Source organism: Artemia sp. Qi Xiang Cuo, chromosome 14 (assembly GCF_049724085.1).
Source record: "Artemia sp. Qi Xiang Cuo chromosome 14, ASM4972408v1, whole genome shotgun sequence".
In the NCBI taxonomy this organism is placed as follows: Eukaryota; Metazoa; Arthropoda; class Branchiopoda; order Anostraca; family Artemiidae; genus Artemia; species Artemia sp. Qi Xiang Cuo.
The window spans coordinates 50,024,265-50,096,353 of record NC_142807.1 but is presented as its reverse complement, the minus strand read 5'-3'; positions in this window follow the sequence as shown (position 1 = coordinate 50,096,353).

Sequence of the window (72,089 nt, the reverse complement as noted above, 5' to 3'; positions counted from 1 at the left end):
GGCGGTTCTAATGGTGTACTTTTTGTTTTGATCTGACTCCTTTTTTAGGAACTATGGGTTTTTATATTTCTTAACATTGGACGTGATCGTCTCTTACTAGGTTGCTAGCTACCGCTGCAACCCGGATAGCTAACTAAGTCCAATGTATGGAATGGTTTTTTATTTCAGTGATCATCTTTTAATGTAAAATAGATTTTTAACCCAATTAATTTTCTTTAAAATGAGCTATTGAACAACCCTCTACGATGTTCCAGTGCCAAGCTATCTGTGGAAAAGAAAAAAAAGAAAAGAGAAAAAAATATCCCGTTTGGGGAAAATAACGTGGTTAAAGTCAATTTTCTTGATTTTCAAGCCAATATATTTCCCTTGCTGTTCAAGCCAAGGGACAGAAAGTTTCCTATACAGAGGTTTCGGACAAGGCGGTTCTAATGGTGTACTTTTTGTTTTGATCTGACTCCTTTTTTAGGAGCTATGGGTTTTTATATTTCTTAACATTGGACGTGATCGTCTCTTACTAGGTTGCTAGCTACCACTGCAACCCGGACTAGCTACCGCTGCAACGCGGATTTTTTTCCAATGAACGTCTTTTAATGGAAAAATTTAATATATTGACCTTAAATATAACTGTACTAGACTATACTATACGTAAGTGGCCTATAAAAATTTAGCATAGGCAAGAGGTCGTTCTTTACTCTATGACTGAAGAAGAAAAAAAACACATTGTGCCCACATCGTTCTTTACTCAGGCAGTGCTAGAGCGCTGTCTATGATAATAAACTGATTACACACAGGAAAAAGCCTACGGCTTTTTCTTCTTTGAAATAGTAAGAGACGAGTCTCAAGCAATCAAGTAGCTAGCTAATTCCAATGTATGCAATTGTTTGTTATTCCAATGATCGTCTTTTATTGTAATTTTTAACCCCACTAATTTCCTTTAAAATGAGTCGTTGAACAACTCTCTACGATGTTACAGTGCCAAGCTATCTGTTGAATTACTAACCAATACTATAATTAAGTGGCGTATAAAATTTAGTATAGGCAAGAGGTCGTTCTTTATTATAAATTAGTGTTGTTCAGGAGTGAGCAGAAGTGGTCCTTCCACCGCTCGAGACAAGAACCCTCATCAGAGAGAAGTGTTCCATACCTGGATAGGACGGGTCCCAATGCTGGTGTTTTATTTTCTGTGAGATCGTGGAGGTGCTTGAACAGGCTACCCATGTCTTTCTTTTTTGCTGCTAGTTCGATTTCATCGTCTTTCCTTGCAACAAACTGAGTTCGGTCTCGGTGAATAAGTCTGTTCCGCACTCCATTGAGCCTTTGATAGGTGGCCATGTCCCCAAGAAGTCTTGCCCTCCGCCTTTGCTCTATGACCTGCAGTGTTTCGTCAGTTAGCCACGATTTCTTCGGGAAACTTCGCTTGCCAAGCACCAGCTGTGCTGCTTCGCTGGTCTGTGATTTAAAATACTTCCAGGCGTCTTCGCTGCTGTTGAGTGTGCCAAGGAGCTCAAAGCGATTTGATATCTCAACACTATACTTCTGGCGAGTATATGGCTCCTTTAGTTTCCCAATATCCACTGCTACTGGTTTTCTTTCCGATCGCTGTGCACGGAGGCGAAGCTGGACATCAGCACATACAAGCCTGTGATCTGCATTTCCGAGCTCTGCTGATCTGTAAGTTCTGCAGTTCTTCAGCGATGATCTCCAGCGTTTAGAAATAATGACGTAGTCAATCATCTTCTATGTGCAACCGTCGTTACTATACCACGTGTACTGATGGATAGTCTTACGTTGAAAGTAGGTGTTTGCGATCACAAGTTCATGGGATCGGCACAGTTCGAGTAGGCGAAGGCCGATATTGTTCAGTGGGGCGGGGGATACAGGTCCAATTGTGCTACGCCAAACACCCATATCATCTCGCACCGTAGCATTGAAGTCACCGAGAAGAACAGTGACATCGTGGGGTGAAACTGTTGACAGACATCTGGACAGAGCAGAGTAGAACTCTTCCTTGGTTACGTCGTCGGAATTGTTGGTCGGGGCATAGTATAAAAAAATTGTCATCTTGCCATGCTTGTGCCCAAAGCGGGCCTTCATTATTCTGTCCGATACAGCTTCGTGCAAGAGTAAGGCCTTTCTTGCAAGGCCGTTTAGTGCGAGGCCAACACCATTTCTTCTCATGCTCCCTCCAGACTAGACTAACGAGTGATTATCGCCTATTCGCTCTTCTCCACTTCCAGTAAGACAGGATTCTGTGAGACCTGCAATTGCCACTTTATTCTTACGAAGTTCTTGAGAAAGTAGGTTCTTTGATGCAGGTGCATTCATGGTCAAAACATTCCAGGTAGCTATTTGAAGCTCCCTTTGGTCTAGCAGGTTCAGTCTGTCCGTCTTTCTGACGTCGTCAGCATGTCCATTGACGCGCGTAGGTCGAGATCTTAAAAGGAGGTCCGGATCCGAGGCTATGTAGTCACTTTGCGTAGCACTTAATTTTCAGGTGGAGGGTCGCTAGCCCAACCGACCCTAGGCCTGGAATCTGATTAGAGCTAGGTTTAACATAGATACTGAGATTCCCGGGGTGGGCTCCACCCGCCACATGAGGTTGCAGCCACCCTGATCGGAGTGTTTAGTTAGGGGATGACCCCATATCCAGAGGCACGTGGTCAGCAGACAAGGTTCAGCAGACAAGGTCAGCAGGTAGGTGACTTCAGCCATCATTATTTCCTTGTCAGATCTAGATTCAGAGCATTTTTCAATAGTTGTCTCGTACTTTTCAGGACAGTTTGTTCTACTACACAGAGAATTCTTTGCCAAATATTCAGTAGAACTAAAAGAACTGTTTAAAACACAGTTAGAAATACTTTTTTCTTGAGTCGGTGTTCCAGGAATTTGTTCTAAATCATTAGTCTTACAAACACACATACTAATAACCCTAACAGGCTCGTTTTCGCCATAATTGAAAAACATTGTTTTTCCTTCGCTGTTGATAGGTATGCTTGTATATATATTTTTATTGCTGCTACATAAAGTGCAATTGCTCCTTCCAAAATTAATATACGAATTCTCTAAGAAGTACGCCTCCGTATATTCACTGTGTTGTCAAACATTTTCCATTGTATCTATAAACTGTTCCGCAGTTGCCAATCCATACCCTGGAAGATTTTCATTAAACTGACAACATTTCTTTTGGATATTACTATGAAGCTTTGCCAAAGCATTTCTAGCTGACTTTTCAACAGCATCCGCTCTTTCAAAGAGAATTTTAATCTGTAATTTTGAATACTTTTCGTGATCCTGGTAAAACATGCGTAAAATGTTTCTCAATTTACGAAGATCAGCCTGCATTTTTGCCATCTTCTTGTATTTCTGAATGTAATTTTTCCCTTTGTCCTTATGCGTTCTTCGGTACAACCTCGCAGAGAATTTAATTTTTTCATTGTACCTTTTGTCACCCCAGTATCTACCCATTATTCTGGTAGCAACTTTTTTCTTATATATTTTTCGGTAATCTTCATCATTGTGATAATGCTCCTTGATCTTTTGTCTAGCCTGCTCAATTCTTGCTTCTCTGTAATCTTCATTATTGTGATAACGCTCCTTGCTCTTTTGTCTAGCCTGCTCAATTGCTGCTTCTCTGTAATCTTCATCATTACCATACCGTTCCTTGATCTTTTGTTTGGCTGTCTCAATTTTTGCATGTCTATAATCTTTATCATTGTGATAACACATCTTGCTGTTTTGTTTTGCTCTCTCAATTATTACTTCTCGATACGCCTGGTCGGTTGAAAACCTTTGCTTTTTCTTTTCGAGATACTATCTCTGTTGTTTGTGTAGTACTGTTTTTTTAACTTGCGTATACCTTGCTTTGATCTAACCATTATCTAATTATGAATGAGAACATTTACAGTTCTGACGCTTCTTATATAGTAATTATGACGTCACGGCGTAATGATATTATTTCATGACGTCATGGTGCAATGGTATTATTTCATGACGTCTTCAGAAACAACAATATAATTTCGTGTATTTCTATTAACGTCATAGCTCTAATTTATCTAGTAGGGTTTCAGACAAGGTAGTTCTAATGATGTACTTTTGTTTTGATCTGACTGTATTTTTAGGAGTTTTGGGTTTTTATATTTCTTAGCATTGGACTGATCGTCTCTTGCTAGGTTGCTAGCTACTGCTGCAACCCAAATTATGAGAGGCAGCCTGGCCGAGTGGTCTAAGCCACTGGTGTTAGCCACCAGTCTCTTCGGAGGCGTGGGTTCAAATCTTACCGCTGGTATACGATTATGTTTGAAAGACTGCAGTGTGAAAAGACATCAAAAATGCAGTTTTTGGTGGAAAAATTTATTCTCTTTTAGAAATATTTTATTTTAGTTACTATAGATTTTTAACCCAATTAATTTCCTTTAAAATGAGCCATTGAACAACTCTCTACGATGTTCCAGTGCCAAAATATGCGTAGCACTTGATTTTCAGGTGGAGGGTCGCTAGCCCAACCGACCCTAGGCCTGGAATCTGATTAGAGCTAGGTTTAACCTAGATACTGATATTCCCGGGGTGGGCTCCACCCGCCACATGAGGTTGCAGCCACCCTGATCGGAGTGTTTAGTTAGGGGATGACCCCATATCCAGAGGCACGTGCTCAGCAGACAAGGTTCAGCAGACAAGGTCAGCAGATAGGTGACTTCAGCCATCATTATTTCCTTGTCAGATCTAGATTCAGAGCATTTTTCAATAGTTGTCTCGTACTTTTCAGGACAGTTTGTTCTACTACACAGAGAATTATTTGCCAAATATTCAGTAGAACTAAAAGAACTGTTTAAAACACAGTTAGAAATACTTTTTTCTTGAGTCGGTGTTCCAGGAATTTGTTCTAAATCATTAGCCTTACAAACACATATACTAATAACCCTAACAGGCTCGTTTTCACAATAATTGAAAAACATTGCTTTTCCTTCGCTGCTGATAGGTATGCTTGTATATATATTTTTATTGCTGCTACATAAACTGCAATTGCTCCTTCCAAAATTAATATACGAATTTTCTAAGAAGTACGCCTCTGTATATTCACTTTGTTGTCGAACATTTTCCATTGTAAATATAAACTGTTCTGCAGTTGCCAGTCCATACCTTGGAAGCTTTTCATTAAACTGACAACATTTCTTTTGGATATTACTATGAAGCTTTGCCAAAGCATTTCTAGCCGACTTTTCATCAGCATCCGCTCTTTCAAAGAGAATTTTAATCTGTAATTTTGAATATTTTTCGTGATCCCGATAAAACATGCGTAAAATGTTTCTCAATTTACAAAGATCAGCCTGCATTTTTGCCATCTTCTTGTATTTCTGAATGTAATTTTTCCCTTTGTCCTTATGCGTTCTTCGGTACAACCTCGCAGAGAATTTAATTTTTTCATTATAGCTTTTGTCACCCCAGTATCTACCCATTATTCTGATAGAAACTTTTTTCTTATGTTTGTTTCAGTAATCTATATCGTTATCATACCGTTCCTTACTCTTTTGTTTGGCTGTCTCAATTTTCGCATGTCTATAAACTACATCATTATAATAACGCTGTTTGTCAGTATCAATTATTACTTCTCGATACGCCTGGTCGGTAGAATACCTTTGCTTTTTTCTTTTCAAGATGCTATCTCTGTTTTTTTGGTAGTACTGTTTTTTTAACTTGCGTGTAGACTGCTTGATTGAAACCATTATGTAACCATTAGTTGAATGTTTTTATGTCACGTATCAAGTATCAAGAACCTAACAAAAAATTAAACTAATTTTTAAATTTTCATGTATTTTTCTAGTCTAAATTAAAAGATTAAAACTATTGTTCAGACACCATAAATATTTTTGCAGTTTACAACTTTAGCGATTCTGAAATAAAAACGAAAATAAAATAAAAATTAATTTTTTCAATTTTTACGTCACGTCGCTAATTAAGTCATATACGGTTATTAGTACACAATAGGTTTTAGATATTACGTCATGTCACTTATTACGTCATATATGGTTATTAGTAGATAATCGGTAAAATATTCGTTCTTTATTATAACAATTAATTAGCTTTCTATATATATCTCATATGGTTTAGTTGTTTAGGGTAGTTGGCTTTCAATTAATTGTCTTGGGTTCGAATCCCGGTGTGGGAATTATTTTTAAACAAAATTAGATGAAATTAATTAGCTAATTTGACATGAGATAGTAGGTAACTAAGGGCAAGAGTTCGTTCTTTACTATAACAACCAGGATGACGTCAGTTACAACTTGGAATTCGTTTTATGCTATATCATTACAAACAGGAAAAAGCCTACGGCTTTTTCTTCTTTGAAATAGTAAGAGACGTACCACAAGTAACTACCCCTGGAACCACCATATATCAGTTACTATGCATGAGCGATCGTTCTTTACTGTAAATTTCAGACAAGGTAGTTCAAATGATGTACTTTTGTACATCTGGCTTTTGTACTTTTATACTTTTGTTATTCCTATAAAGGGGTTTCGAACAAGACGGTTCTAATGGTGTACTTTTTGTTTTGATTTGACTCCTTTGTTAGGAACTATGGGTTTTTATATTTCTTAACATTGGACGTGATCGTCTCTTACTAGGTTGCTAGCTACCGCTGCAACCCAGTTGCCTATGCAAGTTAATATAGGCAAGAGTTCGTTCTTTATTGTAATCTCAATTATTACTTCTCGATACGCCTGGTCGGTTGAATACCTTTGTTTTGCTCTCTCAATTATTACTTCTCGATACGCCTGGTCGGTTGAATACCTTTGTTTTGCTCTCTCAATTGTTACTTCTCGATACGCCTGGTCGGTTGAATACCTTTGTTTTGCTCTCTCAATTTTTACTTCTCGATGCGCCTGGTCGGTTGAATATTTTTGCTTTTCTCTTTTCAAGACACTATCTCTGTTGTTTGTGTAGTACTGTTTTTTTCAAATTGCGTATAGCTTGTTTCGATCTAACCATTATTCTAATCAAGACTGAGAAAATTTACATCTTTGTTGTTCTTAAGTAGTAATTATGACGTCACAGCGTAATGATTTTATTGACGTCATAGCGCAATGATATTATTTCATGACGTCTTCAGAAACAACAATATAATTTCGTGTTTTTCTATTCACGTCATAGCTCTAATCTAATATAAAGCTATGACGACATTCATTATTTATCTAGTAGGGTTTCAGACAAGGTAGTTTCAATGATGTTCTTTCGTTTTGATCTTACTCTATTTTTAGGAGTTTTGTTATATTTCTTAGCATGGGACTGATTGTCTCTTACTAGGTTGCTAGCTACTGCTGCAACCCAAATTCACATATATATTTATTTATGAGAGGCAGCCTGGCCGAGTGGTCCAAGACACTGGTGTTAGCCACCAGTCTCTTCGGAGGCGTGGGTTCAAATCTTACCGCTGGTATACGATTATGTTTGAAAGACTGCAGTGTGAAAAGACATCAAAAATGCAGTTTTTGGTGGAAAAATTTATTCTCTTTTAGAAATAATTTATTTTAGTTACTATAGATTTTTAACCCAATTAATTTCCTTTAAAATGAGCTATTGAACAACCCTCTACGATGTTCCAGTGCCAAGCTATCTGTGGAAAAGAAAAAAAAAAAAAAAAGAAAAAAATATCCCGTTTGGGGAGAATAACGTGGTTAAAGTCAATTTTCTTGATTTTAAAGCCAATATATTTCCCTTGCTGTTAAAGCCAAGGGACAGAAAGTTTCCTATACAGGGGTTTCGGACAAGGCGGTTCCAATGGTGTACTTTTTGTTTTGATCTGACTCCTTTGTTAGGAACTATGGGTTTTTATATTTCTTAACATTGGACGTGATCGTCTCTTACTAGGTTGCTAGCTACCGCTGCAACCCAGATTATTTTAATTACTATAGATTTTTAACCCAATTAATTTCCTTTAAAATGAGCTATTGAACAACCCTCTACGATGTTCCAGTGCCAAGCTATCTGTGGAAAAGAAACAAAAAGAAAAGAGAAAAAAATATCCCGTTTGGGGAGATTAACGTGGTTAAAGTCAATTTTCTTGATTTTCAAGCCAATATATTTCCCTTGCTGTTAAAGCCAAGGGACAGAAAGTTTCCTATACAGGGGTTTCGGACAAGGCGGTTCTAATGGTGTACTTTTTGTTTTGATCTGATTCCTTTGTTAGGAACCATGGGTTTTTATATTTCTTAACATTGGACGTGATCGTCTCTTACTAGGTTGCTAGCTACCGCTGCAACCCGGATCCTATATGGTCTAGAGGGTTGGGATAGCTCTCACCCAGTAGGCTTGAGTTCAATTTCCGTATGGGAAATTTTTACTTATGATGATTTCTTAAGGAACATAATTAAAATTTCTTAGTGTAATTAAAATAATTTGTTTTAATTACAAAAGGTTTTTAACCCTATTAATTTCCTTTAAAATGAGCCATTGAACAACTCTCTACGATGTTTCAGTGCCATGCTATCTGTTAAATTACTAACCTATACTATAATTAGGTGGCGCATAAAATTTAGTATAGGCAAGAGGTCGTTCTTTATTATAATAAACTGACAACATTTCTTTTGGATATTACTATGAAGCTTTGCCAAAGAATTTCTAGCCGACTTTTCAACAGCATCCGCTCTTTCAAAGAGAAGTTTAATCTGTAATTTTGAATACTTTTCGTGATCCCGATAAAACATGCGTAAAATGTTTCTCAATTTACAAAGATCAGCCTGCATTTTTGCCATCTTCTTGTATTTCTGAATGTAATTTTTCCCTTTGTCCTTATGAGTTCTTCGGTACAACCTCGCAGAGAATTTAATTTTTTAATTATAGATTTTGTCACCCCAGTAACGCTCCTTGATCTTTTGTTTGGCTGTCTCAATTTTTACTTCTCGATACACCTGGACGGTTGAATACCTTTGCTTTTGGTTTTTCTTATATTTGATGTGGTAATCTTCATCATTGTGATAACTCTCCTTGAACTTTTGTTTGGCTGTCTAAATTTTTGCATGTCTATAATCTTCATCATTGTGATAACAAATCTTGCTGTTTTGTTTTGCTCTCTCAATTATTACTTCTCGATACGCCTGGTCGGTTGAATACCTTTGTTTTGCTCTCTCAATTATTACTTCTCGATACGCCTGGTCGGTTGAATACCTTTGTTTTGCTCTATCAATTATTACTTCTCGATACGCCTGGTTGGTTGAATACCTTTGCTTTTTACTTTTCAAGATACCATCTCTGTTGTTAGTGTAGTACTATTTTTTCAACTTGCATGCAGCTTGCTGGATTGAAACTATTATGTAATTATGAATGTGAACATTCACAGTTCTGACGCTTCTTATACAGTAATTATGACGTCACGGCGCAATGATTTTATTGATGTCATAGCACAATGATATTATTTCATGACGTCATCAGAAACAACAATATAATTTCATGTTTTTCTATTCACGTCATAGCTCTAATATAAAACTAAGATGACATTCATTATTTATCTAGTAGGGTTTAAGACAAGGTAATTCTAATGATGTACTTTTGTTTTGATCTAACTCTATTTTTAGGAGTTTTGTTATATTTCTTAGCATTGGACTGATCGTCTCTTACTAGGTTGCTAGCTACTGCTGCAACCCAAATTCATATATATATTTATTTATGAGAGGCAGCCTGGCCGAGTGGTCCAAGGCACTGGTGTTAGCCACCAGTCTCTTCGGAGGCGTGGGTTCAAATCTTACCGCTGGTATACGATTATGTTTGAAAGATGCAGTGTGAAAAGACATCAAAAATGCAGTTTTTGGTGGAAACATTTATTCTCTTTTAGAAATAATTTATTTTAGTTACAAAAGGTTATTAACCCGATTAATTTCCTTTAAAATGAGCTATTGAACAATCCTCTACGATGTTCCAGTGCCAAGCTATCTCTGAATACAAAAAAAAGAAAAGAGAAAAAAATATCCCGTTTGGGGAGAATAACGTGGTTAAAGTCAATTTTCTTGATTTTCAAGCCAATATATTTCCCTTGCTGTTCAAGCCAAGGGACAGAAAGTTTCCTATACAGGGGTTTCGGACAAGGCGGTTCTAATGGTGTACTTTTTGTTTTGATCTGACTCCTTTTTTAGGAACTATGGGTTTTTATATTTCTTAACATTGGACGTGATCGTCTCTTACTAGGTTGCTAGCTACCGCTGCAACCCGGATCAGTTAAAACTTGGGTTTCTTTTTATGCTATATCATTACAAACAGGAAAAAGCCTACGGCTTTTTTCTTCTTTGAAATAGTAAGAGACGAACCTCAAGTAACTACCCCTGGAACCACCATTTATCAGTTACTATGGATGAGCGATCGTTCTTTACTGTAAATCTTAAGGAGCATAATTAAAATTCCTAATGTAATAAAAATAATTTGTTTTAATTACAAGGAGTTTTTAACCCCATTAAGTTTCTTTAAAATGAGCCGTTGAACAACTCTCTACGATGTTCCAGTGCCAAGCTATCTGTTGAATTACTAACCTATACTATAATTAAGTGGCGTATAAAATTTAGTATAGGCAAGAGGTCGTTCTTTATTATAACAATTAATTTCCTTTAAAATGAGCCATTGAACAACTCTCTACGATGTTCCAACACCAAGCTATCTGTGGAAAAGAAAAAAAGAAAAAAAATATCCCGTTTAGGCAGAATGTTGTAGTAGCTGCCACTTTTCTTGATTTTCAAGCCAATATATTTTACTTGCTGTTCAAGCCAAGGGACTGAAAGTTTGCTATACAGGGGTTTCAGACAAGGCGGTTCTAATGGTGTACCTTTAAATTTATCTGACTCCTTTTTTAGGAACTATGGGTTTTTATATTTCTTAACATTGGACGTGATCGTCTCTTACTAGGTTGCTAGCTACCGCTGCAACCCGGATTAAGTGGCGCTTAAAATTTAGTATAGGCAAGGGTTCGTTTTTTATTATACTAATTTAAAAAAATTAATTTTTTTCTACAAAAATAAAACACAAAGTTATTGAGATAAGTACTTTAGGAGTTCAGCCAAAAAAGTTTGACTCCAGGTGGAAAGCATAACATTTTTACTAAAGAGCTGTATAAAAACACAGTTCTTCGTAAAAAAATATTTTATTTTTTAATTATTTTTGTTAATTATGAAAGGTCTTTAAATACATCAGTTTCCTTTAAAAAGAGCCATTTTACAGCCTTCTATGATTTTTCAGTGCCCACCTAGCTGAGAAGAAAAATGGAAAAAAAACCTGTTGTCGATGTGGAACAACGTGGTTTTAGCCATTTTTCTTGATTTTCAGCCAATATATTTTCCTTGTTTTTCAAGCCAATGGACGGTTCCTAGATAGGGGTACTGGACAAAGCGGTTCTAAAACTGAGCTTTGTTTTTTGATCTGATTCTAGTTTTAGGAGTTGTGGAATATTTTATTTTTTACTATTGGACATGATTGTCTCTTACTAGGTTGCTAGCTACCGCTGCAACAAAGATAAAAAAATGGATTGGTGAATTGAAACTAGTGTAATTGCTGAAAATTTTAATTAAAATAATTTTATAACATGGATCGCTAAAGTCATTATGTAAACTGCAAAAATATTTATGGTATCGGAGCAATAATTTCAATTTTTTAGTTAAAACTAGAAAAACACCTGAAAATTTTTATATTAGTTTTAATTTTTGATAGGGTCTTGATACTTGACACGTCGTTTTATGGGAATTAATAATTTTTAGAGAATGAAATTTATATTTGATGTAACTCCAGTGTTTTACACTGTTGCAACTTTGGGAGTATTATATTACTTAGAAAGGAAAAAGAATGTGCAAGTTTTGGATGATATTGGTATAATTGCTGAAAAGTGTATTGGCAGTATAAGAGGATTATTTTCCAAAGTAATTGAAGATAAGAACATGGAAAAGGTAGAATATGTCCCAGAAAATGATAAAAAAGAGGATTTCCTAGAAACAATTAAAACGAAAATAATTTCAACCAGTCTCACAAGTGATCCAATAAAAGAAAAAGTGACAGGTCTTGAAGTTGTAGCAGATTCGTTGCGTGGCAAAGAACAAACAAATGAAAGTGAAACCGACCAATGTAAAAGGGATCCCTGCGATGATGCTTTCAAAAAAGAACAAAAAATGACTCGAAAGAACTCTCTAATCAAGCCAATAAGAACCGACGAAGAAACAAAAATCTGGTTGGAAAAACTGGATAACTTAAACAGAAATAACCCGTAGTGTTCAGTTCCACACGTAAATGTAAGCTCAGTTTTATGAGTAAATATACCAGTGTATAGTTTTTTATGTATCAGTGTTAACTTGTTTAACAGTGTTAACATGTTAAAAAGTGTTAACCAGTTTAACAGTGTTAACATGTGTAAATGTATCAGTAATCAGTTCAATACGTAAATGTGCCAGTTTTCGTTCTATATGTAAATTTATTACCCCAGTTACTATGGGCTACAGTACGTTTCTTATTGCAAAACTATAAGGATCTTTAATGTATTTTTTTAATGAACTAGATGGATTTCTTATGTAATCATTTATTCTAATATTTTAGTTACCATATGCTAGAGTTCGTCCCTTATTATAACAAACAGGAAAAAGCCTACGGCTTTTTCTTCTTTGAAATAGCAAGAGACGAACCTCAAATAATCAAGTAGCTAACTAAGGCCAATGTATGCAATGAATGGTCTGTTATTCCAATGATCGTCTTTTAATGTAATTGGATATTCTTTAATTTCCGGGATAATTACTAACCTATATTATAGTTAAGTGGCCTATAAAATTTATTATAAAACCTTACTAACCTATACTATAGTTAAGTGGCCTATAAAATTTATTATAGGCAAGAGGTCGTTCTTTATTATAACATTAAGTCATAAACCTATTGTGTACTATTATTAGTACACAATAGGTTTTAGATATTACGTCATGTCACTTATTACGTCATATATGGTTATTAGTAGATAATCGGTAAAATTCGTTCTTTATTATAATTTTAGTAGATTGCACCAACTGTGGTAACCATGATTTTTCAAAACGCAGCATGGTCTTCGTCGCTATTTACTATGAGATAGACTTCGGTCCTTACTGTAATATCTGTGGAATTACTAACCTATACTATAATTGAGTGGCGTATAAAATTGTAATAATTGTAATCTTTGTAATAATTTTTAACCCCATTCATTTCCTATAAAATTAATAAGTACTGTATGAGATTTTCTACACCAGCACCATTTATGATGAACTATATCCATCCTTTATGTAAATAAAACTAATTTTAACATTTTCAGGTATTTTTCTAGCTTGAATTGAAATATTCAAACTATTGCTCGGATACCATGGATATTTTGCAGTTTACACAAGCTGCAAAGAACGCATAAGGGCAAAATTAAAAATTATATTCAGAAGTCCAAAAACATGGCAACAATGCTGGCTGATCTTAGTAAATTTAGAAAAATTTTACGAATTTTTTTCCGGGATTACGAAAAATATTCAAAATTAAAGATTAAAATTATCTCTGAAAGAATGGATTTTGTTGAAAAGTCAGCTAGAGATGCTTTCGCAAAACTTCATAGTAATATCCAAAAAAAATGTTGCATGTTTAGTGAAAAGCTTCCAAGGTATGAACCGGCAACTGTGGAACAGTTTATTGATGTAATGGGAAATTTTATAGATCACTGTGAATATATGGAGGCATAATTGTTCTTTACTTAGTTTCAGCTTTAATTCAATGATCCAGACTTTATGTACTAACTACATCCAAAGACTATGACGTCATTGATTAATATTGTATATAAAAAATTAAGTTTTTCGTAAAAAAAATTAATTAAAAAAAAAATTAAGTACAAATAGCGCTAGATCTAAAGATTTCCTTTAAAATGAGCCATTGAACAACTCTCTACGATGTTCCAGTGCCAAGCTATCTGTGGAAAAGAAAGAAAGAAAAAATATCCCGTTTGTGGAGAATAACGTGGTTAAAGTCAATTTTCTTGATTATCAAGCCAATATATTTTCTTTGTTATTCAAGCCGCAGGGCGGTAAGTTTCCTTTATAGGGGTTTCGGACAAGGCGGTTCTAATGGTGTACTTTTTGTTTTGATCTGACTCTGTTTTTAGGAGTTAGGGGTTTTTATATTTCTTAACATTGGACGTGATCGTCTCTTACTAGGTTGCTAGCTACCGCTGCAACCCGGATACAGTTTTTAGTGGAAAAATTTATCCTGTTTTAAAAATAATTTGTTTTAGTTACAAAAGGTTTTTAACCTAATTAATTTCCTTTAAAATAAGCCATTGAACGGTTCTCTACGATGTTCCACTGTCAAGCTATCTGTGGAAAAGAAGAAGAAGAAAGAAAAAAATATCCCGTTTGTGGAGAATAACATGGTTAAAGTCAATTTTCTTGATTTTCAAGCCAATATATTTTCTTTGTTATTCAAGCCAAAGGGCGGTAAGTTTCCTTTATAGGGGTTTAGGACAAGGCGGTTCTAATGGTATACTTTTTTAGGAGTTAGGGGTTTTTACATTTCTTAACATTGGACGTGATCGTCTCTTACTAGGTTGCCAGCTACCGCTGCAATCCGGACAGTACGAAAAGACATCAAAAATACAGTTTTTAGTGGAAAAATTTATCCTGTTTTAAAAATAATTTGTTTTAGTTACAAAAGGTTTAATAACCCAATTAATTTCCTTTAAAATAAGCCATTGAACAGCTCTCTACGATGTTCCAGTTCTAAGCTATCTGTGGAAAAGAAGAAGAAGAAAGAAAAAAATATCCCGTTTGTGGAGAATAACGTGGTTAAAGTCAATTTTCTTGATTTTCAAGCTAATATATTTTCTTTGTTATTCAAGCCAAAGGGCGGTAAGTTTCCTTTATAGGGGTTTCGGACAAGGCAGTTCTAATGGTGTACTTTTTGTTTTGATCTGACCTTTTTTTGAGTTAGGGGTTTTTATATCTCTTAACATTGGACGTGATCGTCTCTTACTAGGTTGCTAGCTACCGCTGCAACCCGGATCTTGTAGTAATCATCTTTTAATGTAAAATATATATCTTAACAATGGGCGTTTTCGTCTCTTACTAGGTTGCTAGCTACCACTGCAACCCGGATTTTCATCTCTTACTAGATTGCTAGCCTCCGCTGCAACTGATATGATAATGGCAGTTGCAACTGGGGTTCATTCTATGCTGTATGATTACAAACAGGAAAAAGCCTATGGCTTTTTCTCCTTTGAAGTAGTAAGAAACGAACCTTAAACAATCAAGTAGCTAACTAAGTCCAATGTATGCGATGGTTTTTTTTATTCTAATGATCGTATTTTAATTTAATTAGCCACCAGTACTCTTCGGAGGCGTGGGTTCAAATCTTACCGCTGGTATACGATTATGATTTGTGTACAAAAATCAAATATCTTTGAAAAGACTGCAGTATGAAAAGACATTAGAAATGCAGTTTTTATTGGAAAAATTTATTCTCTTTTAGAAATAATTTATTTTAGTCACAATAGATTTTTAGCTCAAATAATTTCCTTTAAAATGAGCCATTGAACAACTCTCTACGATGTTCCAGTGCCAAGCTATCCGTGGAAAATAAAAAAAGAAAAAAGAAAAAAAATATACCGTATAGGCAGAATTTTCTAGTAGCTGCCACTATTCTTCATTTTCAAACCAATATATTTCCCTTGCTGTTCAAGCCAAGGAACAGAATGTTTTCTATACAGGGGTTTCGCACAAGGCGGTTCTAATAGTGTACTTTTTGTTTTGATCTGACTCCTTTTTTAGGAGCTATGGGTTTTTATATTTTTTAACATTGGACGTGATCGTCTCTTACTAGGTTGCTAGCTACCGCTGCAACCCGGATTCTTTATTATAGAACTGCAGCTTCAAATCCTTCCAGAGGCAATTTTTACAGATTTATCTATTTAAAGTCTAAATAAAACTTCTATTAATTATCACTACATTAGATCCTCTTGACGGACATCGATCCTTTATGTAAATCCTTTTATTACTTCATATACTATGGGCTACAGTTCGTTTCTTAATGTAATAAAAATATTTTTTTTAATTACAAAAGATTTTTAACCCCATTAATTTCCTTTAAAGTGAGCCATTGAACAACTTACTACGATGTTCCAGAGCCAAGCTATCTGTTGAATTACTAACCTATACTATAATTAAGCGGCATATAAAATTTAGTATAGGCAAGAGGTCGTTCTTTATTAAAATTTAGTATAGGCAAGAGGTCGTTCTTTATTATAAACCACTTAAACCCGGATTATGTAATAGGTTGCTAGCTACCGCTGCAACCTAGATATTCTTATTTCTGCTACTATGGGCTAAGGTTCGTTTTTTCATGTAAAACTAGCAAAAAATTTTTTAAGCCTGATGAAGATTTAACTAATGTGTCAAAAGTAAGGTTGCCTGTCGACTATTTTGTTTTGGCCTTATTATAATTGGTATGGTGAAATAATAATATGCATATGGCTCTTAAATCATACTTCTTTATGGTTCCATATGGTCTAGTGGCTAGGATAGTTAACTTTCACTTAACAGGCTCGGGTTTGATTCCCGGTGTGGGAAAATTTTAAACTCTATAATCTTCGAACGTTTGAACCTCTTATAATTTATAATGATGTATAATATAAATACTGTAATCTTAACTATAGTGAAGTTGCGTATGCAAGTTAGCATATGGAAGAGTTCGATCTTTATTATACTTTTTCGCAAGGTCAATATATCTAAATTGCCTAGAAATACTATACAATTTAGTACCAAGAAGCCTATCAGCAGCTTCAACTGCTCCAACTTGACGGGTTTTTATGGACTTCAACAAGTAGGACATAGTTCGTTGACCAAGACTTTTGCATGCATTATTTACTTCCTCCCACATTGCTTCTATTTCGACACTCTCTGCTTTTGTCATGTAATTGGTAATGTAATACGGTAATTTAGAGCCCAAATGGCCAATATATTGAACATCAATGTTTGCTTGATTAGCAATAAGTAACGCAGGAGAATAGTCATTTATATAACGCTCGTCATCTCTTCGAAGCAGATGATATATTCTTTTTCTTGGCTTTTTACGGTTTGTACCATGAGCCAAGCAGTCAAGGATGTCATATAATTCTGTTCGTTCCTTTGTAGGACGAGGAAAGCCAAACTTACAATACGTAACCCATCTTCCTCTTTTTCTCTTATACTTTCTTTGACAGTATTTATTACAGCGGTGCACTTGATGGTCTTTGACCAGTTTGTGAAGAGTTGGACTAGTCAATCTATTTGGTATTTCACAAGTTATAATACTATTGATATACTGAATCACTTCAGACGCTGTTGATTTCCCAATAATAGGAGCATCTTCAATCCACAACACACAGTGTACATGAGGCGCACCTCGTTTCTGATACTCGATACGCCAGAAATGATCCTTAATTTTACCAAACAAAGGATTTGTCTTTGAACATATTAGCTCATTAAATATAGGTGTCCATTTTTTGTCAAAGTGCATGGAAACTGCAATTGGATCTAGACACGTCAACTCTGATGGGGTCATTTTTGCCACACCAGGTAATTTCTTATGGACAGTCAGTAAATAGTCAATAAATTCAGGAGAGTACCACTCAGCACATGAAACTGTCAAAAACAAAGTCGGTGGACCCAATTGCTCAATCATTGACTTTACTTTATAGGAAAGAGATTGAAAATACTGCTGAGATCCTCTGATTTTTGATTGAACAGAAAACAAAGTCGCTTCCATCTCTCCATCACGGGAATGAAGCCTGTCTATAAATTGACGAGCATTTTGATTTGGTTTCACAGTCCGCAACATATGACCAACGCTATTACACATGTAAGAGAATTCTTGCAATTGGAAGCTGTGAAAAAGAAACTGTTTGTCAAGACGAAACTTAGTATGTCTGCTAAGAAGCCTTGATTTAAAATATTCTGCATTCCTAATCCGAAATGGTCTTGCCTTGTCACGCAAGCCATATTTGCCTTTCGGGAAAAGATTTGGAAACACTTTTAGATCAAGTTCTTCCTGAAATAAGTCTTCGCTCTCACCTTTTAGTTTCTTGATTTGAAATTGGTCAGTACCAAGATCTTTCATTTGCTTAAAATCTTCAATGAAGTCTTTTGGAACCGCTGAATTGAGAGGCTGGACAGAAAAATGTTCAACCAATGTAGATTTTGCACTTTCTGTCAGTTTCTGAAGGATTGCAGCTTCCGGTATTTCAGGTAAATTATCAATACCAACCGCTTTTTCAGCAAGACGGGCTTCAAGTATTTTTTTTAAATCTTCTAGGGTGTATGCATGTATTGTTTTATAGAGACTGTTGTTCTCTCTTAACCACAACAGTGCTTCATGGACTTTTCTCAGATCTATTAGTGCAGTCCAAACATTCTTGTTGTAAGTAGGCTGACCATTGACAATGACTACAAAACTATCAATGTTAAGAAGTTTTTCAGGCTGAATATCTGCATTTGCTTGCACATCAACAGGTAGATATACTATTCTCCCCTTAAGAGCGTCAACAAGTTCTGTTCTAGGTCTCTTCAATGCAGTTACTTGCCCTAATCTGACGATCGTAAGACAAGGCATTACAAATCGAATCATTGCCATTTCAAAATTATTTAAACACTTTATACATTCCGGTGTACAGTCTATATAAAGGCTATTTAATACTGATCGGACATTCTCCTGACTTTTCAACATTTTCCCAGCACAGTAATCACAGACAAAGAATGAATCTATGACATCCTCTTTCCAACCTGTACATTGAATTAGTTCTTCTCTGTCATCTTTGGGTATGTCCTGTTGTAGGTGTTCTAAAATCGTGGCCATCATTACATCAAAACCTTTCTTATTTGAAAGGGATCTTAGACTCTTCAATTGGTATTTTGTCTTTATCTGCTCACAACTGTCACAATGCATTGTGGGGTATACATCCCTAATGTTAGCTACCTTATCAAGGCTCTCACCAAATAATTTTATTATTGTATTTTCATCCACAGAAACTCTAATATTGCCATCACCGTAAATGAAGTCTTGACTATTATTACGACAGAGTCTACTTGACACTTCTTCTATGTGATGACTTAGTTCCTTGTACGAGCCCTCGACTTTTAGTAGATTAATATGTTGTATAATCTTACATTTTGATACTGCCTTATATACGCTATTAATGAAACAGTTCAAGACAGGAAAATGTGGAGCTAGTGCCCTTAGAGAACGCAAATAGCTCTGACATCCCTCATTTGGGCTACAGTATAACGAATGCCCATGCTTTCTTGTGTCCCTGTAATTGATTTCACAATAATCCAAGCCGCCAAGGTAGAAATTAACCACTTTGTCAGTTGAAAATTTTAATGCTATATTGTTTTCAAGGATATCAAAAAGAATTTGACATAATTCAATATCCGTCGGATAGAGCTTGCAGATATCAGGGTGACATTGCCAAGTAACCTGCTGCCCAATTTTTGGTTTTGAATTTTTACTCAGATTGTTATAGGTGACTTCAGCCATCATAATTTCCTTGTCAGATATAGTTTTAGAGCATTTTTCAATAGTTGTCTCGTACTTTTCAGGACAGTGTGTTCTACTACACAGAGAATTTTTTGCCAAATATTCAGTAGAACTAAACGAACTGTTTAAAACACAGTTAGAAATGCTTTTTTCTTGAGTCGGTGTTCCAGGAATTTGTTCTAAATCATTAGTCTTACAAACACATTTACTAATAACCCTAACAGGCTCGTTTTCGCCATAATTGAAAAACATTGCTTTTCCTTCGCTGTTGATAGGTATGCTTGTATATATATTTTTATTGCTGCTACATAAACTGCAATTGCTCCTTCCAAAATTAATATACGAATTTTCTAAGAAGTACGCCTCCGTATATTCACTGTGTTGTCGAACATTTTCCATTGCATCTATAAACTGTTCCGCAGTTGCCAATCCATACCTTGGAAGCTTTTCGTTAAACTGACAACATTTCTTTTGGATATTGCCATGAAGCTTTGCCAAAGCATTTCTAGCCGACTTTTCAACAGCATCCGCTCTTTCAAAGAGAATTTTAATCTGTAATTTCGAATACTTTTCGTGATCCCGATAAAACATGCGTAAAATGTTTCTCAATTTACAAAGATCAGCCTGCATTTTTGCCATCTTCTTGTATTTCTGAATGTAATTTTTCCCTTTGTCCTTATACGTTCTTCGGTACAACCTCGCAGAGAATTTAATTTTTTCATTATAGCTTTTGTCACCCCAGTATCTACCCATTATTCTGGTAGCAAATTTTTTCTTATGTTTGTTTCGGTAATCTATATCGTTATCATACCGTTCCTTGCTCTTTTGTTTCGCTGTCTCAATTTTCCCTTCTCGATACCCCTGATCCGTAAGATACCTCTGTTTTGCTCTGTCATATTTCATTTTCTTAAATCCTGGATCACAAGACATCTTAGTAGCAATCCTTACGCGTGCTCGAGCTTTATTGCGTTTGGTGGCATTTTTATCTCTTTTAAATAAACTTTTCTTATATTTCAGGATGTTAGCTTTATTTTTTGTGTAGTAAAGTTTTCTATTAGTAGAAATTTGGATTGTTCTATTTTGATATTGTTTTTGGTTATTCTTTCTTTTTTTCCACTCGCGTGAGACCATATTTTTTCAAGATTTAAAATTATTAAGCACACAAAATCCCGTGTCGAGTATCTAAAACCTAGCATAAAACAAAACTAATTTTAAAATTTTCAGGTATTTATCTTGTTTGAATTACAAAATTAGTATTATTGGTTAGACACCATAAATATTTTTGCAGTTTAAATAATAAGTTTAGTGATTCTGGACTGAAAACTAAAATAATTGCAATTATGAGACAATAATATGGAGATATGTACTTTACGGGTTACAGGATACAATAATAAATTTGAACTGAGATGAAAAAAAAATTTCTTCCAGGAGACAAAAAGCAAAACTAATTTTAGAATTTTCATGTATTTTTGTTGTTTAAATTAAAAAATTACTATTACTGATTAGGCATCATAAATATTTTTGCAGTTTACATAATAATTTTAGCGATTAAGCCAAAAAAGAAAATTTTGGTTCCAGGAGTTTCGGTTACTATTGAGACAAGTAGCTATTATTACTATAGAGTTCATTACATGGACTGTTTTATTGCTTCAAAATTCAAATATCTTTGAAAAGACTGCAGTATGAAAATACATCAAAAATGCAATTTTTTTGACAAAATTGATTCTACTTTAAAAAGTATTTTATTTTTAAATACAAAAGTGACTAGATGTTGCAATTTCCTTTAAAATGAGCTATTATACAGCTCTCTATGATTTTCCAGTGCCCAGCTAGCTGAGCAGAAAGAAAAAGCGGAAAGAAAAAAATATCCCGTTTGTGGAGAATAACGTGGTAAAAGTCAATTTTCTTGATTTTCAAGCCAATATATTTTCTTTGTTATTCAAGCCAAAGGGAGGTAAGTTTCCTTTATAGAGGATTCGGACAAGGCGGTTCTAATGGTGTACTTTTTGTTTTGATCTGACTCTTTTTTTAGGAGTTGGGGGGTTTTATATTTCTTGACATTGGAGGTGATCGTCTCTTACTAGGTTGCTAGCTACCGCTGCAACCCGGATTGCTAGCTACCGCTGCAACCCGGATGATCTGACTCTATTTTTAGGAGTTTTGTTATATTTCTTAGCATTGGACTGATCGTCTCTTACTAGATTGCTAGCTACTGCTGCAACCCAGATTCACATATATAGTTATTTATGAGAGGCAACCTGGCCGAGTGGTCCAAGGCACTGGTGTTAGCCACCAGTCTCTTCGGAGGTGTGGGTTCAAATCTTACCGCTGGTATACGATTATGTTTGAAAGACTGCAGTGTGAAAAGACATCGAAAATGCAGTTTTTGGTGGAAAAATTTATTCTCTTTTAGAAATAATTTATTTTAGTTACTATAGATTTTTAACCCAATTAATTTCCATTAAAATGAGCTATTGAACAACCCTCTACGATGTTCCAGTGCCAAGCTATCTGTGGAAAAGAAAAAAAAAAGAAAAAGAAAAAAATATCCCCTTTGGGGAGAATAACGTGGTTAAAGTCAATTTTCTTGATTTTCAAGCCAATATATTTCCCTTGCTGTTCAAGCCAAGGGACAGAAAGTTTCCTAAACAGGGGTTTGGGACAAGGCGGTTCTAATGGTGTACTTTTTGTTTTGATCTGACTCCTTTGTTAGGAACTATGGGTTTTTATATTTCTTAACATTGGACGTGATCGTCTCTTACTAGGTTGCTAGCTACCGCTGCAACCCGGATAATATAAACGTCATTTATCGGATATTTTAATAAGTCCTATATGGTCTAGAGGTTGGGATAGCTCTCACCCAGTTGGCTTGAGTTCAAATTTTGTATGGGAAATTTTAACTTATGATGATTTCTTAAGGAACATAATTAAAATTTCTCAGGGTACTAAAAACGATTTGTTTTAATTAGAAGAGCTTTTAACCCCATGATTATAATTCTTATATAGTAATTATGACGTCACTGCATCAAAAATACAGTTTTAATTGGAAAAATTTATTCTCTTTTAGAAATAATTTATTTTAGTTACTATAGATTTTTAACCCAATTAATTTACTTTAGGATGAGCTATTGAACAACCCTCTACGATGTTCCAGTGCCAAGCTATCTCTGGATACAAAGAAAAGAGAAAAAAATATCCCGTTTGGGAAGAATAACGTGGTTAAAGTCAATTTTCTTGATTTTCAAGCCAATATATTTCCCTTGCTGTTCAAGCCAAGGGACAGAAAGTTTCCTATAAAGGGGTTTCGGACAAGGCGGTTCTAATGGTGTACTTTTTGTTTTGATCTGACTCCTTTTTTAGGAACTATGGGTTTTTATATTTCTTAACATTGGACGTGATCGTCTCTTACTAGGTTGCTAGCTACCGCTGCAACCCGGATAGGTTGCCAGCTACCGCTGCAACCCGGACGATTACAAACAGGAAAAAGCTTACGGATTTTTCTTCTTTGAAATAGTAAGAGACTAGCCATAAATAATCAAGTAGCGAATTAAATCCAATGTATGTAATTGGTTTTTATTCCAATGATCGTCTTTTAATGGAAAATTTTAATATATTGTCCTTAAATATAACTGTACTAGAATATGCGTAAGTGGCCTATAAAAATTTAGTATAGGCAAGAGGACGTTCTTTACTGTATTATTTAAACACTTTATACATTCCGGTGTACAGTCTATATGAAGGTTATTTAATACTGATCGGACATTCTCCTGACTTTTCAACATTTTCCCAGCACAGTAATCACAGACAAAGAATGAATCTATGACATCCTCTTTCCAACCTGTACATTGAATTAGTTCTTCTCTGTCATCTTTGGGTATGTCCTGTTGTAGGTGTTCTAAAATCGTGGCCATCATTACATCAAAACCTTTCTTATTTGAAAGGGATCTTAGACTCTTCAATTGGTATTTTGTCTTTATCTGCTCACAACTGTCACAATGCATTGTGGGGTATACATCCCTAATGTTAGCTACCTTATCAAGGCTCTCACCAAATAATTTTATTATTGTATTTTCATCCACAGAAACTCTAATATTGCCATCACCGTAAATGAAGTCTTGACTATTATTACGACAGAGTCTACTTGACACTTCTTCTATGTGATGACTTAGTTCCTTGTACGAGCCCTCGACTTTTAGTAGATTAATATGTTGTATAATCTTACATTTTGATACTGCCTTATATACGCTATTAATGAAACAGTTCAAGACAGGAAAATGTGGAGCTAGTGCCCTTAGAGAACGCAAATAGCTCTGACATCCCTCATTTGGGCTACAGTATAACGAATGCCCATGCTTTCTTGTGTCCCTGTAATTGATTTCACAATAATCCAAGCCGCCAAGGTAGAAATTAACCACTTTGTCAGTTGAAAATTTTAATGCTATATTGTTTTCAAGGATATCAAAAAGAATTTGACATAATTCAATATCCGTCGGATAGAGCTTGCAGATATCAGGGTGACATTGCCAAGTAACCTGCTGCCCAATTTTTGGTTTTGAATTTTTACTCAGATTGTTATAGGTGACTTCAGCCATCATAATTTCCTTGTCAGATCTAGTTTTAGAGCATTTTTCAATAGTTGTCTCGTACTTTTCAGGACAGTGTGTTCTACTACACAGAGAATTTTTTGCCAAATATTCAGTAGAACTAAACGAACTGTTTAAAACACAGTTAGAAATGCTTTTTTCTTGAGTCGGTGTTCCAGGAATTTGTTCTAAATCATTAGTCTTACAAACACATTTACTAATAACCCTAACAGGCTCGTTTTCGCCATAATTGAAAAACATTGCTTTTCCTTCGCTGTTGATAGGTATGCTTGTATATATAATTTTATTGCTGCTACATAAACTGCAATTGCTCCTTCCAAAATTAATATACGAATTTTCTGCAAAGTACGCCTCCGTATATTCACTGTGTTGTCGAATATTTTCCATTGCATCTATAAACTGTTCCGCAGTTGCCAATCCATACCTTGGAAGCTTTTCGTTAAACTGACAACATTTCTTTTGGATATTGCTATGAAGCTTTGCCAAAGCATTTCTAGCCGACTTTTCAACAGCATCCGCTCTTTCAAAGAGAATTTTAATCTGTAATTTCGAATACTTTTCGTGATCCCGATAAAACATGCGTAAAATGTTTCTCAATTTACAAAGATCAGCCTGCATTTTTGCCATCTTCTTGTATTTCTGAATGTAATTTTTCCCTTTGTCCTTATGCGTTCTTCGGTACAACCTCGCAGAGAATTTAATTTTTTCATTATAGCTTTTGTCACCCCAGTATCTACCCATTATTCTGGTAGCAACTTTTTTCTTATGTTTGTTTCGGTAATCTATATCGTTATCATACCGTTCCTTGCTCTTTTGTTTCGCTGTCTCAATTTTCCCTTCTCGATACCCCTGATCCGTAAGATACCTCTGTTTTGCTCTGTCATATTTCATTTTCTTAAATCCTGGATCACAAGACATCTTAGTAGCAATCCTTACGCGTGCTCGAGCTTTATTGCGTTTGGTGGCATTTTTATCTCTTTTAAATAAACTTTTCTTATATTTCAGGATGTTAGCTTTATTTTTTGTGTAGTAAAGTTTTCTATTAGTAGAAATTTGGATTGTTCTATTTTGATATTGTTTTTGGTTATTCTTTCTTTTTTTCCACTCGCGTGAGACCATATTTTTCAAGATTTAAAATTATTAAGCACACAAAATCCCGTGTCGAGTATCTAAAACCTAGCATAAAACAAAACTAATTTTAAAATTTTCAGGTATTTATCTTGTTTGAATTACAAAATTAGTATTATTGGTTAGACACCATAAATATTTTTGCAGTTTAAATAATAAGTTTAGTGATTCTGGACTGAAAACTAAAATAATTGCAATTATGAGACAATAATATGGAGATATGTACTTTACGGGTTACAGGATACAATAATAAATTTGAACTGAGATGAAAAAAAAATTTCTTCCAGGAGACAAAAAGCAAAACTAATTTTAGAATTTTCATGTATTTTTGTTGTTTAAATTAAAAAATTACTATTACTGATTAGGCATCATAAATATTTTTGCAGTTTACATAATAATTTTAGCGATTAAGCCAAAAAAGAAAATTTTGGTTCCAGGAGTTTCGGTTACTATTGAGACAAGTAGCTATTATTACTATAGAGTTCATTACATGGACTGTTTTATTGCTTCAAAATTCAAATATCTTTGAAAAGACTGCAGTATGAAAATACATCAAAAATGCAATTTTTTTGACAAAATTGATTCTACTTTAAAAAGTATTTTATTTTTAAATACAAAAGTGACTAGATGTTGCAATTTCCTTTAAAATGAGCTATTATACAGCTCTCTATGATTTTCAGTGCCCAGCTAGCCTGAGCAGAAAGAAAAAGCGGAAAGAAAAAAATATCCCGTTTGTGGAGAATAACGTGGTAAAAGTCAATTTTCTTGATTTTCAAGCCAATATATTTTCTTTGTTATTCAAGCCAAGGGAGGTAAGTTTCACTTTATAGAGGATTCGGACAAGGCGGTTCTAATGGTGTACTTTTTGTTTTGATCTGACTCTTTTTTTAGGAGTTGGGGGTTTTATATTTCTTGACATTGGAGGTGATCGTCTCTTACTAGGTTGCTAGCTACCGCTGCAACCCGGATTCCAATTATCCTCTTTTAATGTAATAATTGACAAACACCAATTATGATGAGATATATCGGTCCTTTATGTAATTTTATGCTATATCATTACAAACAGAACCTCAAGCAATCAAGTAGCTAACTAAGTTCAATGTATGCAGTGGTATGTTATTCCAATGATCGTCTTTTAATGTAACCATTGAACAACTCTCTACGATGTTCCAGTGCCAAGCTATCTGTGGAATTACTAACCTATACTATAATTAAGTGGCGTATAAAATTTAGTATAGGCAAGAGGTCGTTCTTTATTATAATTTTTATCCCCATTAATTTCCTTTAAAATGAGCCATTAAACAACTCTCTACAATGTTCCAGTGCCAAGCTATCTGTGGAATTACTAACCTATACTATAATTAAGTGGCGTATAAAATTTAGTATAGACAAGAGGTCGTTCTTTATTATAAATTCTTTATTATAACTTTAAAATGAGTTATTAAGCGTAAACTCAACCATTAACCATTAATAATAACCTGGTTACAAACAGGAAAAAGCCTATGGCTTTTTCTTCTTTCAAATAGTAAGAGACGAACCTCAAACAATCAAGTGTCTAACTAGTTCTAATGTACACAATGGTTTGATATTCCATTGATAGTCTTTTAATTTCTTTTCAACACATTGTAAACAGTAACCTTTGATTACTGTAAGCATCATCTATGTAATGGTTCCTTACAACACTTCAGTTACTATGGACTAAAGATCGTTCTTTAATGTAATATTTTTGCAGTTTACATAATAATTTGAGTGATTAAGCCAAAAAAGAAAATTTTGGTTCCAGGAGTTTCGGTTACTATTGAGACAAGTATCTATTATTACTATAGAGTTCAGTACCATGAACTGTTTGATTGCTTCAAAATTCAAATATCTTTGAAAAGACTGCAGTATGAAAATACATCAAAAATGTAGTTTTTTTGACAAAATTGATTCTACTTTAAAAAGTATTTTATTTTTAATTACAAAAGGCACTAGATGTTGCAATTGCCTTTAAAATGAGCTATTATATAGCTCTCTATGATTTTCCAGTGCCCAGCTAGCTGAGGACGAAAATCAAGCGGAAAGAAAAAAATATCCCGTTTGTGGAGAATAACGTGGTAAAAGTCAATTTTCTTGATTTTCAAGCCAATATATTTTCTTTGTTATTCAAGCCAAAGGGCGGTAAGTTTCCTTTATAGAGGTTTCGGACAAGGCGGTTCCGTTTAGGCAGAATGTTGTAGTAGCTACCACTTTTCTTGATTTTCAAGCCAATATATTTTCCTTTCTGTTCAAGCCAAGGGACAGAAAGTCTACTATTCAGGGGTTTTGGATAAGGCGGTTCTAATGGTGTACTTTTTGTTTTGATCCGACTCCTTTTTTAGGAGCTATGGGTTTTTATATTTCTTAACATTGGACGTGATCGTCTCTTACTAGGTTGCTAGCTACCTCTGCAACCCGGATTACATAATAATTTTAGCGATTCTAAACTGGAAAATAAAATATATAAAAAATTTCATTTTTTGGTCTGGAAATAGATATTAAATCCCACGTCGGGTAGTTAGAACCTAACCAAAAATAAAACTAATTTAAAAATTTTAAGATATTTTTCTAGCTTGAATTGAAAGATTCAAACTATTGCTCGGATACCATCGATATTTTTGCAGTTTACACAAGCTGCAAAGAACGCATAAGGACAAAATTAAAAATTATATTCAGAAGTCCAAAAACATGGCAACAATGCAGGCTGAGCTTTGTAAATTGAGAAACATTTTACGAATGTTTTACCGGGATTACGAAAAATATTCAAAATCACAGATTAAAACTCTCTCTGAAAGAGCGGATTTTGTTGAAAAGTCGGCTAGAAATGCTTTCGCAAAACTTCATAGTAATATCCAAAAGAAATGTTGTATGTTTAATGAAAAGTTCCCAAGGTATGGACCGGCAACTGTGGAGCAGTTTACAGATGTAATGGGAAATATTTGACATCACTGTGAATATATGGATGCATAACTATCCTTTAATTAGTTTCAGCTTTATTCAATGATCGAGCCTTTATGTATTTTCATCTGACTTTTTTTTGAAGTTATGGGTTTTTATATTTCTTAATATTGGACGTGATTGTCTCTTACTAGTTTGCTAGCTACCGCTGCAACCCGGATTACCACAAACTGTTTGATTAGTATAGGCTAGAGTTCGTTCTTTATTATATTGAAACCATTATGTAATTATGAATGTGAACATTTACAGTTCTGACGCTTCTTATATAGTAATTATGACGTCACAGCGTAATGATTTTATTGACATCATAGCGCAATGATATTATTTCATGACGTCTTCAGAAACAACAATATAATTTCGTTCTTTTCTATTCACGTCATAGCTCTAATATAAAATACTATTCCAAAGAAGAAAAAGCCGTAGGCTTTTCCTGTTTGTAATAATACATTAAAAGATAATAGCTATATAGGGAGACACCCCGCTCTTAAGCATTATTTGATCTTTATTATACTATTGGCGAGAGATCGTTCTTTACTGTAATACCGTTGCATCCCGGACTATACTATAATTAAGTGGCGTATAAAAATTAGCAAAGGCAAGAGGTCGTTCTTTATTATAATGTTTTAAATTATTGTAATTAAATTAGTTACAATGACCTAGAATTCGATCTTTACCATAATAATTTCCTTCAAAATGAGCCATTGAACAACTCTCTAAGATGTTTCAGTGCCATGCTATATGTTGAATTACTAACCTATACTATAATTAAGTGGCGTATACAATTTAGTATAGGCAAGAGGTCGTTCTTTATTATAACTACCGCTGCAACTCGGATACCAGCCTATACTATAGTTAAGTGGCCTATAAAATTTAGTATAGGCAAGATGTCTTTCTTTATTATAAACCATTGAACAACTCTCCACGATTTTCCAGTGCCAAGCTATCTGTGGAATTACTAACCTATACTATAATTAAGTGGCGTATAAAATTTAGTATAAGCAAGAGGTCGTTCTTTATTATAACTAGCGCGCTGTCTATGATAATAAACTGATTACACACAGGAAAAAGCCTACGGCTTTTTCTTCTTTGAAATAGTAAGAGACGAGTCTCAAGCAATCAAGTAGCTAGCTAATTCCAATGTATGCAATTGTTTGTTATTCCAATGATCGTCTTTTATTGTAACTAGGTTTCAGCCATCTCTACAGCCATGATACTGATGGAAATTATATAATCCCTATTTATGTTTTAGTTAACATGGGTAAGGTGTCGTTCTTTATTGTAAATTCTAGCTTGAATTGAAATATTCAAACTATTGCTCGGATACCATGGATATTTTGCAGTTTACACAAGTTGCAAAGAACGCATAAGGGCAAAATTAAAAATTATATTCAGAAGTCCAAAAACATGGCAACAATGCTGGCTGATCTTAGTAAATTTAGAAAAATTTTACGAATTTTTTACCGGGATTACGAAAAATATTCAAAATTAAAGATTAAAATTATCTCTGAAAGAATGGATTTTGTTGAAAATTCAGCTAGAGATGCTTTCGCAAAAACTTCATAGTAATATCCAAAAGAAATGTTGCATGTTTAGTGAAAAGCTTCCAAGGTATGAACCGGCAACTGTGGAACAGTTTATAGATGTAATGGGAAATTTTATAGATCACTGTGAATATATGGAGGCATAATTGTTCTTTACTTAGTTTCAGCTTTAATTCGATGATCCAGACTTTATGTACTAACTACATCCAAAGACAATGACGTCATTGATTAATATTGTATATAAAAAATTAAGTTTTTCGTAAAAAAAATTAATTAAAAAAAAAATTAAGTACAAATAGCGCTAGATCTAGAGATTTCCTTTAAAATGAGCCATTGAACAAGTCTCTACGATGTTCCAGTTCCAAGCTATGTGTGGAAAAGAAAGAAGAAAAAAATATTCTGTTTGTGGAGAATAGCGTGGTTAAAGTCAATTTTCTTGATTTTCAAGCCAATATATTTTCTTTGTTATTCAAGCCGCAGGGCGGTAAGTTTCCTTTATAGGGGTTTCGGACAAGGCGGTTCTAATGGTGTACTTTTTGTTTTGATCTGACTCTGTTTTTAGGAGTTAGGGGTTTTTATATTTCTTAACATTGGACGTGATCGTCTCTTACTAGGCTGCTAGCTACCGCTGCAACCCGGATTATTATAATTGGTATGGTGAAATAATAATATGCATATGGTTCTTAAATCATACTTCTTTATGGTCCCATTTGGTCTAGTGGCTAGGATAGTTAACTTTCACTTAGGAGGACCGGGTTCAACTCCCGGTGTGGGTAAATTTTTAACTCTATAATCTTCGAACATTCGAACTTTTTATAATTTATAATGATGTATAATATAAATTCTGTAATCTTCACTATAGTGAAGTTGTCTATGCAAGTTAGTATAGGGAAGAGTTCGATCTTTATTATATTTTATTTTTAATTAAAAAAGGCACTAGATGTTGCAATTTCCTTTAAAATGAGCTATTATACAGCTCTCTATGATTTTCCAGTGCCCAGCTAGCTGAGCAGAAAGAAAAAGCGGAAAGAAAAAAATATCCCGTTTGTGGAGAATAACGTGGTAAAAGTCAATTTTCTTGATTTTCAAGCTAATATATTTTCTTTGTTATTCAAGCCAAAGGAGGTAAGTTTCCTTTATAGAGGATTCGGACAAGGCGGTTCTAATGGTGTACTTTTTGTTTTGATCTGACTCTTTTTTTAGGAGTTGGGGGGTTTTATATTTCTTGACATTGGAGGTGATCGTCTCTTACTAGGTTGCTAGCTACCGCTGCAACCCGGATAGTAGCAATCCTTACGCGTGCTCGAGCTTTATTGCGTTTGGTGGCATTTTTATCTCTTTTAAATAAACTTTTCTTATATTTCAGGATGTTAGCTTTATTTTTTGTGTAGTAAAGTTTTCTATTAGTAGAAATTTGGATTGTTCTATTTTGATATTGTTTTTGGTTATTCTTTCTTTTTTTCCACTCGCGTGAGACCATATTTTTTCAAGATTTAAAATTATTAAGCACACAAAATCCCGTGTCGAGTATCTAAAACCTAGCATAAAACAAAACTAATTTTAAAATTTTCAGGTATTTATCTTGTTTGAATTACAAAATTAGTATTATTGGTTAGACACCATAAATATTTTTGCAGTTTAAATAATAAGTTTAGTGATTCTGGACTGAAAACTAAAATAATTGCAATTATGAGACAATAATATGGAGATATGTACTTTACGGGTTACAGGATACAATAATAAATTTGAACTGAGATGAAAAAAAAATTTCTTCCAGGAGACAAAAAGCAAAACTAATTTTAGAATTTTCATGTATTTTTGTTGTTTAAATTAAAAAATTACTATTACTGATTAGGCATCATAAATATTTTTGCAGTTTACATAATAATTTTAGCGATTAAGCCAAAAAAGAAAATTTTGGTTCCAGGAGTTTCGGTTACTATTGAGACAAGTAGCTATTATTACTATAGAGTTCATTACATGGACTGTTTTATTGCTTCAAAATTCAAATATCTTTGAAAAGACTGCAGTATGAAAATACATCAAAAATGCAATTTTTTTGACAAAATTGATTCTACTTTAAAAAGTATTTTATTTTTAAATACAAAAGTGACTAGATGTTGCAATTTCCTTTAAAATTAGATATTATACAGATCTCTATGATTTTCCAGTGCCCAGATAGCTGAGCAGAAAGAAAAAGCGGAAAGAAAAAAATATCCCGTTTGTGGAGAATAACGTGGTAAAAGTCAATTTTCTTGATTTTCAAGCCAATATATTTTCTTTGTTATTCAAGCCAAAGGGAGGTAAGTTTCCTTTATAGAGGATTCGGACAAGGCGGTTCTAATGGTGTACTTTTTGTTTTGATCTGACTCTGTTTTTAGGAGTTGGGGGGTTTTATATTTCTTGACATTGGAGGTGATCGTCTCTTACTAGGTTGCTAGCTACCGCTGCAACCCGGATTAACATTGGACGTGATCGTCTCTTACTAGGTTGCTAGCTACCGCTGTAAACCGGAAGCTGCTAGCTACCACTGCAACCCAGATTTGTTACTATATACTATATATTACCTATACTATAGTTAAGTGGCCTATAAAATTTAGTATAGGCAAAAGGTCGTTCTTTATTATATTTAACTGTAAATACAAACAGGAAAAAGCCTATGGCTTTTCTTCCTTTAAATAGTAAGAGACGAAACTCAAACAATCAAGTAGCTAAATCCAATGTATGGAATGGTTTGCTATTTCAGTTATCGTCTTTTAATGTAAGGTGTTAGCCACCAGTCTCTTCAGAGGCGTGGGTTCAATTCTTACCGCTGGTATACGATTATGTTTGAAAGACTGCAGTGTGAAAAGAAATCAAAATGCAGTTTTTGGTGGAAAAATTTATTCTCTTTTAGAAATAATTTATTTTAGTTACTATAGATTTTTAACCCAATTAATTTCCTTTAAAATGAGCTATTGAACAACCCTCTACTATGTTCCAGTGCCAAGCTATCTCTGGATACAAAAAAAGAAAAAAAAAAAGAAAAAAAGAAAAAAATATCCCGTTTAGGCAGAATGTTGTAGTAGCTGCCACTTTTCTTGATTTTCAAGCCAATATATTTCCCTTGCTGTTCAAGCCAAGGGACAGAAATTTTACTATGCAGGGGTTTCGGACAAGGCGGTTCTAATGGTGTACTTTTTGTTTTGATCTGACTCTTTTTTTAAGAACTATGGGTTTTTATATTTCTTAACATTGGATGTGATCGTCTCTTACTAGGTTGCTAGCTACCGCTGCAACCCGGAAAGGCGCTGCAACCCGGATCCAGCTGCAATCTGGATAGCTTTCAGCTACACCTTGAACCACCATATATCAGTTACTATGGGCAAGAGATCGTTCTTTACTGTATTTTATAAATAATTTATTTTATTTAACACAGATTTTCAACCCAAATAATTTCCTTTAAGATTATCCATTAAACACCTCGATAATATGTTCCATTGCTAAGCTATATGTGGAAAAGAAAAAAAAAAAGAAAAAAGAAAAAAATAACATTGGTGGGTAGAATAACTGGGCTAAAGTCAATTTTATTTATTTTTAAGCCAACATATTTACCTTGCTGTTAGTGCCCAGGGCACGAAAGTTTACTATACAAGGGTTTCGGACAAGACGGTTCCAATGGTGTACTTTTTGTTTTGATCTGACTCCTTTGTTAGGAACTACGGGTTTTTATATTTCTTAACATTGGACGTGATCGTCTCTTACTAGGTTGCTAGCTACCGCTGCAGCCCGGATGTACAAATATCAAATATCCTTGAAAAGACTGCAGTATTAAAAGTCATCAAAAATGCAGTTTTAAGTGGAAAAATTTATTCTCTCTTAGAAATAATGTATTTTAGTTACCAAAGATTTATAACCCAATTAATTTCCTTTAAAATGAGCCATTGAAAAACTCTACGATGTTCCAGTGCCAAGCTATCTGTAATAAGAAAAGAAAAGGGAAAGAAAAAAAATATTCGGTGTGTGTAGAATAACGTGGTTAAAGTCATTTTTTGAGTTTCAAGCCAATATATTTCCCTTGCTGTTCAAGCCAAATAACAAAAAGTTTCATATACAGGGGTTTTGGACAAGGCGGTTCTAATGGTGTAGTTTTTGTTTTGATATCACTCTTTTTCTCAGGAGTTATGGGTTTTATATTTCTTAACATTGACGTGAGCGTCTCTTACTAGGTTGTAAGCTGCCGCTGCAACCCGGACTAGGTTTCAGCCATCTCTACAGCCATGATACTGATAGAAATTACATAATACGTATTTATGCTTCAGTTAACATGGGCAAGGTGTCGTTCTTTATTGTAAGTCTCTTACTAGGTTGCTAGCTACCGCTGCAGCCCGGATTATTACGTCACATATGGTTATCTTTTAATGTATTATTACAAACAGGAAAAAGCCTACGGCTTTTTCTTCTTTGGAATAGTAAGAGACGAACCTCAAAGAATCAGGCAGCTAACTAAGTCCAATATAAGCAATTGTTTGTTCTTCTAATGAAATGATCATCTTTTAATTTGGCGTGTCTTACTAGGTTGCTAGCTACCACTTAAACCCGGATTATGTAATAGGTTGCTAGCTACCGCTGCAACCTAGATATTCTTATTTCTTCTACTATGGGCTAAGGTTCGTTCTTCATGTAAAACCAGCAAAACATTTTTTAAGCCTGATGAAGATTTAACTAATGTGTCAAAAGTAAGGTTGCCTGTCGACTATTTTGTTTTGGCCTTATTATAATTGGTATGGTGAAATAATAATTTGCATATGGCTCTTAAATCATACTTCTTTATGGTTCCATATGGTCTAGTGGCTAGGATAGTTAACTTTCACTTAACAGGCTCGGGTTCGATTCCCGGTGTGGGAAAATTTTAAACTCTATAATCTTCGAACATTTGAACCTTTTATAATTTATAATGATGTATAATATAAATACTGTAATCTTAACTATAGTGAAGTTGCGTATGCAAGTTAGCATATGGAAGAGTTCGATCTTTATTATAACTCTTTATTATGACCACGAACTGTTTGATTTAATACTTAAGTTACAATGGGTTCAGTTCGTTCCTTATTGTAAAAAGAAGAAAAAAAAAATATCCCGTTTAGGCAGAATGTTGTAGTAGCTGCCCCTTTTCTTGATTTTCAAGCCAATATATTTCCCTTGCTGTTCAAGCCAAGGGACAGAAAGTTTCCTATACAGGGGTTTCGGACAAGGCAGTTCTAATGGTGTACTTTTTGTTTTGATCTGACTCCTTTGTTAGGAACTATGGGTTTTTATATTTCTTAACATTGGACGTGATCGTCTCTTACTAGGTTGCTAGCCACCGCTGCAACCCGGATAATACATTTCTTAACATTGGACGTGATCGTCTCTTACTAGGTTGCTATCTACCGCTGCAACCCGGATTTCCTTTAAAATGAGCTATTATACAGCTCTCTATGATTTTCCAGTGCCCAGCTAGCTGAGGAGAAATAAAAAGCGGGAAAGAAAAAAATATCCTGTTTGTGGAGAATAACATGGTTAAAGTCAATTTTCTTGATTTTCAAGCCAATATATTTTTTTTGTTATTCAAGCCAAAGGACCGTAAGTTTCCTGTATAGGGGTTTTGGACATGGTGGTTCTAATGGTGTACTTTTTGTTTTTATCTGACTGTTTTTTTTAGGAGTTAGCGGTTTTTATATTTCTTAATAATGGACGTGATCGTCTCTTATTAGGTTCATAGCTACCGCTGCAACCTGCAAGATAGTGTAGGCAAGAGGTCGTTCCTTATTATATTATGATTGATCATTTATGTAATGATTATAATAACTTTATATTCGTTCTTTATTATAATACTATGGGTTACAGTTCGTTCCTTATTATAATATATTACAAACAGGAAAAAGCCTACGGCTTTTTCTTCTTTGAAATAGTAAGAGACGAACGTCAAACGATCAAGTAGCTAACTAAGTCCAATGTATGCAATAAGTTTTTATTCCAATGATCGTCTTTTAATGTAGAATTAATTTTGTTAATTACAAAGGTTTCTATATACAGCAGTTTCTTTTAAAATGAGCCATTACACAGCTCTTTATTATGACCACGAACCGTTTGATTTCATACTTAAGTTACTATGGGTTACAGTTCGTTCCTTATTGTATTTTAGGAGCTATGGGTTTTTATATTTCTTAACATTGGACGTGATCGTCTCTTACTAGGTCGCTAGCTACCGCTGCAACCTGGAAATATTTGATGAAACTTACATATTCTGCATTTACGACGAACCCTATTGATCCTTTTATGTACTTGTAGCTACCCCTGGCGCCACTGTATATCAGTTACTATTGGCGAGAAATCGTTCTTTACTGTAATCTTTTAGAAATAATTTATTTTAGTTACTATAGATTTTTAATCCAATTAATTTCCTTTAAAATGAGCTATTGAACAACCCTCTACGATGTTCCAGTGCCAAACTATCTCTGGATACAAAAAAAGAAAAAAGAAAAAAAAAAGAAAAAAATATCCCGTTTAGGCAGAATGTTGTAGTAGCTGCCACTTTTCTTGATTTTCAAGCCAATATATTTCCCTTGCTGTTCAAGCCAAGGGACAGAAATTTTACTATGCAGAAGTTTCGGACAAGGCGGTTCTAATGGTGTACTTTTTGTTTTGATCTGACTCTTTTTTTAAGAACTATGGGTTTTTATATTTCTTAACATTGGACGTGATCGTCTCTTACTAGGTTGCTAGCTACCGCTGCAACCCGGATGCAACCCGGATACCATCACTGAAAAAAGGGGGAAACAACCCCTAAAAGTCATATAACCTTAATAAAAATAGTGGCTTATTTAGTATAGGAAAGAGTTCGTTCTTTATTATAAATTTTTTAAGAACTATGGGTTTTTATATTTCTTAACATTGGACGTGATCGTCTCTTACTAGGTTGCTAGCTACCGCTGCAACCCGGATATAGCTCGTTGTTTAATGCAATACTTGTCGAAAGATGAACGTGTATAAATATTGCATTCACTTATTAGGTCACATATGGTTATCTTTTAATGTATTATTACAAACTATTCTTTGGAATAGTAAGAGACGAACCTTAAAGAATCAGGCAGCTAACTAAGTCCAATATAAGCAATTGTTTGTTCTTCTCATGATCATCTTTTAATTTGGCGTTTCTTACTAGGTTGCTAGCTACCACTTAAACCCGGATTATGTAATAGGTTGCTAGCTACCGCTGCAACCTAGATATTCTTATTTCTGCTACTATGGACTAAGGTTCGTTCTTTCATGTAAAACTAGCAAAACATTTTTTAAGCCTGATGAAGATTTAACTAATGTGTAAAAAGTAAGGTTGTAAGTCGACGATTTTGTTTTGGCCTTATTATAATTGGTATGGTGAAATAATAATACGCATATGGCTCTTAAATCATACTTCTTTATGGTTCAATATGGTCTAGTGGCTAGGATAGTTAACTTTCACTTAACAGGCTCGGGTTCGATTCCCGGTGTGGGAAAATTTTTAACTCTATAATCTTCGAACATTTGAACCTTTTATAATTTATGATGATGCATAATATAAATACTGTAATCTTAACTATAGTGAAGTTGCGTATGCAAGTTAGTATAGGGAAGAGTTCGATCTTTATTATAATGGTGGAAAAATTTATTCTCTTTTAGAAATAATTTATTTTAGTTTCTATAGATTTTTAACCCAATTAATTTCCTTTAAAATGAGCTATTGAACAACCCTCTACGATGTTCCAGTGCCAAGCTATCTCTGGATACAAAAAAAGAAAAAAAAAGAAAAAAAAAAGAAAAAAATATCCCGTTTAGGCAGAATGTTGTAGTAGCTGCCACTTTTCTTGATTTTCAAGCCAATATATTTCCCTTGCTGTTCAAGCCAAGGGACAGAAATTTTACTATGCAGGGGTTTCGGACAAGGCGGTTCTAATGGTCTACTTTGTGTTTCGATCTGACTCTATTTTTATGAATTATGGTGTTTATATATTTCTTAACATTGGACGTGATCGTCTCTTACTAGGTTGCTAGCTACCGCTGCAACCCGGATTTCCTTTAAAATGAGAAACTAAACAACTCTCTACAATGTTCCAGTGCCAAGCTATCTGTGAAATTACTAACCTATACTATCGTTAAGTGGCGTATAAAATTTAGTATAGGCAAGAGGTCGTTCTTTACTATAAAATTCCTAACCTATACTATAATTAAGTGGCGTATAAGATTTAGTATAGGCAAGAGGTCATTCTTTATTATAATTTATCAGTTACTATGGTTGGGAGATCGTTCTTTACTGTAGCAAGTCGACGATTTTGTTTTGGCCTTATTATAATTGGTATGGTGAAATAATAATATGCATATGGCTCTTAAATCATACTTCTTTATGGTTCCATATGGTCTAGTGGCTAGGATAGTTAACTTTCACTTAACAGGCTCGGGTTCGATTCTAGGTGTGGGAAAATTTTTAACTCTATAATCTTCAATTTGAACCTTTTATAATCTATAATGATGTATAATATAAATACTGTAATCTTAACTACAGTGAAGTTGCGTATGCAAGTTAGTATAGGGAAGAGTTCGATCTTTATTATAATAATTTTGCTCTCTCAATTATTACTTCTCGATACGCCTGGTCGGTTGAATACCTTTGTTTTTCTCTCTCAATTTTTACTTCTCGATACGCCTGGTCGGTTGAATACCTTTGCTTTTCTCTTTTCAAGATACTAGCTCTGTTGTTTGTGTAGTACTCTTTCTTCAAATTGCGTATAGCTTGCTTCGATCTAACCATTATTCTAATCAAGAATGAGAGAATTTTCAGTTTTGACTTTCCTTATATACTAATTATGACGTCACTCTATTCACGTCATAACTCTAATATAAAACTATAATGACGTTCATTATTTATCTAGTAGGGTTTCAGACAAGGTATTTCTAATGATGTACTTTTGTTTTGATCTGACTCTATTTTTAGGAGTTTTGGGTTTTTATATTTCTTAGCATTGGACTGATCGTCTATTACTAGGTTGCTAGCTACTGCTGCAACCCAAATTCACATATATATTTATTTATGAGAGGCAGCCTGGCCGAGGGGTCCAAGGCACTGGTGTTAGCCACCAGTCTCTTCAGAGGCGTGGGTTCAATTCTTACCGCTGGTATACGATTATGTTTGAAAGACTGCAGTTTGAAAAGACATCAAAAATGCAGTTTTTGGTGGAAAAATTTATTCTCTTTTATAAATAATTTATTTTAGTTACTATATATTTTTAACACAATTAATTTCCTTTAAAATGCGCTATTGAACAACCCTTTGCGATGTTCCAGTGCCAAGCTATCTGTGGAAAATAAAAAAGAAAAAAAAAGAAAAAAAAAAGAAAAAAATATCCCGTTTAGGCAGAATGTTGTAGTAGCTGCCACTTTTCTTGATTTTCAAGTCAATATATTTCCCTTGCTGTTCAAGCCAAGGGACAGAAATTTTACTATGCAGGGGTTTCGGACAAGGCGGTTCTAATGGTGTACTTTTTGTTTTGATCTGACTCTTTTTTTTAAGAACTATGGGTTTTTATATTTCTTAACATTGGACGTGATCGTCTCTTACTAGGTTGATAGCTACCGCTGCAACCCGGATAAAGCTTGGCCGAGAGGTCTAAGGCGTTGGTTTTAGCCACCCGTATCTTTCGAAGTGTGGGTTCAAATCCCAACGCTGCCAGTATTTCATACCAAAGCAAACAAAGTACTTGTTTTAGTCTTAAATTTATAATCTTACTTTAGTTACCATGGGCTGAAGTTCGTTCTTTACTGTAATGATCCCGATAAAACATGCGTAAAATGTTTCTCAATTTACAAAGATCAGCCTTCATTTTTGCCATCTTCTTGTATTTCTGAATGTAATTTTTCCCTTTGTCCTTATGCGTTCTTCGGTACAACCTCGCAGAGAATTTAATTTTTTCATTATAGCTTTTGTCACCCCAGTATCTACCCATTATTCTGGTAGCAAATTTTTTCTTATGTTTGTTTCGGTAATCTTCATCATTATCATACCGTTCCTTACTCTTTTGTTTGGCTGTCTCAATTTTCGCATGTCTATAATCTTCATCATTGTGATAACACATCTTGCTGTTTTGTTTTGCTCTCTCAATTATTACTTCTCGATACGCCTTGTCAGTTGAATACCTTTGCTTTTTTCTTTCCAAGACGTTGTCTCTGTTTTTTGTATAGTACTGTTTTTTTAAATTACGTATAATAACTCGCTTAGAAGGCATCTTATTACAAAACAAGAAATAATGTTTTCATCTAATTAAAACTTCTTATAACTCGTATCAGGTATCCATAACCTAACAAAAATAAAACTAATTTTTAAATTTTCAGGTATTTTGTAAGTTTGAATGAAAAAATTAAAATTATTGCTCAGATATCATAAATATTTTTTCAGTTTACATAATAACTTTAGCGATTCTAAACTGAAGAATAAAATATATATTAAAAAATGTAATTTTTTGGTCTGAAAATACATACTCAATCCCACATCGGGTAGTTAGAACCTAACCAAAAATAAAACTAATTTTAACATTTTAAGGTATTTTTCCAGCTTGTATTGAAATATTCAAACTATTGCTCGGATACCATGGATATTTTTGCAGTTTACACAAGCTGCAAAGAACGCACAGGCTGATCTTTGTAAACTGAGAAAAATTTTACGAATGTTTTACCGGGATTACGAAAAATATTCAAAATTAAAGATTAAAATTATCTCTGAAAGAAGAGATTTTGTTGAAAAGTCAGCTAGAGATGCTTTCGCAAAACTTCATAGTAATATCCAAAAGAAATGTTGCATGTTTAGTGAAAAGCTTCCAAGGTATGGACCGGCAACTGTGGAACAGTTTACAGATGTTATGGGAAATCTTATACATCACTGTGAATATATGGAGGCATAATTGTCCTTTACTTAGTTTCAGCTTAAATTCGATGATCGAGACTTTATGTACTAACTCCAACGACTAAGACGTCATTGATCAATATTGTATATACAAAATTAAGTTTTTAGTGAAAAATAATTAATAAAAAAAATTAAGTGCAAAAGACGCTAGATCTAGAGATTTCCTTTAAAATGAGCCATTGAACAACTCTCTACGATGTTCCAGTGCCAAGCTATCTCTGGAAACAAAAGAAAGAAAAACATATCCCGTTTGTGCAGAATAACGTGGTTAAAGTCAATTTTCTTGATTTTCAAGCCAATATATTTTCTTTGTTATTCAAGCCAAAGGGCGGTAAGTTTCCTTTATAAGGGTTTCGGACAAGGCGGTTCTAATGGTGTACTTTTTGTTTTGATCTGACTATTTTTCTAGGAGTTAGGGGTTTTTATATTTCTTAACATTGGACGTGATCGTCTCTTACTAGGTTGCTAGCTACCGCTGCAACCCGGATACTAATGGTGTACATTTTGTTTGCATCTGACGTTTTTTAGGAGTTAGGGATTTTTATATTTCTTAACATTGGACGTGATCGTCTCTTACTAGGTTGCTAGCTACCGTTGCAACCCGGATATTTTCAACCTCGTTAATTTCCTTTAAAATGAGCCATTGAACAACTCCCTACGATGTTCCAGTGTGTAGCTATCTGTGGAATTACTAACCTATACTATAATTAAGTGGTGCATAAAAATTAGTATAGGCAAGAGGTCGTTCTTTATTATAATCCTTTAAAATGAGCTATTGAACAATCCTCTACGATGTTCCAGTGCCAAGCTATCTCTGGATACAAAAGAAAAAAAAAAGAAAAAAAGAAAAAAATATCCCGTTTAGGCAGAATGTTGTAGTAGCTGCCACTTTTCTTGATTTTCAAGCCAATATATTTCCCTTGCTGTTCAAGCCAAGGGACAGAAATTTTACTATGCAGGGGTTTCGGACAAGGCGGTTCTAATGGTGTACTTTTTGTTTTGATCTGACTCTTTTTTTAAGAACTATGGGTTTTTATATTTCTTAACATTGGACGTGATCGTCTCTTACTAGGTTGCTAGCTACCGCTGCAACCCGGATGTTAGCATTGGACGTGATCGTCTCTTATTGTGATATTCATGAATGAGACCATTTACAGTTCTGACATTTCTTATATAGTAATTATGACGTCACTGCATCAAAAATACAGTTTTTATTGGAAAAATTTATTCTCTTTTAGAAATAATTTATTTTAGTTACAAAAGGTTTTTAACCCAATTAATTTCCTTTGAAATGAGCTATTGAACAACCCTCTACGATGTTCCAGTGCCAAGCTATCTCTGGAAAAGAAAGAAAAAAGAAAAAAATATCCCGTTTGTGGAGAATAACGTGGTAAAAGTCAATTTGCTTGATTTTCAAGCCAATATATTTCCCTTGCTGTTCAAGCCAAGGGATAGAAAGTTTCCTATACAGGGGTTTCGGACAAGGCGATTCTAATGGTGTACTTTTTGTTTTGATCTGACTCCTTTGTTAGGAACTATGGGTTTTTATATTTCTTAACATTGGACGTGATCGTCTCTTACTAGGTTGCTAGCTACCGCTGCAACCCGGATTACTGATGTCACAGTCGATGTGGCAAGCACGCCTGGCCCTAAACCGGAAGGTTGGTGGTTCAAAGTCACCCGGGATCATTTTATTGAATTGTAATTCAGCTATCAATAAAATTTAGATTTATAAATTATATTACAGCTAAAGCTGCAACCATTATAATATAATCACTCCAAGTGTTAACTTTAAATAAAACTTTACAAGCCTATAATATAGTTAAGTTGCCTATGCAAGCTAGTAAAGGCAAGAGTTTGTTCTTTATTGTAATAAATAATAAATTATATAACATAATAACAAATTATATAAAATAACAAATTTCAGAGGATGTTGGACGACATAAATAAAAAGAAGCAACTGTTGCGTGTATCCCTTTGTAGGGACTGGATATTTTCCACCTTCTTCCAATCACAAATTAAGTTTTTTAACCCCTCCCTCCTCCAAAAGGAAAAGTTTTCCTGAAAGCTTCAGCTAGATCCCCCAACTATGAGACAAACAGGATATACTCAACAAACTCCGTATCAATTTCATCGCCTTGAAGCTGTTTCATCACCATCACCTGAAAACTATTGACTGCTTGCAATCTCTTGAAACGGTGTGTAAAAAAGATAAAAAAGATTCCGTTTAGGCAGAATGCTGTAGTAGCTGCGACTTTTCTTGATTTTCAAGCCAATATATTTCCCTTGCTGATCAAGCCAAATGACAGAAAGTTTCCTATACAGGGTTTTAAGAGATGGCGGTTCTAATGGTGTACTTTTTGTTTCGATCTGACTATTTTCTTAGGAATTATGGGTTTTTATATTTCTTACAATGCGGAAAAGAAGAAAGAAGAAAATGTGCCGTTTGTGGAGAATAACGTGGTTAGAGTCAATTTTCTTGATTGTCAAGCCAATATATTTTCTTTGTTATTCAAGCCAAAGTTCTAATGGTTCTAATGGTGTAATTTTGTTGTGATCTGACTCTTTTTTTAGGAGTTAGGGGTTTTTATATTTCTTAACATTGGACTTGATCGTCTCTTATTAGGTTGCTAGCTACCGCTGCTACTCGGATTAAGTTACAAAAGATTTTTAACCCCATTAATTTCCTTTAAAATGAGCCATTTAATAACTCTTTACGATGTTTCAGTGCCAAGATATCTGTGGAAAAGAAAAAAAAAGAAAAAAGATGCCGTCTAGGCAGAATGATGTAGTAGCTGCCACTTTTCTTGATTTTCCAGCCAATATATTTCCCTTACTGTTAAAGCCAAATGACAGAAAGTTTCCTATATAGGGGTTTTAGACAAGGCAGTTTTATTGGTATACATTTTGTTTTAATCTGACTTTTTTTTAGTAGTTATGGGTTTTTGTATTTCTTAACATAGGACGTGATCGTGTCTTACTAGGTTGCTAGCTACCGCTGTAACCTGGATCTTTATTATGGCCACGAACTGTTTGATTTAATATTTCAGTTACTATGGGTTACAGTTCGATCCTTATTGCAGTTTTTTCTATTACAAATTATGACAAAGTCATAAGTTTTTTCCTGTATGTAATGCATATAAGAATCCTTAAAGTCTTATATAATTGAGCCGACAATGTCATACCATGTCAGCCATCTCAATATAGCTGATTACTCTGTGATGTAAATGAACTCGATTCTATATGTAGTTCTACGACAACACTTTGTATAAAAACTTGATATGCGTCCAGGGCATAACTTACAACCCTTGCACTGAGGGCTTAGGGAGGATTTTTAATTGGAATAGTAAGAGATGACCTGGCTAAAACCTACAATTCTGACGTCATTGATCAATCTTTAACGTGAAAGGCCGTTAACCAAAGGGTTGGTGGTTCAAGGCCACCCAGAGTCGATTTCTTTTAGTTTGTAATTCAGCTATCATTAAAATTAATGGAAAATTTTAATATATTGACCTTAAATGTAACTGTACTAGCCTATACTATGGTTAAGTGGCCTATAAAATTTAGTATAGGCCTGAGGTCGTTCTTTATTAATACTTTTAATGATCACCTTTAAATTTGGCGTTTCTTACTAGGTTGCTAGCTACCACTGCAATCCGGAATATGTAATTAATAGTTTGCTAGCTACCGCTGCAACCTAGATATTGTTATTTTTTACTGTAATCTATATGCAAAAATGTGGAATTTTGTATTTTTTGTCAGAAGAAAAATCACGGATGCGTGTTGTTCATTTGTTTGCCCTTTTATGTCTTTTTACCTAACAATGATTTATATTAAGCTTCAAATATTGGTTTTCTTTTCCAAAGTTTCTGAACTGTTATAATCCCTTGTTAAAATATATACAAATTTTTTGCATTTACCAGTTTTTTGCTCTTTCAGCAATTAAATGTTTTTCTCATATTGCAGTCCAATTAAAGATATAATTATTACAGCAAGTCCAATTTCTAACAACGATTTCTACAGAACGTTTGCTCTTTCCACAATTCAATGTCTTTTCATACTGCAGTCTATTCAAAAATATTTGATTATTAAAGGCTGTCCGTTTTCTACTAAGCTTCAAACTTTTGGTTTTCTTTTCTAAGGTTTTAGAATTGTCGTAATGGCTTGTTATAATATATACAAATATTTTTGCAATTACCAGTTTTTTGTTCTTTAGGCAATTTAATGTCTTTTCATATTTAATCTATTCATAAATATTTGATTATTACAGCCAGTTCGATTTCTAACAACGATTTCGACTAAGCTTCAAACTTTTAGTTTTCTATTTTAAGGTTTTGAAATTGTTGTAATCCCTTGTCAAAATATATACAAGTATTTTTGCAATTAGCAATTTTTGCTCTTTTTAATGTATTTCTCCCTTCATGAAAATCTATATGAAAATAAATTTTTCCTCATAAGCACATTAAAGGACGAGCTATAGTTAATCCCAATGATCGTCTTTTAATGTAACTCCAAAATTCAAATATCTTTGAAAACAATGCAGTATGAAAATACATCAAAAATGCAGTTTTTTGACCAAAATTGATTCTACTTTAAAAACTATTTAATTTTTAATTACAAAAAGCACTAAATGTAGCAATTTCCTTTAAAATGAGCTATTATACAGCTCTCTATGATTTTCCAGGGCCCGGCTAGCTGAGGAGAAAGAAAAAGTAATTGCCTATGCAAGTTAGTATAGGGAAGAGTTCGATCTTTATTATAAAAAATATCTTAGAAAAGACTGCAGTATGAAAAGACATCAAAAATATAGTTTTTAGCGGAAAAATTTATTCTCTCTTAGAAATAATTTATGTTAGTTACAAAAGCTTTTAACCCAATTAATTTCCTTTAAAATGAGCCATTGAACAACTCTCTACGATGTTCCAGTGCCAAGCTATCTCTGGAAAACAAAAAAAGAAAAAAAGAAAAAAGAAAAAAAAATATGCCGTTTAGGCAGAAGGCTGTGGTAGCTGCCACTTTTCTTGATTTTCAAGTCAATATATTTCTCTTGTTGTTCATCCAAGGGACAGAAAGTTTCCTATACAGGGGGCTCGTACAAGGCGGTTCTAATGGTGTACTTTTTGTTTTGATCTGACTCCTTTTTTAGGAGCTATGGGTTTTTATACTTCTTAACATTGGACGTGATCGTCTCTTACTAGGTGGTTAGCTACCGCTGCAACCCGGATAAAAACCCTGATTACAAACAGGAAAAAGCCTACGGCTTTTTCTTCTTTGGAGTAGTAAGAGACGACTCTCAAAGAATCGGGCAGCTAACTAAGTACAATGTATGTAATGGTTTGTTCTTCTAATGATCGTCTTTTAATATAATTAGTATAGGCAAGAGGTCGTTCTTTATTATATTCTTTGAAATAGTAAGAGACAAGTCTCAAGCAATCAAGTAACTAGCTAATTCCAATGTATGCAATTGTTTGATATTCCAATGATCGTCTTTTATTGTAACTAGGTTTCAGCCATCTCTACAGCCATGATACTGATGGAAATTACATAATCCCTATTTATGTTTCAGTTAACATGGGCAAGGTGTCGTTCTTTATTGTAATAATAAAAATAATTTGTTTTAATTAGAAAAGGTTTTTAACCCCATTAGTTTCCTTTAAAATGAGCCATTGAACAACTCTCTACGATGTTCCAGTGCCATGCTATCTGTTGAAGTACTAACCTATACTACAATTAAGTGGCGTATAAAATTTAGTATAGGCAAGAGGTCGTTCTTTATTATAATATCATAAAACAATTAATTAGCTTTTTACACATATCTCATATGGTCTTGTTGTTTAGGATAGTTGGCTTTCAACCAATTGGCTTGGGTTCGAATCCCGGTGTGGGAATTATTTTTAAAACAAAATCAGGTGAAATTAATTAGCTAATTTGACAAGACATAGGTAACTAAGGGCAAGAGTTCGTTCTTTACTATAAAACAGGCTCGGGTTCGATTCCTGGTGTGGGAAAATTTTTAACTCTATAATCTTCGAATATTTGAACCTTTTATAATTTATAATGATGTATAATATAAATACTGTAATCTTAACTATATTAACTATAGTGAAGTTGCGTATGCAAGTTAGTATAGGGAAGAGTTCGATCTTTATTATAAATACATCAAAAATGCAATTTTTTTGACAAAATTGATTCTACTTTAAAAAGTATTTTATTTTTAAATACAAAAGTGACTAGATGTTGCAATTTCCTTTAAAATGAGCTATTATACAGCTCTCTATGATTTTCCAGTGCCCAGCTAGCTGAGCAGAAAGAAAAAGCGGAAAGAAAAAAATATCCCGTTTGTGGAGAATAACGTGGTAAAAGTCAATTTTCTTGATTTTCAAGCCAATATATTTTCTTTGTTATTCAAGCCAAAGGGAGGTAAGTTTCCTTTATAGAGGATTCGGACAAGGCGGTTCTAATGGTGTACTTTTTGTTTTGATCTGACTCTTTTTTTAGGAGTTGGGGGTTTTATATTTCTTGACATTGGAGGTGATCGTCTCTTACTAGGTTGCTAGCTACCGCTGCAACCCGGAAAAAATAATTTGTTTAAATTACAAAAGGTTCTTAACCCCATTAATTTCCTTTAAAATGAGCCATTGAACAGCTCTCTACGATGTTCCAGTGCCAAGCTATCTGTTGAATTACTAACCTATACTATAATTAAGTGGCGTATAAAATTTAGTATAGGCAAGAGGTAGTTCCTTATTATAATCAAGCCAAGGGACAGAAATTTTACTATGCAGGGGTTTCGGACAAGGCGGTTCTAATGGTGTACTTTTTGTTTTGATCTGACTCTTTTTTTAAGAACTATGGTTTTTTATATTTCTTAACATTGGACGTGATCGTCTCTTACTAGGTTGCTAGCTACCGCTGCAACCCGGATAACTAAGTACAATGTATGTAATGGTTTGTTCTTCTAATGATCGTCTTTTAATATAATTAGTATAGGCAAGAGTTCGTTCTTTATTATGAACACAATAGAACTTCGATCCTAATATATAATCAAGTAGCGAACTAAATCCAATGCATGTAATTGGTTTTTATTCCAATGATCATCTTTTAATGGAAAATTTTAATATAATGACCTTAAATATAACTGTACTAGACTATACTGTACGTAAGTGGCCTATGAAAATTTAGTATAGGCAAGAGGTCGTTCTTTACTCTATCTTACTAGGTTGCTAGCTACCGCTGCAGCTTGGATTTCAATGAAAATGTCTTGACTTTAAATACAAATGTACAAGCCTATGCTGTAGTTAAGCTGTCTACGTAAGACAGCTCGTTGACTTTAAATACAAATGTACAAGCCTATGCTGTAGTTAAGCTGTCTACGTAAGACAGCTCGTAAGACAGCTACGTAAGACAGCTCGGGAAGAGTTCGTTCCTTATTGTAAAAAGACATCAAAATGCAGTTTTTGGTGGAAAAATTTATTCTCTTTTAGAAATAATTTATTTTAGTTACTATAGATTTTTAACCCAATTAATTTCCTTTAAAATGAGCTATTGAACAATCCTCTACGATGTTCCAGTGCCAAGCTATCTCTGGATACAAAAAAAAAAAAAAAGAAAAAAAAAAAAAAATATCCCGTTTAGGCAGAATTTTGTAGTAGCTGCCACTTTTCTTGATTTTCAAGCCAATATATTTCCCTTGCTGTTCAAGCCAAGGGACAGAAATTTTACTATGCAGGGGTTTCGGACAAGGCGGTTCTAATGGTGTACTTTTTGTTTTGATCTGACTCTTTTTTTAAGAACTATGGGTTTTTATATTTCTTAACATTGGACGTGATCGTCTCTTACTAGGTTGCTAGCTACCGCTGCAACCCGGATTTGTAGGAACTATGGGTTTTTATATTTCTTAACATTGGACGTGATCGTCTCTTACTAGGTTGCTAGCTACCGCTGCAACCCGGATCACTGTGAATATATGGAGGCATAATTGTCCTTTACTTAGTTTCAGCTTAAATTCGATGATCGAGCCTTTATGTAATCAGTTTTGACTTTCCTTATATACTAATTATGACGTCACTCTATTCACGTCATAGCTCTAATATAAAACTATGATGATCTTATATAGTAATTATGACGTCACTGCATCAAAAATACAGTTTTTATTGGAAAAATTTATTCTCTTTTAGAAATAATTTATTTTAGTTACTTTAGATTTTTAACCCAATTAATTTCCTTTAAAATGAGCTATTGAACAACCCTCTACGATGTTCCAGTGCCAAGCTATCTCTGAATACAAAAAAAAAGAAAAAATATCCCTTTTGACGAGAATAACGTGGTTAAAGTCAATTTTCTTGATTTTCAAGCCAATATATTTCCATTGCTGTTCAAGCCAAGGGACAGAAAGTTTCCTATACAGGGGTTTCGGACAAGACGGTTCTAATGGTGTACTTTTTGTTTTGATCTGACTCCATTCTTAGGAGCTATGGGTTTTTATATTTCTTAACATTGGACGTGATCGTCTCTTACTAGGTTGCTAGCTACCGCTGCAACCCGGATGTTTCTCAATTTACAAAGATCGGCCTGCATTTTTGCCATCTTCTTGTATTTCTGAATGTAATTTTTCCCTTTGTCCTTATGCGTTCTTCGGTACAACCTCGCAGAGAATTTAATTTTTTCATTATAGCTTTTGTCACCCCAGTATCTACCCATTATTCTGGTAGCAACTTTTTTCTTATGTTTGTTTCGGTAATCTTCATCATTATCATACCGTTCCTTACTCTTTTGTTTGGCTGTCTCAATTTTCGCATGTCTATAATCTTCATCATTGTGATAACACATCTTGCTGTTTTGTTTTGCTCTCTCAATTATTACTTCTCGATACGCCTTTGTCAGTTGAATACCTTTGCTTTTTTCTTTCCATGACGTTGTCTCTGTTTTTTTGTATATTACTGTCTTTTTAAATTACGTATAATAACTCGTTTAGAAGGCATCTTATTACAAAACAAGAAATAATATTTTCATCTAATTAACACTTCTTATAACTCGTATCAGGTATCCATACCCTAACAAAAAATAAAACTAATTTTTAAATTTTCAGGTATTTTGTTAGTTTGAATGAAAAAATTAAAATTATTGCTCAGATATCATAAATATTTTTGCAGTTTACATAATAACTTTAGCGATTCTAAACTGAAAAATAAAATATATATTAAAAAATGAAATTTTTTGGTCTGAAAATACATAGTCAATCCCACATCGGGTAGTTAGAACCTAACCAAAAATAAAACTAATTTTAACATTTTAAGGTATTTTTCCAGCTTGTATTGAAATATTCAAACTATTGCTCGGATACCATGGATATTTTTGCAGTTTACACAAGCTGCAAAGAACGCACAGGCTGATCTTTGTAAACTGAGAAAAATTTTACGAATGTTTTACCGGGATTACGAAAAATATTCAAAATTAAAGATTAAAATTATCCCTGAAAGAATAGATTTTGTTGAAAAGTCAGCTAGAGATGCTTTCGCAAAACTTCATAGTAATATCCAAAAGAAATGTTGCATGTTTAGTGAAAAGCTTCCAAGGTATGGACCGGCAACTGTGGAACAGTTTACAGATGTAATGGGAAATCTCATACATCACTGTGAATATATGGAGGCATAATTGTCCTTTACTTAGTTTCAGCTTAAATTCGATGATCGAGCCTTTATGTACTACATCCAACGACTATGACGTCATTGATCAATATTGTATATACAAAATTAAGTTTTTCGTGAAAAATAATTAATAAAAAAAATTAAGTGTAAAAGGCGCTAGATCTAGAGATTTCCTTTAAAATGAGCCATTGAACAACTCTCTACGATGTTCCAGTGCCAAGCTCTAGAAAGAAAAGAAAGAAAAAAATATCCCGTTTGTGCAGAATAACGTGGTTAAGGTCAATTTTCTTGATTTTCAAGCCAATATATTTTCTTTGTTATTCAAGCCAAAGGGTGGTAAGTTTCCTTTATAGGGATTTCGGACAAGGCGGTTCTAATGGTGTACTTTTTGTTTTGATCTGACTATTTTTCTAGGAGTTAGGGGTTTTTATATTTATTAACATTGGACGTGATCGTCTCTTACTAGGTTAATAGCTACCGCTGCAACCCGGATTGCTAGCTACCGCTGCAACCCGGATTTACTAATAACCCTAACAGACTCGTTTTCACCATAATTGAAAAACATTGCTTTTCCTTCGCTGTTGATAGGTTTGCTTGTATATATATTTTTATTGCTGCTACATAAACTGCAATTGCTCCTTCCAAAATTAATATACGAATTTTCTAAGAAGTACGCCTCCGTATATTCACTGTGTTGTCAAACATTTTCCATTGCATTTATAAACTGTTGTCGTTCTTTAGGGACACAAAGTTTCCTATACAGGGGTTTCGGACAAGGCGGTTCTAATGGTGTACTTTTTGTTTTGATCTGACTCCTTTTTTAGGAACTATGGGTTTTTATATTTCTTAACATTGGACGTGATCGTCTCTTACTAGGTTGCTAGCCACCGCTGCAACCCTGATGTTAGCCACTAGTCTAACTTAGTCCAATATAAGCAATTGTTTGTTCTTCTAATGATCATCATTTAATTTGGCGTTTCTTACTAGGTTGCTAGCTACCACTTAAACCCGGATTATGTAATAGGTTGCTAGCTATCGCTGCAACCTAGATATTCATATTTCTGCTACCATGGGCTAAGGTTCGTTCTTTCATGTAAAACTAGCAAAACATTTTTTAAGTCTGATGAAGATTTAACTCATGTGTCAAAAGCAAGGTTGCAAGTCGACGATTTTGTTTTGGCCTTATTATAATTGGTATGGTGAAATAATAATATGCATATGGCTCTTAAATCATATTTCTTTATGGTCCCATATGGTCTAGTGGCTAGGATAGATAACTTTCACTTAAGTGTGATGGGTTCGATTCTCGGTGTGGGAAAATTTTTAAGTCTATAATCTTCGAACATTTGAACCTTTTATAATTTATAATGATGTATAATATAAATACTGTAATCTTAACTATAGCGAAGTTGCCTATGCAAGTTAGTATAGGGAAGAGTTCGATCTTTATAATAATAGAGAACGCAAATAGCTCTGACATCCCTCATTTGGGCTACAGTATAACGAATGCCCATGCTTTCTTGTGTCCCTGTAATTGATTTCACAATAATCCAAGCCGCCAAGGTAGAAATTAACCACTTTGTCAGTTGAAAATTTTAATGCTAAATTATTTTCAAGGATATCAAAAAGAATTTGACATAATTCAATATCCGTCGGATAGAGCTTGCAGATATCAGGGTGACATTGCCAAGTAACCTGCTGCCCAATTTTTGGTTTTGAATGTTTATTCAGATTGTTATAGGTAACTTCAGCCATCATAATTTCCTTGTCAGATCTAGATTCAGAGCATTTTTCAATAGTTGTCTCGTACTTTTCAGGACATTTTGTTCTACTACACAGAGAATTTTTTGCCAAATATTCAGTAGAACTAAAAGAACTGTTTAAAACACAGTTAGAAATGCTTTTTTCTTGAGTCGGTGTTCCAGGAATTTGTTCTAAATCATTAGTCTTACAAACACATATACTGATAACCCTAACAGGCTCTTTTTCGCCATAATTGAAAAACATTGCTTTTCCTTCGCTGTTGATAGGTATGCTTGTATATATGTTTTTATTGCTGCTACATAAACTGCAATTGCTCCTTCCAAAATTAATATACGAATTTTCAAAGAAGTACGCCTCCGTATATTCACTGTGTTGTCGAGCATTTTCCATTGCATCTGTAAACTGTTCCGCAGTTGCCAATCCATACCTTAGAAGCTTTTCATTAAACTGACAACATTTCTTTTGGATATTACTATGAAGCTTTGCCAAGGAATTTCTAGCCGACATTTCAACAGCATCCGCTCTTTCAAAGAGAATTTTAATCTGTAATTTTGAATACTTTTCGTGATCCTGGTAAAACATGCGTAAAATGTTCCTCAATTTACGAAGATCAGCCTGCATTTTTGCCATCTTATTGTATTTCTGAATGTAATTTTTCCCTTTGTCCTTATGCGTTCTTCGGTACAACCTCGCAGAGAATTTAATTTTTTCATTATAGCTTTTGTCACCCCAGTATCTACCCATTATTCTGGTAGCAACTTTTTTCTTATGTTTGTTTCGGTAATCTTCATCATTATCATACCGTTCCCTGCTCTTTTGTCTAGCCTGCTCAATTGTTGCTTCTCTATAAAGTTTATCATTGTGATAACGCTCCTTGATCTTTTGTCTAGCCTGCTCAATTCTTGCTTCTCTGTAATGTTCATCATTACCATACCGTTCCTTGATCTTTTGTTTGGCTGTCTCAATTTTTGCATGTCTATAATCTTCATCATTGTGATAACGTTCCCTGCTCTTTTGTCTAGCCTGCTCAATTGTTGCTTCTCTATAAAGTTTATCATTGTGATAACGCTCCTTGATCTTTTGTTTAGCCTGCTCAATTCTTGCTTCTCTGTAATGTTCATCATTACCATACCGTTCCTTGATCTTTTGTTTGGTCTCAATTTTTGCATGTCTATAATCTTCATCATTGTGATAACACATCTTGCTGTTTTCTTTTGCTCTCTCAATTATTACTTCTCGATACGCCTGGTCGGTTGAATAACTTTGTTTTTCTCTCTCAATTATTACTTCTCGATACACCTGGTCGGTTGAATAACTTTGCTTTTTTATTTTCAAGTTACTATCTCTGTTGTTTGTGTAGTACTTTTTTTCAACTTGCGTATAGCCTGCTTTGATCTAACCATTATTCTAATCAAGAATGAGAGAATTTTCAGTTTTGACTTTCCTTATATACTAATTATGACGTCACTCTATTCACGTCATAGCTCTAATATAAAACTATGATGACGTTCATCATTTATCTAGTAGGGTTTCAGACAAGGTATTTCTAATGATGTACTTTTGTTTTGATCTGACTCTATTTTTAGGAGTTTGAGGTTTTTATATTCCTTAGCATTGGACTGATCGTCTCTTACTAGGTTGCTAGCTACTGCTTCAACCCAAATTCACATATATATTTATTTATGAGAGGCAGCCTGGCCGAGTGGTCCAAGGCACTGGTGTTAGCCACCAGTCTCTTCAGAGGAGTGGGTTCAATTCTTACCGCTGGTATACGATTATGTTTGAAAGACTGCAGTGTGAAAAGCATCAAAATGCAGTTTTTGGTGGAAAAATTTATTCTCTTTTAGAAATAATTTATTTTAGTTACTATAGATTTTTAACCCAATTAATTTCCTTTAAAATGAGCTATTGAACAACCCTCTACGATGTTCCAGTGCCAAGCTATCTCTGGATACAATAAAAGAAAAAAAAAGAAAAAAAAGAAAAAAATATCCCGTTTAGGCAGAATGTTGTAGTAGCTGCCACTTTTCTTGATTTTCAAGCCAATATATTTCCCTTGCTGTTCAAGCCAAGGGACAGAAATTTTACTATGCAGGGGTTTCGGACAAGGCGGTTCTAATGGTGTACTTTTTGTTTTGATCTGACTCTTTTTTTAAGAACTATGGGTTTTTATATTTCTTAACATTGGACGTGATCGTCTCTTACTAGGTTGCTAGCTACCGCTGCAACCCGGATGATTGCTTCCAAATTCAAATATCTTTGAAAAGACTGCAGTATGGAAATACATCAAAAATTCAATTTTTTTTGACAAAATTGATTCTACTTTAAAAAGTATTTTATTTTTAATTACAAAAGGCACTAGATGTTGCAATTTCCTTTAAAATGAGCTATTATACAGCTCTCTATGATTTTCCAGTGCCCAACTAGCTGAGGAGGAAAATCAAGCGGAAAGAAAAAAATATCCCGTTTGTGGAGAATAACGTGGTAAAAGTCAATTTTCATGATTTTCAAGCCAATATATTTTCTTTGTTATTCAAGCCAAAGGGCGGTAAGTTTCCTTTATAGGGGTTTCGGACAAGGCGGTTCTAATGGTGTACTTTTTGTTTTGATCTGACTCTTTTTTAGGAGTTGGGGGGTTTTATATTTCTTAACATTGGAGGTGATCGTCTCTTACTAGGTTGCTAGCTACCGCTGCAACCCGGACTTAAATTATTGCTCATATACCATAAATATTTTTGCATTTTACATAATAACTTTTGCGATCCTGATCTGAGTTAAACTGGTTTGTCTGTTATTAGCCAGAGTCGAATTGTGCTTGGACTGGCTTATGAAGCAAGATTGTGTGTTTTCCGTCAACCTGCGGCTTCTATAGAAACTAGTAGAATTTAATAACTTTTTTCTTGTTTTCTCATCTGTTCCTCAAAAAAAAAATTAATCCCTTTGTATATTTTCAACATATTGTAAACAGTATCCTTTTCAATATAATTTCTCTGACACAGATCATCACTCGTGCCTCTGGATCGATGCAGACTTGATAGTATTCAGGCGATACGCCTCGTCATTTCTGTATTTGATGTTTCTCCGGATTGATGCAGACTGGATAGTATTTTGACAATACTCTTCATTATCTCTGTATTTGATGTTTCTCCAGATGGATCCAGACTTGAGACTTGAAGTGATCGTCTCTTACTAGGTTGCTAGCTACCGCTGCAACCCAGATTACTCCAATGATCGTCTTTTAATGAATCTTTATTGTAATTCTTTACTATAACATCCAGGATGACGTCAGTTACAACTTGGGTTTCTTTTTATGCTATATCATTACAAACAGGAAAAAGCCTACGGCTTTTTCTTCTTTGAAATAGTATGAGACGATCCTCAAGCAATCAAGTAGCTATCTAAGTCCAATGTATGCAGTGGTATGTTATTCCAATGATCGTATTTAATGTAATTTTCTTGATTTTCAAGCCAATATATTTCCCTTGCTGTTCAAGCCAAGGGACTGAAAGTTTCCTATACAGGGTTTTCGGACAAGGCGGTTCTAATGGTGTACTTTTTGTGTTGATCTGACTCCTTTTTTTAGGAACTATGAGTTTTTATATTTCGTAACATTGGACGTGATCGTCTCTTACTAGGTTGCTAACTACCGCTGCAACCCAGACTAGGTTGCTAGCTACCGCTGCAACCCGGATAATTGACAAACACCATTTATGATGAGCTATATTCGTCCTTTATGTAACTACACCTGGAACCACCATACATCAGTTGGTATGGGTGAGAGATCGTTCTTTACTGTAATTTTTATTCCAATGATTTTCTTTTAATGGAAAATTTTAATATATTGACTTTAAATATAACTGTACAAGCCTATACTATAGTAAAGTGGCCTACAAAATTTAGTATAGGCAAAAGGTCGTTCTTTATAATAACTAGGTTACTAGCTACCCCTGCAACCCGGATCAAGTCTCCGATTGTAAAGTCGTATATAAGTTACTATGGGCGAGAGATCGTTCTTTACTGTAAAATATTCCCAAAAACTCAATAAAAAGTATAAAGATTGGGACTAACTATGGAATGGGAAGTATATTTTTAGACCAGGGAACTTTGCATAGAACCAGTTGTCGTAGAAACTCCAGAATGGGCTTATTTGATTGAAAAGTCAAAGGGCTTGTGCCCTTTGGAGATCCGACAATTCTGTCTTTGAGGATGTCACCCCCCCCGCCCTCGGGGCAAGGATTGTAAGTTATGTTCTGGGGGCATAAGGTTTTTATAGAATGAGTGGTCGTATAAGCTTCGGAGGGGTCTCATTGGTAATCAGAAGTTCTAGTGCCCTTTTTAAGAGTCAAAGTGATCGGAGGGACGATACCCCGCCCCACACGTTGTATTTTTATGAAAATAATAATGGACAATTTTAAGAAAAACCTAATTGACAAATACCATGTATGATGAACTATATCGGTCCTATATGTAATTAATGTAATTTCGTAAGAAAAATTATTCTATTTAAAAATAATTTGTTTTATAACTAAAAAAAGTTTTTAACCCCATTAATTTGCTTTAAAATGAGCCATTAAACATCTCTCTACGATGTTCCAGTGCCAAGCTATCTGTGGAATTACTAACCTATACTATAATTAAGTGGCGTATAAAATTTAGTATAGGCAAGAGGTCGTTCTTTATTATAATACTATTGGTGAGAGATCGTTCTTTAATGTAACGCTGCAACCTGGACTAGGTTGCTAGCTACCAGTGCAACCCGAATTACAAACAGGAAAAAGCCTACGGCTTTTTCTTCTGTGAAATAGTAAAAGACGAACCTCAAACAATCAAGTAGCTTTCTAAGTCCAATGTATGCAATGGTTTGTCATTGTAATGATCTTCTTTTAATGTAATTTCGTAAGAAAAATGATTCTATTTAAAATAAATTTGTTTTATAACTACAAAAAGTTTTTAACCCCATTAATTTGCTTTAAAATGAGCCATTAAACAACTCTCTACGATGTTCCAGTGCCAAGCTATCTGTGGAATTGCTAACCTATACTATAATTAAGTGGCGTATAAAATTTAGTATAGGCAAGAGGTCTTTCATTATTATAATTATAATCACTGTGAATATATGGACGCATAATTGTCCTTTACTTAGATTCAGCTTAAATTCGATGATCGAGCCTTTATGTAATACTGACTACATCTAGCGACTATAACGTCATTGATCAATATTGTATCTAAAAAATTAAGTTTTTCGTAAAAAATAATTAATTTTGAGAAAATAAGTACAAATAGCACTAGATCTAGAGATGTCCTTTAAAATGAGCTATTGAACAACTCTCTACGATGTTCCAGTGCCAAGCTATCTCTGGAAACAAAAGAAAAAAATATCCCGTTTGTGGAGAATAACGTGGTTAAAGTCAATTTTCTTGATTTTCAATCCAATATATTTTCTTTGTTATTCAAGTCAAAGGGCGGTAAATTTCCTTTGTACGGGTTTCGGATAAGGTGGTTCTAATCGTGTAATTTTTGTTTTGATCTGACTCCATATTAAGAGCTATGGGTTTTTATATTTCTTAACATTGGACGTGATCGTCTCTTACTAGGTTGCTAGATACCGCTGCAACCCGAATTGCTAGCTACCGCTGCAACCCGGATTAAACATATCTCATATGGTCTAGTGGTTTAGGATAGTTGGCTTTCAACCAATTAGCTTGGGTTCGAATCCCGGTGTGAGATTTATTTTTAAAACAAAATTAGATGAAATTAATTAGCTAATTTAACAAGACATAGTTGGTAACTAAGGGCAAGAGTTCGTTCTTTACTATAACAACCAGGATGACGTCAGTTACAACTTGGGTTTCGTTTTATGCTATATCATTACAAACAGGAAAAAGCCTACGGCTTTTTCATCTTTGAAATTGTAAGAGAAGAACCTCAAGTAACTACCCCTGGAACCACAATGTATCAGTTACTATGGATGAGAGATAGCTCTTTATTGGGAGTTATGGGGTAATATAGTTTTTACTATGAGACGAGTTTGTCTCTTACTAGGTTGCTAACTATCGCTGCTGGGTACACTAAGAAAACTGCTGCATGTTATACAACTATGTTTACATGCTTTTTAAAAATCCTATTTTGATCTTCGGATATAAGATGATGTTTATAACAATTGCTACTGCAGTATTGAAAAAAAATGCAGTTTTTCATAAGAACTCTTTCTTTTTTTTTGTTTGTTAATTACGAAAAGTTTTTTAATACATGAATTTCCTTTAAAATGAGCCATTAGACATATCTCTATGATGTTCCTGTGTCCCGCTAGCTGTGGAGGAAGAGAAAAAAAAGATGACTTCGATGCAGAATATTGTTGCTCAAACCACTTATCTTGTTTTTTAAGGCAGTAGATTTTCCTCGTTATTCAAGCCAAGGAGCTCTAAGTTTCCTACATATGGGTTTCGGACAGGGCAGTTTCCATAGTTTACTTTGTGTTTCGATGTAACTCTCTTTTTTAGGAGTTATAGTTTAATCTACTTCCTTAGTATGGGAAGTGACCTTCTCTTACCAGTTGCTAGCTACCGCTACAACCCGGATCTCTACTCTAATTTAGAGTTCGTCCTTTACTATAACAATATATTTCCCTTGCTGTTCAAGCCAAATGACAGAAAGTTTCCTATACAGGGGTTTCGGACAAGGCGGTTCTAATGGTGTACTTTTTGTTTTGATCTGACTCCTTTTATAGGAGGAATGGTTTTTTTTTTCTTAACATTGGACGTGATCGTCTCTTACTAGGTTGCTAGCTACCGCTGCAACCCGGATAGATTATTTCAGTTAGCATGGTCATGTCTTTCTTTACTGTAACAAGCCAATATATTTCCCTTGCTGTTCAATCCAAGGGACTGAAAGTTTCCTATACAGGGGTTTCGGAAAAGGCGGTTCTAATGGTGTTGGCGGTTCTAATGGTTTTGATCTGACTTCTTTTTTAGGAACTATGAGTTTTTATATTTCTTAACAATGGACGTGATCGTCTCTTACTAGGTTGCTAGCTACCGCTGCAACCCGCACTTGGTTGCTAGCTACCGCTGCAACCCGGATAATTGACAAACACCATTTATGATGAGCTATATTTGTCCTTTATGTAACTACACCTGGAACTACCATACATCAGTTAGTATGGGAGAGAGATCGTTCTTTACTGTAACATTTTTGCCATCTTCTTGTATTTCTGAATGTAATTTTTCTCTTTGTCCTTATGCGTTCTTCGGTACAACCTCGCCGAGAATTTAATTTTTTCATTATAGATTTTGTCACCCCAGTAACGCTCCTTGATCTTTTGTTTGGCTGTCTCAATTTTTACTTCTCGATACACCTGGACGGTTGAATACCTTTGCTTTTGGTTTTTCTTATATTTGATGCAGTAATCTTCATCATTGTGATAACTCTCCTTGAACTTCTGTTTGGCTGTCTCAATTTTTGCATGTCTATAATCTTCATCATTGTGATAACACATCTTGCTGTTTTGTTTTGCTCTCTCAATTATTACTTCTCGATACGCCTGGTCGGTTGAATACCTTTGTTTTGCTCTCTCAATTATAACTTCTCGATATGCCTGGTCGGTTGAATACCTTTGTTTTGCTCTCTCAATTATTACTTCTCGATACGCCTGGTCGGTTGAATACCTTTGTTTTGCTCTCTCAATTATTACTTCTCGATTCACCTGGTCGGTTGAATACCTTTGCTTTTTTCTTTTCAAGATACTATCTCTCATGTTTGTGCAGTACTGTTTTTTCAACTTGCGTGCAGCTTGCTTGATTGAAACCATTATGTAATTATGAATGAGAACATTTACAGTTCTGACGCTTCTTATATAGTAATTATGACGTCACGGCGTAATGATTTTATTGACGTCATGGTGCAATGATATTATTTCATGACGTCTTCAGACAACAATATAATTTCGTGTTTTTCTATTCACGTCATAGCTCTAATATAAAACTATGATGACATTCATTATTTATCTAGTAGGGTTTCAGACAAGGAATTCTAATGATGTACTTTTGTTTTGATCTGACTCTATTTTTAGGAGTTTTGTTATATTTCTTAGCATTGGACTGATCGTCTCTTACTAGGTTGCTAGCTACTGCTGCAACCCAAATTCACATACATATTTATTTATGAGAGACAGCCTGGCCGAGTGGTCCAAGGCACTGGTGTTAGCCACCAGTCTCTTCGAGGCGTGGGTTCAAATCTTACCGCTGGTATACGATTATGTTTGAAAGACTGCAGTGTGAAAAGACATCGAAAATGCAGTTTTTGGTGGAAAAATTTATTCTCTTTTAGAAATAATTTATTTTAGTTACAAAAGGTTTTTAACCCAATTAATTTCCTTTAAAATGACCTATTGAACAACCCTCTACGATGTTCCAGTGCCAAGCTATATCTGGATACAAAAAAAAAAGAAAAGAGAAAAAAATATCCCGTTTTGGGAGAATAACGTGGTTAAAGTCAATTTTTTTGATTTTCAAGCCAATATATTTCCCTTGATGTTCAAGCCAAGGGACAGAAAGTTTTCTATACAGGGGTTTCGGACAAGGCGGTTCTAATGGTGTACTTTTTGTTTTGATTTGACTCCTTTTTTAGAAACTATGGGTTTTTATATTTCTTAACATTGGACGTGATCGTCTCTTACTAGGTTGCTAGCTACCGCTGCAACCCGGACTAGGTTTTAGCCATTTCTACAGCCATGGAAATGGTGGAAATTACATAATCCCTGTTTATGTTTCAGTTAACATGGGTAAGGTGTCGTTCTTTATTGTAATTCTCTATAAAGTTTATCATTTTGATAACGCTCCTTGATCTTTTGTTTGGCTATCTCAATTTTTACTTCTTGATACACCTGGACGGTTGAATACCTTTGCTTTCGGTTTTTCTTATATTTGATGCGGTAATCTTCATCATTGTGATAACTCTCCTTGAACTTTTTGTTTGGCTGTCTCAATTTTTGCATGTCTATAATCTTCATTATTGAGATAACACATCTTGCTGTTTCGTTTTGCTCTCTCAATTATTACTTCTCGATACGCCTGGTCGGTTGAATACCTTTGATTTTTTCTTTTCAAGTTACTATCTCTGTTGTTTGTGTAGTACTGTATTTTCATTACAAACAGGAAAAAGCTTACAGCTTTTTCTTTTTTGAAATAGTAAGAGACAAACCTCAAACGATCAAGTAACTAACTAAGTCCAATGCATGCAATAACTTTTTATTCCAATGATCGTCTTTTAATGTAACATGTCATTTACTATGGGAGAGAGATCGTTCTTTACTGTAATGAGTTCAATTTCTGTTTGGGAAATTTTTATTTATGATGATTTCTTAAGGAACATAATTAAAATTTCTTAATGTAATAAAAATAATTTGTTTTAATTACAAAAGGTTTTTAACCCCATTAATTTCCTTTAAAATGAGCCATTGAACAACTCTCTACGATGTTCCAGTGCCATGCTATCTGTTGAAGTACTAACCTATACTATAATTAAGTGGCGTATAAAATTTAGTATAGGCAAGAGGTCGTTCTTTATTATAACAACCCGGATATCATAAAACAATTAATTAGCTTTTTACACATATCTCATATGGTCTAGTGGTTTAGGATAGTTGGCTTTCAACCAATTGGCTTGGTTTCGAATCCCGGTGTGGGAATTATTTTTAAAACAAAATCAGGTGAAATTAATTAGCTAATTTGACAAGACATAGGTAACTAAGGGCAAGAGTTCGTTCTTTACTATAAAACAGGCTCGGGTTCGATTCCCGGTGTGGGAAAATTTTTAACTCTATAATCTTCGAATATTTGAACCTTTTATAATTTATAATGATGTATAATATAAATACTGTAATCTTAACTATATTAACTATAGTGAAGTTGCGTATGCAAGTTAGTATAGGGAAGAGTTCGATCTTTATTATAAAATATCTCATATGGTCTAGTGGTTTAGGATAGTTGGCTTTCAACCAATTGGCTTGGTTTCGAATCCCGGTGTGGGAATTATTTTTAAAACAAAATCAGGTGAAATTAATTAGCTAATTTGACAAGACATAGGTAACTAAGGGCAAGAGTTCGTTCTTTACTATAAAACAGGCTTTGGTTCGATTCCCGGTGTGGGAAAATTTTTAACTCTATAATCTTCGAATATTTGAACCTTTTATAATTTATAATGATGTATAATATAAATACTGTAATCTTAACTATATTAACTATAGTGAAGTTGCGTATGCAAGTTAGTATAGGGAAGAGTTCGATCTTTATTATAAATACTGATGGATAGAGTTTGGTCTTTAAGTTATCATATACTGTTAAAATTATTTCTTATATGAACATTTCTTGGTGTAGTGGTTAGCACTTAAGACTTTGAATCCTGCGATCCGAGTTCAAATCCTGGTGGACGGTCGTTATTAAATGTAGCTTACTTATACTACCATTTAGGTTTCTGCTGTAATTCTTTCTTTTCAAAATTAAATTAGTTGCTATCGCCTAGAGTTAGTTCTTTACCACATCGTAATAATTTGTTTTATAATAATAATTAATTTTTTTTAATTACAAAAGGTTTCTATTTACAGCAGTTTCCTTTAAAATGAGCCATTACACAGCTCTTTACTATGACAACGAACCGTTTGATTTAATACTTAAGTTACTATGGGTTAAAGTTCGTTCCTTATTGTAATTTCAGGTATTTTTCTAGTCTAAATTAAAAGATTAAAACTATTGTTCAGACACCATAAATATTTTTTCAGTTTATAACTTTAGCGATTCTGAACTAAAAACGAAAATAAAATAAAAATTATTTTTTTCAATTTTTACGTCACGTCGCTAATTAAGTCATATATGGTTATTAGTACACAATATTCGTTCTTTATTATAATCGTCTCTTACTAGGTTGCTAGCTACCGCTGCAACCCGGATAATGAGCCATTGAACAACTCTCTACAATGTTCCAGTGCCATGCTATCTGTTGAATTACTAACCTATACTATAATTAAGTGGCGTATAAAATTTAGTATAGGTAAGAGGTCGTTCTTTATTATATTCTCTGTAATGTTCATCATTACCATACCGTTCTTTTGCTCTCTCAATTATTACTTCTCGATACGCCTGGTCGGTTGAATACCTTTTTTTTGATATCTCAATTATTACTTCTCGATACACATGGTCGGTTGAATACCTTTGCTTTTTTATTTTAAAGTTAATATCTCTGTTGTTTTTGTATTACTCTTTATTAAACTTGCGTATAGCCTGCTTTGATATAACCATTATTATAATCAAGAATGAGAGAATTTTCAGTTTTGACTTCCCTTATATACTAATTATGACGTCACTCTATTCACGTCATAGCTCTAATATAAAACTATGATGATCTTATATAGTAATTTTGACATCACTGCATCAAAAATACAGTTTTTATTGGAAAAATTTATTCTCTTTTAGAAATAATTTATTTTAGTTACTATAAATTTTTAACCCAATTAATTTCCTTTAAAATGAGCTATTGAACAACCCTCTACGATGTTCCAGTGCCAAGCTATCTCTGGATACAAAAAAAAAGAAAAAAATATCCCTTTTGACGAGAATAACGTGGTTAAAGTCAATTTTCTTGATTTTCAACCCAATATATTTCCATTGCTGTTCAAGCCAAGGGACAGAAAGTTTCCTATACAGGGGTTTTGGACAAGGCGGTTCTAATGGTGTACTTTTTGTTTTGATCTGACTCCTTTTTTAGGAGCTATGGGTTTTTATATTTCTTAACATTGGACGTGATCGTCTCTTACTAGGTTGCTAGCTACCGCTGCAACCCGGATTGCATGTCTATAATCCTCCTCATTAAGATAACACTCCTTGCTGTTTTGTTTGGCTCTCTCAATTTTCACATCTCGATACGCCTTGTCGGTTGAATACCTTTGCTTTTCTCTTTTCAAGATGTTGTCTCTGTTTTTTGTATAGTACTGTTTTTTTAAATTACGTATAACTCTATTAGAAGGCATCTTATTACAAAACAAGAAATAATATTCTTATCTAATTGAAACTTTTTAAGACTCGTATCATGTACCCATAACCTAACAAAATATAAAACTAATTTTAAAATTCTCAGGTATTCTATTACTTTGAAATAAAAGATTAAAATTATTGCTCAGATATCATAAATATTTATCCAGTTTACAAAGTAACTTTAGTGATTCTAAACTGAAAAATGAAATATATTAAAAAATTGAATTTTTTGGTCTGAAAATACATAGTAAATTCCACATCGGATAGTTAGAACCTAACCAAAAATAAAACTAATTTTAACATTTTAAGGTATTTTTCTAGCTTGAATTGAAATATTCAAACTATTGCTCGGATACCATGGATATTTTGCAGTTTACACAAGCTGCAAAGAACACATAAGGGCAAAATTAAAAATTATATTCAGAAGTCCAAAAACATGGCAACAATGCTGGCTGATCTTAGTAAATTTAGAAAAATTTTACGAATGTTTTACCGGGATTACGAAAAATATTCAAAATTAAAGATTAAAATTATCTCTGAAAGAATGGATTTTGTTGAAAAGTCAGCTAGAGATGCTTTCGCAAAACCTCATAGTAATATCCAAAAGAAATGTTGCATGTTTAGTGAAAAGCTTCCAAGGTATGAACTGGCAACTGTGGAACAGTTTACAGATGTAATGGGAAATTTTATACATCAGTGTGAATATATGGAGGCATAATTGTTCTTTACTTAGTTTCAGCTTTAATTCGATGATCCAGACTTTATGTACTAACTACATCCAAAGACTATGACGTCATTGATTAATATTGTATATAAAAAATTAAGTTTTTCGTAAAAAAAATTAATTAAAAAAAAAAAATTAATTACAAATAGCGCTATATCTAGAGATATCCTTTAAAATGAGCCATTGAACAACTCTCTACGATGTTCCAGTGCCAAGCTATCTGTGGAAAAGAAAGAAAGAAAAAAATATCCCGTTTGCGGAGAATAACGTGGTTAAAGTTACTTTTCTTGATTATCAAGCCAATATATTTTCTTTGTTATTCAAGCCGCAGGGCGGTAAGTTTCCTTTATAGGGTTTTCGGACAAGGCGGTTCTAATGGTGTACTTTTTGTTTTGATCTGACTCTGTTTTTAGGAGTTAGGAGTTTTTATATTTCTTAACATTGGACGTGATTGTCTCTTACTAGGTTGCTTTTCCTTCGCTGTTGATAGGTATGCTTGTATATATATTTTTATTGCTGCTACATAAACTGCAATTGCTCCTTCCAAAATGAATATACGATTTTTCTAAGAAGTACGCCTCCGTATATTCACTGTGTTGTCGAACATTTTCTATTGCATCTATAAACTGTTCCGCAGTTGCCAATCCATACCTTGGAAGCTTTTCGTTAAACTTACAACATTTCTTTTGGATATTACTATGAAGCTTTGCCAAAGAATTTCTAGCCGACTTTTCAACAGCATCCGCTCTTTCAAAGAGAATTTTAATCTGTAATTTTGAATACTTTTCATGATACCGATAAAACATGCGTAAAATGTTTCTCAATTTGCAAAGATCAGCCTTCATTTTTGCCATCTTCTTGTATTTCTGAATGTAATTTTTCCCTTTGTCCTTATGCGTTCTTCGGTACAACCTCGCAGAGAATTTAATTTTTTCATTATAGCTTTTGTCACCCCAGTATCTACCCAATATTCTGGTAGCAACTTTTTTCTTATGTTTGTTTCGGTAATCTTTATCGTTATCATACCTTTCCTTGCTATTTTGTTTGGCTGTCTCAATTTTTGCATCTCGATACGCCTTGTCGGTTGAATACCTTTTCTTTTCTCTTTTCAAGATGTTGTCTCTGTTTTTTGTATAGTAATGTTTTTTTAAATTACGTATAACTCTATTAGAAGGCATCTTATTACAAAACAAGAAATAATATTCTTGTCTAATTGAAACTTTTTAAGACTCGTATCATGTACCCATAACCTAACAAAAAATAAAACTAGTTTTTAAATTTTCAGGTATTTTGTTAGTTTGAATTAAAAGATTAAAATTATTGCTCACATATCATAAATATTTTTGCAGTTTACATAATAACTTTAGCGATTCTAAACTGAAAAATGAAATATATTAAAAAATTGAATTTTTTGGTCTGAAAATACATAGTAAATTCCACATCGGGTAGTTAGAACCTAACTAAATATAAAACTAATTTTAACATTTTCAGGTATTTTTCTAGCTTGAATTGAAATATTCAAACTATTGCTCGGATACAATGGATATTTTGCAGTTTACACAAGCTGCAAAGAACGCATAAGGGCAAAATTAAAAATTATATTCAGAAGTCCAAAAACATGGCAACAATGCTGGCTGATCTTAGTAAATTTAGAAAAATTTTACGAATTTTTTACCGGGATTACGAAAAAAATTCAAAATTAAAGATTAAAATTATCTCTGAAAGAATGGATTTTGTTGAAAAGTCAGCTAGAGATGCTTTCGCAAAACTTCATAGTAATATCCAAAAGAAATGTTGCATGTTTACTGAAAAGCTTCCAAGGTATGAACCGGCAACTGTGGAACAGTTTATAGATGTAATGGGAAATTTTATAGATCACTGTGAATATATGGAGGCATAATTGTTCTTTACTTAGTTTCAGCTTTAATTCGATGATCCAGACTTTATGTACTAACTGCATCCAAAGACTATGACGTCATTGATTAATATTGTATAAAAAAAATTATGTTTTTCGTAAAAATAATTAATAAAAAAAAAAATTAGGTACAAATAGCGCTAGATCTAGAGATTGTCTTTAAAATTAGCCATTGAACAACTCTCTACGATGTTCCAGTGCCAAGCTATCTGTGGAAAAAAAAGAAAGAAAAAAATATCCCGTTTGGGGAGAATAACGTGGTAAAAGTCAATTTTCTTGATTTTCAAGCCAATATATTTTCTTTGTTATTCAAGCCAAAGGGCGGTAAGTTTCCATTATAGAGGATTCGGACAAGGCGGTTCTAATGGTGTACTTTTTGTTTTGATCTGACTCTGTTTTTAGGAGTTAGGGGTTTTTATATTTCTTAACATTGGACGTGATCGTCTCTTACTAGGTTGCTAGCTACCGCTGCAACCCGGATTTCCTTCGCTGTTGATAGGTATGCTTGTATATATATTTTTATTGCTGCTACATAAACTGCAATTGCTCCTTCCAAAATTAATATACGAATTTTCTAAGAAGTACGCCTCCGTATATTCACTGTGTTGTCGAACATTTTCCATTGCATCTATAAACTGTTCCGCAGTTGCCAATCCATACCTTGGAAGCTTTTCGTTAAACTGACAACATTTCTTTTGGATATTACTATGAAGCTTTGCCAAAGAATTTCTAGCCGACTTTTCAACAGCATCCGCTCTTTCAAAGAGAATTTTAATCTGTAATTTTGAATACTTTTCATGATCCCGATAAAACATGCGTAAAATGTTTCTCAATTTGCAAAGATCAGCCTTCATTTTTGCCATCTTCTTGTATTTCTGAATGTAATTTTTCCCTTTGTCCTTATGCGTTCTTCGGTACAACCTCGCAGAGAATTTAATTTTTTCATTATAGCTTTTGTCACCCCAGTATCTACCCATTATTCTGGTAGCAACTTTTTTCTTATGTTTGTTTCGGTAATCTTTATCGTTATCATACCTTTCCTTGCTCTTTTGTTTGGCTGTCTCAATTTTTGCATCTCGATACGCCTTGTCGGTTGAATACCTTTTCTTTTCTCTTTTCAAGATGTTGTCTCTGTTTTTTGTATAGTAATGTTTTTTTAAATTACGTATAACTCTATTAGAAGGCATCTTATTACAAAACAAGAAATAATATTCTTGTCTAATTGAAACTTTTTAAGACTCGTATCATGTACCCATAACCTAACAAAAAATAAAACTAGTTTTTAAATTTTCAGGTATTTTGTTAGTTTGAATTAAAAGATTAAAATTATTGCTCACATATCATAAATATTTTTGCAGTTTACATAATAACTTTAGCGATTCTAAACTGAAAAATGAAATATATTAAAAAATTGAATTTTTTGGTCTGAAAATACATAGTAAATTCCACATCGGGTAGTTAGAACCTAACTAAATATAAAACTAATTTTAACATTTTCAGGTATTTTTCTAGCTTGAATTGAAATATTCAAACTATTGCTCGGATACAATGGATATTTTGCAGTTTACACAAGCTGCAAAGAACGCATAAGGGCAAAATTAAAAATTATATTCAGAAGTCCAAAAACATGGCAACAATGCTGGCTGATCTTAGTAAATTTAGAAAAATTTTACGAATTTTTTACCGGGATTACGAAAAAAATTCAAAATTAAAGATTAAAATTATCTCTGAAAGAATGGATTTTTTTGAAAAGTCAGCTAGAGATGCTTTCGCAAAACTTCATAGTAATATCCAAAAGAAATGTTGCATGTTTACTGAAAAGCTTCCAAGGTATGAACCGGCAACTGTGGAACAGTTTATAGATGTAATGGGAAATTTTATAGATCACTGTGAATATATGGAGGCATAATTGTTCTTTACTTAGTTTCAGCTTTAATTCGATGATCCAGACTTTATGTACTAACTGCATCCAAAGACTATGACGTCATTGATTAATATTGTATATAAAAAATTAAGTTTTTCGTAAAAAAAATTAATAAAAAAAAAAATTAAGTACAAATAGCGCTAGATCTAGAGATTTCCTTTAAAATGAGCCATTGAACAACTCTCTACGATGTTCCAGTGCCAAGCTATCTGTGGAAAAGAAAGAAAGAAAAAAATATCCCGTTTGGGGAGAATAACGTGGTGAAAGTCAATTTTCTTGATTTTCAAGCCAATATATTTTCTTTGTTATTCAAGCCAAAGGGCGGTAAGTTTCCTTTATAGAGGATTCGGACAAGGCGGTTCTAATGGTGTACTTTTTGTTATGATCTGACTCTTTTTTTAGGAGTTGGGGGGTTTTATATTTCTTAACATTGGAGGTGATCGTCTCTTACTAGGTTGCTAGCTATCGCTGCAACCCGGATTGCCAAAGAATTTCTAGCCGACTTTTCAACAGCATCCGCTCTTTCAAAGAGAATTTTAATCTGTAATTTTTAATACTTTTCGTGATCCCGATAAAACATGCGTAAAATGTTTCTCAATTTACAAAGATCAGCCTGCATTTTTGCCATCTTCTTGTATTTCTGAATGTAATTTTTCCCTTTGTCTTTATGCGTTCTTTGGTACAACCTTGCAGAGAATTTAATTTTTTCATTATAGCTTTTGTCACCCCAGTATCTACCCCTTATTCTGGCAGCAACTGTTTTCTTATGTTTGTTTTGGTAACCTTCATCATTATCATACCGTTCCTTACTCTTTTGTTTGGCTGTCTCAATTTTCTCATGTCTATAATCTTCATCATTGTGATAACACATCTTGCTGTTTTGTTTTGCTCTCTCAATTATTACTTCTCGATACACCTTGTCAGTTGAATACCTTCACTTTTTTCTTTCCAAGATGTTGTCTCTGTTTTTTGTATAGTACTGTTTTTTTAAATTACGTATAATAACTCGCTTAGAAGGCATCTTAATACAAAACAAGAAATAATATTTTCATCTAATTAACACTTCTTATAACTCGTATCAGGTATCCATAACCTAACAAAAAATAAAACTAATTTTTTAATTTTCAGGTATTTTGTTAGTTTGAATGAAAAAATTAAAATTATTGCTCAGATATCATAAATATTTTTGCAGTTTGCATAGAAAATACATAGTCAATCCCACATCGGGTAGTTAGAACCTAACCAAAAATAAAACTAATTTTAACATTTTAAGGTATTTTTCCAGCTTGTATTGAAATATTCAAACTATTGCTCGGATACCATGGATATTTTTGCAGTTTACACAAGCTGCAAAGAACGCACAGGCTGATCTTTGTAAACTGAGAAAAATTTTACGAATGTTTTACCGGGATTACGAAAAATATTCAAAATTAAAGATTAAAATTATCTCTGAAAGAATAAATTTTGTTGAAAAGTCAGCTAGAGATGCTTTCGCAAAACTTCATAGTAATATCCAAAAGAAATGTTGCATGTTTAGAGAAAAGCTTCCAAGGTATGGACCGGCAACTGTGGAACAGTTTACAGATATAATGGGAAATCTTATACATCACTGTGAATATATGGAGGCATAATTGTCCTTTACTTAGTTTCAGCTTAAATTCGATGATCGACCCTTTATGTAATACATCCAACGACTATGACGTCATTGATCAATATTGTATATACAAAATTAAGTTTTTCATGAAGAATAATTAATAAAAAAAAATTAAGTGCAAAAGGCGCTAGATCTAGAGATTTCCTTTAAAATGAGCCATTGAACAACTCTCTACGATGTTCCAGTGCCAAGCTATCTCTGGAAACAAAAGAAAGAAAAAAATATCCCGTTTGTGCAGAATAACGTGGTTAAAGTCAATTTTCCTGATTTTCAAGCCAATATATTTTCTTTGTTATTCAAGCCAAAGGGTGGTAAGTTTCCTTTATAGGGGTTTCGGACAAGACGGTTCTAATGGTGTACTTTTTGTTTTGATTTGACTATTTTTTTAGGAGTTAGGGGTTTTTATATTTCTTAACATTGGACGTGATCGTCTCTTACTAGGTTGCTAGCTACCGCTGCAACCCGGATTTAAAATTATCCATTGAACAACTCTCTACGATGTTCCAGTGCTAAGCTATCTATGGAATATAAAGTTTAAAATACAACCTTACCACGAACTGTTTGATTGCTTCAAAAACAAAAATAAAATGTCTTTGAAAAGACAGCAGTATGGAAAGACATCAAAAATACAGTTTTTAGTGGAAAAATTTATCCTGTTTTAATTTGTTTTAGTTACAAAAGGTTTTTAACCCAATTAATTTCCTTTAAAATGAGCCATTGAACAACTTTCTACGATGTTTCAGTGCAAAGCTATCTCTGAATAACAAGAAAGAAAAAAATATCCCGTTTAGGCAGAATGTTGTAGTAGCTGCCACTTTTCTTGATTTTCAAGCCAATATATTTTCCTTGCTGTTCAAGCCAAATGACAGTAAGTTTCCTATACAGGGGTTTCGGACAAGGCGGTTCTAATGGTGTACTTTTTGTTTTGATCTGACTCCTTTTTTAGGAACTATGGGTTTTTACATTTCTTAACATTGGACGTGATCGTCTCTTACTAGGTTGCTAGCTACCGCTGCAACCCGGATTATGATGATTTTTTAAGGAATATAATTAAAATAATAATGAATATAATGATTCATTTTATTACTTCAGTTACTATGGGCTACAGTTCGTTCCTTAATGTAAATTGTTGAAAAGTCAGCTAGAGATGCTTTCGCAAAACTTCATAGTAATATCCAAAAGAAATGTTGCATGTTTAGTGAAAAGTTTCCAAGGTATGGACCGGCAATTGTGGAACAGTTTACAGATGTAATGGGAAATCTTATACATCACTGTGAATATATGGAGGCATAATTGTCCTTTACTTATTTTCAGCTTAAATTTGATGATCGAGCCTTTATGTAATAAGTGATCGTCTTTTAATGTAACTTTATATAACCGTTTATTAAACCATAGGCATCTTATAATTATTTACTATATGATTACAAACAGGAAAAAGGATACGGCTTTTTCTTCTTTGGAATAGTAAGAGACGACCTGGCTACAAACTATGATTATGGCATCAATGATTATCCCTATTTATGTTTGTAAAACAAGGTTAGGTACTTTTGAGTGCCTAATTACATCTGATGGGGCGTACTTTTTCTTAAAGGCTTTTTCTTCTTTGAAATAGTAAGAGACGAACCCCAATCAATCAAGTAGCTAACTAAGTCCAATATAGGCAATGGTTTGGTATTCCAATGATTGTTTTTTCATATACTAACTAAGTCCAATGTATGCAATG